Consider the following 72089-nt stretch of genomic DNA (forward strand, 5'->3'; position numbering starts at 1 on the left):
GTGCCTGGCAAGCCTGGGTGAGGGGATGATGGCTGTTTGCCGCTGGTCACACACCCTTCAGGATGGGGGTCCCCACTGGGTGCCTGGCCAGTCTGGGTGACGGGCTGAGGGCTGTTTTCAGGCTGGCGGGTGACTGAAGCTCCCAACCACTCCTTTTTTTCTTTTTTTTTTATTCTGGGCCAGCTTTAGCTCTGGCTCCAGCTCTGAGGCCTCAGCTGCTGAAAGCAGGTATCTGGTTTGTTTGGGTTCTATAATCGAAACTCTGTATCAACTCCAGCTCTGAGATCCCAAAGGGCTGAAAGCAGGTTTCTGGGGTTTTGTTTAGCTTCTATATTTGTAACAATGTTTCAAACTGCATGCTCAGAGGCTGGCAAGGCAGGCGGGGAACGTTGGAGTCCTCCGTCACTGAAGCAAGCAAGCCTCAAGTTAGCTTCCAGCTGCCTGGCTGCCGGCCGCCATCTTGGTTGGCAGTTAATTTGTATATCGCCCTGATTAGCCAATGGGAAGGGTAGCGGCCATATGGCTAATTACCATGTTTCTCTTTTATTAGATAGGATATGATCTCAGTGTCTTAAATTCATTAAAACTTGTTTTGTGGCCTCAGATACGATCAGTCCTGGAGAATGTTCCATGGACACTTGAGAAGAATGGACACTTGAGAAGAATGTATGTTATGCTGCTTCACTTTGTTTGACTCTCTGTGATTGTTTCTATGTATCAGATAGAACAGTCTTGAAGGAATGGCCTCATGTCAGAGATGAACCTTATTGTTCAACCTTGCCGTAGCTCTTGGTTATCTGTCAAACTTTTGATTGCCCAAGCAGCCTATTTTATTTTTAATAGCTTCTAGTTATTGATGGTGTGCAAAGACTTGTGAGTGACTCAAAATGGGGGACCTTAGTCAACACTTAAATTCAGGCTGTTTGGAAGGCAGACCCCAGACAGCAGCTTTCAAAGTATGAAAATATCTATAGCCTGTGGGACTACAAGTGTAAGCCCTGCTGGCTATCAGACCAGCTGATCTGGAAGCATCTGATGGAGAACAGTTACAAAAATTGGGGCTCCAGAGGATGTATAAGCTCCTTTCTGGGAGATATATGCAAGCTGTGGTGAGGGAGAAAGCACAAAGATGACATTCCATGTCCGCTGTTTCCTGAAAACTCCTCCATAGGCTTCTAGATGAAGCCTGCTCTCAGGCTGAAGCTCCAGGACAAGCAAAGAGGCCTCTTTTACAGAAGCACTGGAGGTGTGTCTTTTCTGTCTGTGCAGTGCTCTAGTCTGTTCCTCTAAACTGTCTCTCTGTTTGTTACCATTCATGGGGCCTAGGAACACCAGCCTCTCTGGTCTCCAGAGCCAGGTGGTCAAGGGTGGACCCTGGGCAGCAGCTGCCCCCAAACCAGGACAACAGGCACATGTAGGAGCTCCCCTTCAAGAGATGCCTATGCTCTGGAGCTCAACAGAGGGAGAGTGTGGAAATAGTGCCTACCTGCCCAGGTCTCTGGGAAGATTTACAGCCAACCCTTAAGTGTGTGTTTGATTAGAAGTCTGCTTCTCAGGCTACAGCTGTGATGATAACACTATAGGACTCTTTTACAGAAAGACTGAGTTCCTGGATCTTGCTCTTGCTGTGCCCTGGGGTGGTAGCTGTTTAAGATCTCCTTCTGTGTTATAGTCCTGTGGGACCTGTGCGTGTAAGCCCTGCTGGCCACCAGAGCCCAGTGTGATAGAGGTATCCTCTGGCAGCAGCTGCAAAAATCGGGGCATCAGACAAGGGTATAAGCTCTTTCCTGGGAGATACTGGCAAGCTGGAGTGAGGCAGAGAGAGAGAGCACACAAAGTGTAATTCACCTGCCTCTGTTCTCTGAGAGCACCTCTGTAGGTCTCTAGGAGTGTTCCAGGCCAGAAGCCTGCCTCTCAGGTCAACGTTCCTGAATAAGCAAATAGGCCTCCTTTTCAGAAAGATGGAGTGTGTTTCAGTCTGATCTCTGTGCAGTACCTTGAGGAGGTAGTCTGCCAAGAACTGTCCCTCCACTTGCTACAGTCCCATGGGACCCATGAATGCAAGCCCCCTGGCCTACAGAGCCAGGTGATCAAGAGGAATTCCCTGGACTGCAGATGCAAAAACAGGGCACCAGATACGTAAAAAGTTCCTTTCTGGAAGATACTGGTGCTGTGAGCATGCTAGAGGAAGAGCATGAAGATGGCACCCACCTCAATAAATGGAGATAAATAATCTACATGATAAAGGGTTTAAAGTAAAGGTCACAAACTGGGGAGGATAATGTATGACACAGTGAGAATTCAAGAAAGAGAGAAAATATAAGAAAGTACCAAGTAGAAGACACAGAACTGAAGGATACAATAACTAAATTGAAAAATACACCTGAGGCGTTCAATAACAGACTAGATGAAGCAGAAGAAAGTATCAGTGAACTCTAAGACAGAGCAATGGAACTCTCACAAACAGAACGGCAAAAAAGTAAAAAGAATGAAAAAAAAAGTGAAGATAGTTTAAAGGACGTATGAGACAACATCAAGTGGACTAATGTTCACATTATAGGCATACCAGGAAAAGAAGAAACAAATGGATAGAAAACTTATTGAAGAAATAAAAGCTAAAAATTTCCCTACTTATTCTTACTGTTTTGTAGAAGTTCTTTTTATAAACTAGATACAAATTCTTCATTCATTATGAACATTGCAAACATCATCTCCCATATGTCTATTTGCTTTGTTAATGTTGTCTTTTATCATCTAAAAGCTTTATTATTTTTTCAGTTTGAAACCTTACTTTAATTTCAATGCAGTTAATTTAATCTTATCCTTTATGTGCTGTTCAAGAAGTCCTGCCCTACCCCAATATCATTTTTTTAAAATATATTTTTATTGATTTCAGAGAGGGAGAGATAGAAACGTTAATGATGAGAGAGAATCATTGATTGGCTGCCTCCTGCACGCCCCACACTGGGGATTGAGCTTGCAACCTGGGCATATGGCCTGACCGGGAATTGAACCATGATTTCCTGGTCCATAGGTTGACACTCAACCACTGAGCCACACCAGTCGGCCTCGGTTGATTTTTAGACAGAATGGCAGGAAGAAAGAAACATCAATTGACTGCCTCCTGCACACTCCCCAACTAGGGCCGGAGATGGAGTCTGCAAGCAAGGTATGTGCCCTTGACTGGAATCAAACCCAGGACCATTTAGTCTAAGGCTTCAACCACTGAGCAAAACCAGCTAGTACTGTACCATCTTTTCTTTTCTTTTTTTCTTTTTTTCTTGCTTAAAGTAATACAAAGGGTATTACGTATGTGTCCATTTTCCCCCCCCGCCCTAGACAGTCCCCTAGCCTCCCCTATCCCCCAGTGTCTTATGTCCATTGGTTATGCTTATATGCATGCATACAAGTCCTTTGGTTGATCTCTTACCCCCCTACCTCCTGTAACCCAACCCTCCCCGGCCTTCCCGGTGCAGTTTGACAATCTGTTTGAGGCAGCTCTGCCTCTGTATCTATTATTGTTCAAAAGTTTATAATGGTCTCTATTATCCATGAATGAGTGAGATCATGTGGTATTTTTCCTTCATTGACTGGCTTATTTCACTTAGCATGATGCTCTCCAGTTCCATCCATGCCGTTGCAAATGGTAAGAGTTCCCCAATATCATTAAAGGTATTTTCTCATTTCTTTTACCTAATATTAAACATGTGCTTTTCAAATTTAGACATTTAATCCATTTGGAATTTATTTTTGTACATGGTATGATATAGAGAATTCATTTTAAATGTCCATGTTAAAAAATAAATTTCTCAGCACCATTTATGTAATCGTCTATTATTTCACCAGCAATTTATTATGGCATCTCTGTGGTATAACCGTTTTCCCATACAGGTTCAGGGCTATTTTTGCACTGTCTAGGAGGAGGATGCATTAGACAAACTGGCACTCTTGTTGTATTCTAGAAATGACAAATTTGACAAGAAGGTTAAAAGGCACAATTCAAAAGTGAGGAAACTTAAAACAGCTAAAGGTCTAGTGAGAAGTAAAAACCCATGTGATAAAAGGAAAGATTAATTTACAGTGTCCCCAATTAGGATGGAGGAGTGGCTTCCCTGGAGGCAGGTGTGTCACACCTGTCTGAAGCCCTTTTGTCCACCATATTTAATCTAAATTAAGCTAAGGGAAAATATTCTAAGATTTTCCTCTGAGAAACTGTTTTCTTTATTAACTGTCAATATTTATCTTTCAAATAATTTTATGCATTTATGTTTGTTTACTTTAAATTAATAAATTAATAGTTATACTCTCAGGAAAACAAGATTCTTAGCACCATTTTTTGTATTATCCCCTCATATATCCCTAATATCCTACTGATTTTTGGAGGCTTAGCTTGATCTTGATATATACTTTTCTAAATCAACACTTATTTACATTTAACCAGTTTCACTAATGACTGTTCACTGCTGCTTTATGACATGCACAATTTATTTTTGGATTCATTTCCTTTTACATTTTTATTCTATAAATTCTACAACATAATATATAATTCACATCTTTCCATAATTTTAATTCTGTAATTCATTCTATAAGAACCTGTACATGATAAAATTTGGAAAGATTTTATATCTGAAAACACAACGAGATACCACTTCATACCAACTTAGGAAGGCTATAATAAAAAAGACAATAACTAACTAGATCTGCTAAGGACATGGAGAAAGTGGGGCCTCAGACATTGCTGGCTGGAATATAAAATGGTGTAGCTGCTGTGGAAGACAGCTTCCACAAAGAGTATAGAGTTACCATATGGCCTAACAATTTCACTCCTAGTAGTCTATGCCCAAGAGAAATAAAAACATGACCACACAAAGACTTGTACATGAATGTTCATAGCAGCATTATTCACAGTAGCCAGAAAACCAAACAAGCCAAATGTCTATCAACTCATGAATAGGTAACAAAATATGGTATATCTATACAATAAAATATTATATCAAAGGAATAAAGTAGAATACATGCTATGACATGACATGATCCTTGAAAATATTATCTTAAGTGACAGAAGTCATGCGTTTATATGAAATGTCCAGAATAGGCAAATTCATAGAGACGAGAATCAGATTAGTGATTGGTAGAGACTTGGGGATGGGAGGGGAGTGGGAATGGAGAAGAACTATTAATGGAAATGGGGTTTCTTTTTGGGGTGGGTGATGAAAATGTTATGGGATTAGTGGCGATTCCACTTAAAAACTTTGAATTGCATACTCTAAAGAGGTGAATTATAACTCAATAAAAACGTCATTAATCTGTACATTTAAGATGAATGCACTTTACTGTATGGATTCCACTCTGCAGTAGAGGGTGAGAAGGGGGACACATTTAGATTGATCTAAAAGAGAATAAAAAAATTGCATCTTACTCCACAGATACAGCAATCAACTCAAATGCATCATTATTGACTGATCCTAGATTTTAAGCTATAAAATATATTCTAAGGATATTTATGCAAACTTAAATATGGACTCAAATAAATATTGAATAATATCATGAAATTGATCTTTTTGTAGGTAAGATGATGGTATATGTGAATGTGAGAGAATATTCTTATTTGTTGGAGATGCCTCCTGGAGTATCCCAGGATTTCTAATTTATTTTACAGTGATTTAGCAGTGTGTCTATGGGGAGGAGTGGGAGGGGGCCTTTGGGTGGCACACTCTGTGTCTATCACAATTTTTTTAAACTGGCAACTTCTATTTATAGGAAAGCTTTTTACTTGGGTATAATTATCTTTCATTCAGCTATGTACAGAAGCTCTTTAAACTGCAATAAAATTTCTGTTTATTCAGAGGAACTTAATTGTACACACATTAATTAATGATCATTTTTGTCTGTTTGTTTACGAAGTTATACCTCCTATTTCAGTTTCTTGTGCTATTGCATTAGATAGAATTTACCCCAAAATAAATGTTGATAAAATGCTTATCCAGAAGCAGGAATGGGAGTGGGAATATGGGTGAAGAGACTCAAAAGTTACAAACTTCCAGTTATAAAATAAAATAAGTCATGGGGAGATAATGTATAGCATAGTGGCTACTATTAATAATACTGCATTGTATATTTGAAAGTTGTTAAAAGAGTAAATCTTAAAAGATCTCATGTATGAAAAAATTTTTTGTCAGTGTGATAGGTGACAGATGGTAACTAGACTTATTGTGGTGATCATTCTACAATGTATACAAATATTGAATCATTATGTCAAAATGAATATAATATATGTCAATTATACCTCAATAAAAAGTAAATAAATAAAATAAATGGTCATAAACCGAGAGCCCTGTTTTATTTTTGATTGCCCACGAGAATCTTAATGATATTAGCTGTTATTTTAAAATGTCTTTCTTCTTAGTAAAGAAAGCTCTTTTTAAGACATAAAAGTGCAGTAAACAGAGATTGATAGCAACTAGAGCTAGTACCTAGTGAATGGCACTGTATTTGATGAGTATCGTCTACTTGTGGCAAATGATACTGGTTTTCCATTGAGCCCATGAACTCCTGGTGACCAGCCTTTTACTTTTATGTGTTCTCCAGGTAATGGTGCATCCTAGAATTATCCCTGGGTGGATCTCCTCCAGCTCACAGGCTCCAGCCCTCCAGTCTACCCTTTGAAAAGTGGAAGCACATTTGTCCATCTCCATCCTGGTGGCTCCTCTGTGGCCCTGCTGTTGGGAAGGCTGGAAGAACATTGGTTCCGGAAGAGGTTGTTCCTGAGGACGCAATCTAGGATCGAAAGTTTTGGGATCTGTCCAGTGCTCTCTCCCCATCACATTCTCCATTTCCGTGACCCATGTGTAGGCCCCTCCTGCCCATCTGAGGATAATTCCCATCCAGGGAGAAGGGGAGTCAAAGTGGAACAGACCCTTACACCCAGCAGGCCAGGCAGAGGCTGCCATCAGATGGCAGGAGGAGACAGAAAACTGCTTTGTAAGTCCTCCACCCCAGCTTCTACTCCCCTACGGAATCCTCCCCCTTTTGGAAGGAACTTGTATCTCCATTTGCCCGACATCAGCAATTTTCAAACTTTTTCATCTCGTGGCAGTCATAAACTAATTACTAAAATTCTGCGGCACACCAAAAAATATGTTACATATTTTTTGCTGATCTGACAAAAAAATAGGTATAATTTTTATTCATTTATACCGGACAGCAATTGTTGTGTTGGCTGTTGTCATTTTTTAATTTGACAATCTAAGGGAAAAGAGGTCAGTGCCCCTGACTGAATAGTTGGGTATTGAATGTCTTAAAAATTCTTTCAGCACACCGGTTGAAATTCACTGCCCTACATGAATCAAATCATGTCAACCCACTGATTATATTTTCTTTTTGCTCAGGACCCTACTAGGTCTTACAGTCCTCAGAAGCTCTACCCTTGGCCATGCTTGACAATTGGCATAGTCAGGCCTCGTGTCATGATGACGTCAAATCTCTTTTAATTCTTTTCCTGAATCCTACTTATTGCATCCCTCAGAAAGTCTCAGTTTGCTTCTAAACTGTGTTTCCCACCTTTCTAACATGTGTTAATCTCGCTTTTTGACAGAGAAAGAGTGCAGGCATGAGGCCCAGGGCCTTGGCAGGTTGAAAATGCAGCCAGCATTGGCTGCTATTGTAGTTCATTGTGTTTGCTTTACACTCACCTTTCTGTGATGGCAAGTGGAACTGGCTTCCCAGTTTTTTTGTGGGGATTTACAGGCACAGTTGTTTCAGTTTTTAAAAATGAACAGAATTGAAGAAAACATATGAAGTAAATAAAAGCATATGTGGTCCAATACCATGACCAAAAATGCAGCGACAGGCGGTTGGGGGATGCCAGTTTACAGAATGAAGCCTGACATTAAGGTTGCTCCCATCCCAACCTGACTCTCCCACACAGCCTCCCCTTTCCCTTCAGGCACCACGTGCCAGTCAGAGGAGGTGCTGCCATGAGCTTCCCCACTGAGGGCCCCTCCACTTGGATGGGCATCCCTCTCATTTCCTTGTGGCAAAGCCATGCCCATCTGCCAGGGTCAGCTCATAGGCCAAGGTTGCTTGTTGCTGCAGCAGGCTTTGCTCTCCCTCTCCTGAGACCAGTGGTACACACAGATGGTTCTGGCCTGGTCCAGGAGGGCAGGCTGTGGCTGAGGTAAATTCTGTGGCCAGTTCTGATAGAGGCTTTGCCATGCAGGTCAGATAACCGCGAGCCTGGCTGGATGTGAACCAACACACATTGATGGAGCACTTGCTCTGTGCAGGGCGTGGTTGCTGTGTGCTCCATGTGTGGTGACGTCACAGCACTCATAAGGAATGCACTCAGCTCTAAGAAGCAGAAGACACCAACCTGCAGAGGCTTTAACCTAAAGAGGTGTGTTATCATGCAAGGAGGAGTCCAGAGGCAGGATCCACCTCCGGTTCACTGTTCTCTCAGGAGCCTGGCTTTGGTCCCGATGCCTGTGGTCTCCGACATCACATTCCAGTTCAAGAGAGAAAGTGGAGAACGAGGGTTCGGTGCCAGGCTTGACTTCCCGGGGCCCCCAGAAGACCCTGCCAACATTTCACTGGCAGGTCACAGTCCTGTGGCTGCCCCCAGCTGCCAGGGCTTATGCTGGTCCCTGGAGACATGGAGGTGAATTGGACTGGGCTTTGTCCTCAGACTGCCCAGTCCAGAGGGTAAGCTGGACCTGACATCTCATGTGTGGCCCAGAGGTGACTTGAGGCCCAGGCACAGTGTCCACAGGCTGAAGGCTGGGTGGAGTGGAGTGTCTGGGGGGAGGCGGGGCAGCAGACAGGTGTGAGAGGCAGGAGGGCATTGCAGCTGCCAGTGCAGAGAGGGTGTTTACAGTCTGGGCTCTAGCCAAATGCCCTGTGAACATTAAGTCAGTCCTCCAGATAATCCACAGATACTTGTCCTTCCACCTATAGATGGAGAAACTGAGGGTCAGAGCAGCTAGAATTGGCAAGACTACACAGCCAGGTAGCCTAACCCCAGGCAGCAAGCCCCAGAGGCCATGCCCTAACGGTTCTGCCTGCCTGGCCTGCCACAGTCAGCAGAGGGCTGTAGGTAGTGAACTGCATGTCACTGCCAGCATGTAAACAGCCCACATCAGCGATGCTGCATCCTGTGCAGGGAACAGGCAGTGTGACTCCGTGGTTGCCTCTCAGCCCGGCAGGTGTCTGATATGGGCAGCAGGGGGCGGCTGCAGTGGCTGCCATGTCTTTAGTAGCGTGTCTAGCCCCTCTCACAGACACACAGGGTGATGTTTTATGTCTTAATTAAATGGAGAGGAGTTTAATTGATGAGCAGCCGGCTGGCTGCCCAGCTTCCTGGCTCCCTACCCCAATGACTCATGCGCGGAGGTCCCAGATGCAGAAAACACGCTAGAAGATTTGCAAGGCTGCTCACTGCTCCAGACCCACTTAGCCAGGCTGCAGGAAGCCTCTTGCCATCCTGGAATTGGACTGAATTGCTTTTCATTTTGAGTGTTGTCCCATCAATCCCTCACACATCTCCCACCCCGCGGAAGAGCACCATGCTCAGGCCTCCTCCCAGAGCAGGGCAGAGGCCTGCAGCGCTTTGTAAGAGGGGCAGCTACCGTGGGCCAGGATGACTGGGACATCTGTGGCCTGGATGTGGCATGGGGGAGGGAGAAGCTTACAGGGGGGGCTGGCCCTGTGTAGCATGTTTTTTAATCCTCACTGAGGATATTTTTTTCCATTGATTTTTAGAGAGAAGGAAGGGAGGGAAAGGGGGAGAGAGAGAGAGAAAAGGAGAGAAACATCCGTGTGTTGAGAGAAACACATCTATTGCACATGCCCCGACCAGCCCAGGATCAAATCTGCAACCCAGGTATGTGCTCTTGACCTGGAATTGAATCTGTAACCCTTCAGTGCATGAGGGCGATGCTCTAACCACTGAACACACTGCTAGGGCCGTGTGTAAGATGTTTTTAGTGGTGCTGTCTTTTCCACTCTTACATGCCCCATCCCCCCAGTAGGGGCTGTTCTCTACTCTGTTTCATTTAATGAGCAAATGGGGGCCCAGAGAGAGCAGTTGACACGTGCAAGGCTACTTGGTCAGAAAGTGTCTACCCACTGCACAGTCCTGTGGAAATCCACATTCCCTCCCCACTGTGCCATGGAGCAGGGATGCCCTGCTTCCTCGCGGAAAATTAAGTGGGGAGTACTCTATTTTCACGGGGAAGGATCTAAGGACACCATGGATTCACTCTCTCCACAAAGGTTTGTGGAGCACCTATGTCAGGCATGGCTTAGGAGCTGGGATAAAGTCACTGACCAGACAGTCCTGGCCTCTTAGAGCTGATAAACCTGTGTGTGTGTGGGGGGGGGGGGGGGGGGGGGGGCGAGGGGGAGGGGGGGGTAGACAAGAAACAAGTAAACCAAAAAAAATTATGGGGATAATTAGAGGCTGTGACGCATGTAATGAAGACAGCCAGAAAGGTGATGTAATAATAGAGGCTATTGGGTGGGGTTCCTTAGAGGGGTGATCAGAGAGGAGATTTTGGAGCTAAAACCTAAAGGATGAACAGGGAATCACATGGGGAAAGGGTTTTGGACAGAGGGAACACAAAATGCAAAGGCTCTGAGCACTCAGAAGAGAGAGGCCCATGCAGCTGGAGCAAAGTGGAACAGGACCCATCCGAGGTGAGTCAGAGGCCAGTAGAGGGAGTCACAAAAGAAAAGATGTTTTTATTCTTCATGACCAGCTGGCAGTAGGCACACAACAAATGCTCGTTAACGCTCTCCGCGAATTCCTCTGGAACAATTCTGCACGGCACCTTCCCACCTCCTGAATGCCCTACTCTCCATTCTTTGGCTCTGCCCTTCCTACCCAGCCATCTCCTACCATGGAACACACAGTTCCTTTCTCGAGCATCCTGCGTCACATTCCTCTGCCTCCTCCCCTATGAATTCTACCACCATTCACAGCCCAGCTCTCACCCCAGGAGACCTCCCTTCACCCGCACCTCCCATAAAAGCCTCTCCATGTGGGCACACAGCACCTCGCTGTCCACACACTCGCATGTCTCATGTCCCTTCCCCCGCCCCCTGCCCTCTGGGCAGACACTGGAAGGGTGCAGCCTCTTCTTCTCATGCCCAACATCCCATCCCAGCACAACCAGAGGGCCCTCCATCTAACAGTGTCCTGGGAGCCATCAATGTGGCCACCAGCTTCTCCATGAATGGGAATGAGAGTGTCAGGAGGGGTGTCCTCCCTGGGCTTGATGTGATGCTGCTTCTCTGCCTGGATGGGATGACACTCTGATGCCAACTCCCACCATGTCAGGATGCATGGGGAGGGGCAGGACCCTCGAAGGCCACGTGGTGGGCAAGAGGCAGCTCATGCTCCCTCCAGCAGAGGGCCTGTTGGGAGGAATGTGGTTGGCTGACAGCCTGCAGCTCCTGTGCCTGCAGGATCCAATGTGGCTCCATGTGGAGGCATGAGGGTGCTGAAGTTGCTGCTCCAGCCAACCCAGGGCCCATAGGCAGTCTAAGCTCTGGGGCTCCCCATGAGCATGGTCAGGGTGTCTCCAGGCTGCACTACAGTCTGAGGTTCTTCCTCCCCGTCCTCCCTCCTTCCCTCTCCTTTCCCAGGTGTCAGCCCTGCACCCGGACCAAGGCTCTCCCATTGCCCCTGCTACCATCTCAGTGCCTGCTTCTTGGAGACCAGAATTGATACACTCCCTGACCCTGGCCAGACAAGCTTGGTTCTCTGGTCCCTCTCAGTGACACTCTCTACCTGTGCCTTTTTGCCCACCCTAGCTATCCAGGAGGAACAAACATAGTTCCTCATGGTGGGACAAACTGATGCCCCATGTGGGGAGAGCCTCCTTGGCAGAGTGCTTGAGTACTCACCATCCCGAGGTAGTAACCATGGAAACAAGGCCAAGATCAGCTGTGTCTCACATGGGTATGAGGTGCCTTGGTGCCCAGCAGCCACACCAGTACCAAGCCCTGGCTCTGCAGGCTGGCTAAGCATTGCCAAGGGAGATGGAGGAGATACCCTCAACTCTCCCAAGCTCACCCAAGTTGCAGGTTCACTTACCCCGAGGGACTAGTTTTAAATCCTGACGTGCAAGCATGTGCTGAGCACCTATTAAGTGCAGGCATTTCATCTACGTGTCAAGTCACACACTGTGCTTTCTTACCTGTCTAAAGACACACCTGGCAACAAAACTGGAATTCAGACCGAGTTTCCTGACTACAGGCCCAGGATACTGGGGATCATGAGGAGATGAAGGAGACAGAAGAGGGTCTGACAGGCCTGAGTATAAAGCCAGGGCATACTCTCCTGTAAAAGTTACTGACATAGTGTGTGGTGGTGGCCCCCAAATAGAGATGAGGCTGGAGTAAGAATTCAGACAGAGCCTTGCAACAAACTCCCATCAGATACAGGAGGAGTTCATCATTCACACAATAATCAAGATCAAATGATGGTGAAGGAAAAGTAATTTACAAAATTATGTTGGGTTATTGGGAGACCAATTTTGAAAAAAGAAAAAAGAATCTATACTTTCTTTATATCATAGACTCAGTTAAACTTTAGATAAATTAAAGATCTGACTATATGCAATCCTATCATAGGAAATCCAGTGGAAACGTAGTTGAAGTTTGGCAGATATTGAAAATATTAACATCAAAGATCCTACAGGTAAGTTTGCAAAGGACCAGGGCAGAAAGAAATGCAGTTAGTAGCTAAACAGGATCAAATGTCTCACCTTCCTTGTAATCAAAGAGCTGAAAACGAAATAATTAAAATAATAAAGCTTTACACTTACTGAATTACTAAAAGTTAAAAATCGGCCGAAACCGGTTTGGCTCAGTGGATAGAGCGTCGGCCTGCGGACTGAAAGGTCCCAGGTTCGATTCCGGTCAAGGGCATGTACCTGGGTTGCGGGCACATCCCCAGTAGGAGATGTGCAGGAGGCAGCTAATCGATGTTTCTCTCTCATCGATGTTTCTAACTCTCTATCTCTCTCCCTTCCTCTCTGTAAAAAATCAATAAAATATATTAAAAAAAAAAAAAAATCGAAAAAAGTTGCCCTGGCCAGGTGGCTCTGTTGATTGGAGCTCCGTTGATTGGAGCATCAGAAGGTTGTAGGTTTGATTCTCACATGGGGCACATACCTAGGTTTAGGGTTCGATCCTAGTCGATCTCTCTCTCTCTCTCTCAAAATCAATAAACATATTCTCAGATGAGGATTTAAAAAAATCGAAATAAGTGCTGGCAAGGCTGCCCAGCAAGAGTGCGAACACCCCAACCCCTCCCCCCCTCACAGACACATAAACCAGCACTGTCTTATTGAAGAGCGATTTTGACTGCACATGTCAAAGCCCTAGATCCGGTAATGCTGCTCATGGGAATTCATCCTCAGAAAGCAATGCAAAGGGAGTGAAAAAAGCCATGAACAAGAATATATTGGTTGGAGCACTTTTTACCATTTTGTTATAGAAAATGTCAAACCTACACAAAGGTACATAAAAAGAATAGGATAATGAGCCCATGTGTCATCCCCAGCTTCAACAGTTATCAGCTCACAGTCAATATTGTTTCATCTCCTCTCCTCACCCCACCCCCAAACACACTTGGGTGCTCACACACACACACACACACACACACACACACAAATGCTTTTTTTAGTAAAGCAAATCCCAGACTATTTCATTTTGTTCATAAATACTTCAGTTTGTGTCTCCAGCAGATAAGGACTTTTTAAAAATCCAATCATAATATCATCATACTCCCCAAATAAACAATTTTTAAGTCTTTTATTTCATAGCTCACGTTCAAATTTTCCTAAATGTCTTTAGATAACTTTAATGTTTAAGCTTTTAGAGTTGGTTTGTTGGAGTTGGGATGCAAAAACGGGTGATGCATTGTGTTTGGTCACTGTGTGTCTCTTAAGTCTCTTACTCTATAACAGCTTCCCCCTCCCCTCTTTGTTCTTTATTGAGACATCTTTAAATAATGCCTCCAAAATGAGAAACCATCAACATGCCCAACGCCAGGACCACTTAGGCAGCGTATGGTGCATCTGCCCGGGATGTCCCAGTGCCCTTGCTGTCCTGGGCAGCAGCAGCCAAATATAATCCAGAATCAGCTGGTCATGGGCTCCTGCCCAGCCTGGCAGCACCTCTGCCACCCACAGTGACTTGGCTCCTAGACTCAGCCCTCTCCCTCAGATCATGCTCAACTATGTCATGTTTGGACCTGGTCCTGTTTCTGGACATCCCTCCTTGCTGTGGCTGCCCCATTGTACTCAACAGCTGTAGGTAAGAAGCACCCACACTGCTCCCCTCCATGACAACACTAACTAAGCCATCAAAAACCACCAGCCAGGAGACCAGGGAGATCCAAGGGAAAGATCTCAATGGGGTGCTCACTGCATGGTCACCACCCACTCTCTCCATGGCCAACACATACAACTGTGCACACTGTGACTGTAGTGGAGGAAAATGGAAATGTCCATTGAACCAATAAGTAAACATGGGTCCTGAAGAAAAGAAAGTAGTCATTGTGTTAGAGAGGGAAAATGGGATAGCTACAATCTCTCTGGAATGTCTTTCAATGTAGATGAAACTAAGGTTATATAAATTCTTTTTAATTAAGAGAAACAAGCCACGCATCCTCTCTCCATTCTTCCATTCCTAATGGAACCCACCCCTTAGAGAAGGGGATTGGCCAGTGTCACTTGGTTGCCATGGGAACACACACATGCTAGAGAAAGGGACAGGTGTGGGTGGGAGGGGTTGGGCAGATCAACCCCAGGAGCATGGGCTTTCTCTGCCCTTTCTCTCCAGTCTGGAAAGCCAAAGAAGACAGCCCTCCCCCAGTGCACACACCCAGGGTGTCCTGGTCTCGTGGCTGTTGTAAAATTCAAGCTTTATTATTCACATATGGGAAGGCTTCACTGATCGAGAAACAATTGCCATTGAAAAGGTAGGTTGTTATATTCCAAGATCCCATGAGGAGGAGGCATGCCACACCATGGGGGTCCGGTCCGGGGAGGGCACATAGGGAAGCCCTGGGGTCAGTCAGGAGGCTGGGGGTGGGCAAGAACCTTCATTGTGGTTTCTGTGGGAAGGAACAAGAGAGGCAGGGTAACCAAGCTTGGGATTGGATGATTTGAATAACTTCAGGGCTCCCACGCTGTTTGGTACCTGGCTCTGGGTCATTAGGAGCTAAACCATGGCTCTGAGTGTGAGAGCCCCATAGGGGAGGTGAGGATATGTTGGCTCTGGATTGGTTAGTTTGCATTAGAAAATCATGTTCAAAAAAATAAGCTCTTTACTGTCTCTAGGAATTGGCCCTGGGAGGGGCAGTCCCTCCAGGGTCAGCACAGCCTCAGGATGTCAAAGCATCAGAAAATAAAAGGCATAGTTAGTATGATAATTTGAGTCAAAAACTTGGGAGTCTCTCTTAACTTCTTTCTCACCCTCATCCCATCTACTCAGTTCCTAAATTCTAGGGGTAGTGCCTCCCTCGTCTCTCTAATTCATCCACTTCTCTTCCCATGGCCACCAGCCTATGCCCAGAATCCTCAGCTCTCCCTCAACTAACAGCCACTGGGTGTCCTTCACTCTCACCCACCATCTATCCATGCCAGGCTGCCGCCACTGTCCCCCGTCCTGGCACTCTTCCACAGTGTGGCTTTGCCACCCACTCTCTGTGCAGTGTGAACTCTGCTTCCCCACCCCTTGAGCCCAGGAGGGCCCTGTGACTCCTCTGGCTGATGGAATACAGCAGAAGTGCTGATGCGCTGGTTCTGGGCATGGCTCTTACCTGGCCTGATGGTTTCCAGTTCTGCTGTGTATGAAGTTTGACTCCCTTCCCCCCTGAGCCCACCATGTGCGAGAAGCTCAGGCAAGCCACACTGGAGAGGCCTGGATGGCGGGACACCATCTGGAGGATAGAGAAAAGCCGAGGAACACCAAGGTGCCAGCGTGAGGTGAAGAAGCCGGCTCCCACCAACACCATGGGGGGCCTAGAGTCTGACCCACAGAACTGTGAGCAAACAGAAAGGCTGTTCTAAAGCCCTTTTGGGGGTACTTTGTTATACAGCAGTAGGTCACCAGAATGTGACCTGACATCCAGCAAGACCTTCTAAAAAGGGAAACTAGCTGGTGCCACTGCCCAACTTCAAGTTCTCCAATCACTTTATATAGAACTTCTCACCATGGCCCACAAAACTGAGTAGTCAAGCCCATGCCCACCTCTCCAAGCCCAGTTTCCACCCCTCTCTCCCATCCTCTCTGGGCTCCTTCAGTTCCTTGAATACAGCACATTCTTGCCCATGGCCCCCTCTGGGTTGACAGGACACATAACTCTGGAGGTCAGGGGAGAACCAAGAGCTGGAGAAGTGCATATACGAGGTTAGAGGTTAGAGTCACCAGGTTAGAGGTGTACTGAGCCCTGAGGTTTGCTCTGATATATCCTACGTGGTTGTTATGAGAACCCCCAGTGGAACAGCAGTCCCACAACAGAGAGAGAGGGCTCACAAAGCCACAGCTCACCCATCAGGAAATTCTGGAGTGACTGTGGCTGACCAGCTAATATACACACTGGGTAGGAATTCAGATCACACTAACAACAAGTATTACAGCTAATGTTTATTGAGGAAGCAGCTTAGTCCTTACCAGCAATGATTCATGCAATAGCCCTTGGAGCAAGGCACTACTCTTATCTGAATTTTACAGAAGAGGACACTGAGGCGAGAGAGGGGAAGATCCTTCCTCTGGGCCCCTCACCTAAGAAGTACTGAGCCGTGATCCACTCTCAGGTGCTTATTATAAAAGGTGAGTCTCTCTCACAGAGACCACCAGGCTGCAGATTCCCATGTATTCTTCTAGAACTGCCCTATACAATTACAGCATGCTTGGATGCCTTTTTCCTGGGATTTGTCACACACAAAGGGAGCTCAGCGCCAAGACCAGCTTGCCTCTTGTTCCTCTTACCATCACGCACTCTGCTTTGTGAGAAAACTGAGGTTCAAACAGGGTGCCTAGCCACTCGGGGTCACAGAGCAGGGGCGGGGGCTGGGCTCCTGGAGCTGTGCTCTTGACCTCCCCCACTGCTCCAGAGTGACCAGCCCCCTCCACTCCACCTCCCCCCACCACCAGCCAACTGCAGCCTCCCACCTCATCCCTCCCACCCCCGTCCTCAGTTCATTTTTTTCCCTTTTAGGGTATTAAGCACAGAAGTATTAAAGGGATTGTCAGACCCATTAATTAGCTTAGAAGAGGCCTCTGTGGTGGCCCAGGTCATGGCCGTCCACCTCTCTTTATTAGCTGAATTGATGGAGACAGCAGGGCCCAGATGGGAATAAATTGAATCTGATGGCAAAGAGGCTCTTGTGCGAGCTATTAACAGGAGAGAGCAGGCCTCACACTTTGCTCACTGGCTTTCTTATAATGCCTTTCTCCCGCTACTGCCAGGCACTCCCAGATACCCGCTCAGGGAGGCCAGGTCCCAGGAGAGCACCACTTGCGCCCTTAAGCTCAACCATGGGCTGCACGGCAGAGAGGTGTGCCGGCCCCAATAAGCGAGGGACATGCTAATTCCAAGAGGAGGGAGGCCCCACCACAAAGCCAGAGTTTTTGGCACCCATCCCAACTAATGCAACAAAGACCCTGGAGCCCAGGGATCCAGCACTCCCTGCCCTGGGGGTGGGAGGCACCGCTTTGGCACCCACCCCCTCACCACATCCTCCCAGCACTATGCCCAGGAAGCATTGATGTCCCAATCTCTATGACAGGCAACAGATCTGGGGCTCAGAGAGGGCGAGAGACTTGTCCAGGTGGCACAGTTAGAAAGGACAGACTGACTGTCGCCTGACATGTGATGTGGGCCTGCAGTGGGTCAGGCCCTCCTCCTCCATGACAGCCCTGGGTTGTGGGTGCGAAGTGTTGGCCCATGCTCCGGGGGAGAAAGCTGCTCACAGAGAAGCTTGGGGACTTGCCCAAGGCTGAGCAGGAGGATGTGGAGCCAGTCCAGGTTCCTGCTCTGAGCCATCGCCCTGTGCTACCCTTTCAGCACCCTGGTCAGAGCTCAGCTTCCCCTCAGGGCTGAGAAACCCCCAAGCTCAAGAGGAACCTGCCTTTCCATGACAGCTCTTCCCTCTCCCCTCACTCAGTTCTCTCCCTCCTCCCACTCCCTCCCTTTCTTCTCTCCGCCCCACTCCCCTCTCCTCCAGTCACATTCACCTCCTTGCTTCCCAGGAATGTGCCACCTTATTTCTGCCTCAGAGCTTTCATTCTTCTGATCCCTCCTTATAAAGAGTCTCACAAGAGGAAAAGTGTCCCCTGTCATTCTTTTCTGGCCACAGAAGTGCCTGAATGCTAGGCTGAAAATGACTGTGATTGTCATTTTTGTGACACACACACACACACACACACACACACACACACACACCAGCCTGAGGTGCCTGCCCTCCACCCCCCAGCCCATTCTTCACCATGAACATCTACTTCGCTCCAGATCTTTGCCCTGCTGGCTTCTCCTTCTCACTAAGGTCTCAGTCCTTAGTCACCACCTCAGAGATGCCCTCCATGATGGCCAGACATAAGATATGCAGCCTGCCCTGGCCTCTGTCCTGCTAACTTTCTTCGTCTCTCTCTCTCTCTCTCTCTCTCTCTCTCCTCTCTCTCTCTCTTCTCTCTCTCTCTCTCTCTCTCTCTCTCTCTCTCTCTCTCTCTCTCTCTCTCTCTCTCTCTCTCTGACAATGGCAGCTCCAGGAAGACAGAGCCATCTCTGCCCTGTTCTTGGGTGTGTGCCGAAGACCCAGTGCACAGTAGGTGTTTAGTAACCACATCTTGAATGTCAAGTGCATGAATCTGAGCACCCTCCATGTGCCAAACTCTAGAGGCATTTAACCCACTGAATCCACACACAGCCTTAGGGGAGAGGTCCTGTCACCCACTCTATGGAACAAAGGAATGAGGGCTCAGCAAGGGTTTTGATGTCCCCAAAGCCATGAAGCCAGTTAGGCCCCAGTTGTGAGCCACCCAGAACTTGCACCTCAACCCCTCTTCTCTCCCCCCTCATCCCAGACCTTCACAGACATAGGAGGGTGGTGGTGAGTAGAGACTGTTGGGTGGGAGTAATGGTCCCTCAGCTTATGTCATCCTCCTCTTTTCTGTACTAGTGAACTGCAACCCAAAGCCCAACTCTGCCTACCCACAACCATCCCTTTCCTTCTCTCCTGAAGGCAGAGTCTACCTTCCCCTATTGAGGATGGGAAAATGCTGGATGTTCATTTTCCCAGCCTCCCTTGCAGCTAACCCAGTCCTGGCAAGGGTCTTCTCGCCTTATAAAAAGAGTCTCATGAGAGGAAAGTGTTCCCTGTGACTTTGCTGGGCACAGAAGTGTCTGGATGTTATGCTGAAAATGACTGTGATAATCATTTTTGTGACACACACACACAGCCTGAGTAGCCTCCCCGTCTCCCCCAACCCCCAACCATTCATTCATCACCATGAACATCTCCATCAGTGGAGGCTGCACAGGACCTCAAGGATGCCCTTCTGAGTCCCCATAACCAGCCGTGGGCAAACTACGGCCCGTGGGCCGGATCTGGCCCGTTCGGCTGTTCTATCCGGCCCTCGGAGCCGAAAGAGCGGAGGGTTCTCTTACTCTCCCCTCCGCTCCTTCACCAGCAGCAGTGTTAACATGTATTAGTTCACACAAACACTCCATCCATGCTTTTGTTCCGGCCCTCCGGTCCAGTTTAAGAACCCATTGTGGCCCTCGAGTCAAAAAGTTTGCCCACCCCTGCATAACCTCAGAACCACCAGGAATGTAGAGCCATGAAGGGTGGACGTGTCGTCAGAAGCAGGGAGGAGGGCCCTCCCTTTGCAACTCTGGCAGCCTGGACCCCCCTACTCCCCACCCACTTCAGTCTGACATCCCCCAGGTGAGAGAGAGCCGAGGAGGGAGCATATCCGGGGATTCTGGACTTTCTCCCAGAGAAGCAGCTGGGGCGCTCCTGTTGGCTTCAGGCCAGTGGGGTTAATTGCTCATACAATTTCAGCTTGCACAGGGGTCTCATTTCCTTATTACTGAAATCATTTCCTTGGGAGTGCTTAGAAACCACCTGGAAAACCAGTGACAGGGAGCCAACTCCCCAGCTTCCCACAGAAGTCAGAACCAAGCACTGAGGACAGATGGAGCCCAGAGTAATGCGGGGCTGGGGAGGCTTTCTGCTCCAAAGAGGGCTGAACCCCAAGAGGAACAGAGGCTGCCTTGAGGACAAGAGCATCTTGATTTTCTGAACCTGGGGCTGCATTTTGGACAATGGTGCAGCTGTGAGGGAGCAGCAGCGTGTAGCTGAGAGACAAGCGGGGGCAGAAACAGTGGTTAAGAGCTTGGCACCCTGGCCATCTTTGTTCCCTTTCCTGTGCTCCTGTTACTTATTACTCAGCCTTTGGACCTCCCAGTCATTCTGTGGGATTATGTTTTTGTGTCTATTCCTCATTTCTTTTTTTTCTTTCCCCCATTGACCTCTCCCTGGCCACTCCCACCCTCGAGCACATGTCCTCATACCCCTAGTGTCTGTGCCCATTGGTTATGCTTATATGCATGCATACCAGTTCTTTGGTTGATCTCTTACCACCATCCCCCTGCCTTCCCTCTGATGTTTGACGGTCTGTTCAATGCTTCTCTGTCTCTGTCTCTATTTTTGTTCATCAGTTTATGTTGTTCATTAAGTCCACAACTCAGTGAGATCATGTGATATTTATCTTTCTCTGACTGGCTTATTTTGCTTAGCTTAATGCTCTCCAGGTCCATCCATGCTGTTGCAAATGGTAAGAGTTCTTTCTTTTTTACAGCAGTGTAGTATTCCATTGTGTAGATGTACCAAAGTTTTTTAATCCATTCATCTGCTGATGGGCACTTAGGCTGTTTCCAAATCTTAGCTATTGTAAATTGTGCTGCTATGAAATAGGGGTGTATATATTATTTCTGATTGGTGTTTCTGATTACTTGGGATATTTTTTTTTTTGAGGAAACTCCATACTGTTCTCCACAGTGGCTGCACCAGTCTGCATTCCCACCAGCAGTGTGCAAAGGTTCCTTTTTCTCCACATCCTCGCCAGCACTTGTTTGTTGATTTGTTGATGATAGCCATTCTGACAGGTGTGAGATGGTACCTCATTGTCGTTTTGATTTGCATTTCTCGGATGATTAGTGACTTTGAAGATTTTTTCAAATGTCTGTTGGCCTTCTGTATATCCACTTTCAAAAAACTATCTATTTAGGTCCTTTGCCCATTTTTTGATTGGATTGTTTATCTTCCTTTAGTTAAGTTGTATGAGTTCCCTATACATTTTGGAGATTAAACCTTTTTCGGATGTAACATTGGCAAATATGTTCTCCCATGCAGTGGGCTCTCGTTTTTTTTATTGATGGTTTCTTTTGCTGTACAGAAGCTTTTTATTTTGATGTAATCCCATTTGTTTGTTTTCTCCTTAGTTTCCATTGCCCTAGGAGATGTATTAGTAAAGATACTGCTATGATGTATGTCTGATATTTTGTTGCCTATGGATTCCTCTAAGATTTTTATGGTTTCCTGTCTTAGGTTTATGTCCTTTATCCATTTTGAGTTTATTTTTGTGTATGGTGTAAGTTGGTGGTATAGTTTCATGTTTTTGCATGTATCTGTCCAATTTCCCCAACACCATTTATTGAAGAGACTGTGTTAACTCCATTGTATGCTCTTGCCTCCTTTGTCAAATATTAATTAAGCATAATGGCTTGGGTCAATTTCTGGGTTCTCTATTCTGTTCCATTGTGCCAGTTCTTATGCCTGCTCTTGTGCCAGTACCAGGCAGTTTTGAGAACAGTGTCTTTGTAATATAGTTTGATACCTGGTATTGTGACCCCTCCAACTTTGTTCTTCTTTCTCAAAATTGCTGTGGCTATTCGGGGTCTTTTTTTTATTCTATATAAATTTTTGGAGAGTTTGTTCTAGGTCTGTGAAATATGCCATTGGGGATATTTCAATGGGGATTGCATTGAATCTATAGATTGCTTTGGGTAGTATGGACATTTTCATGATGTTGATTCTACCAATTCATGAACATGGTATATTCTTCCACTTGTTTATATCTTCCTCTATCTCTTTCTTTAAGAGATAGTTTTCTGAGTTCAGGTCTTTTACTTCTGTACCACTTTTGAATGTGTAATATAGTCCACAATAAATATTTTTTTATTGCTTTCAGAGAGGAAGGGAAAGGGAGAGATAGAAACATTAATGATGAAAGAGAATCTTTGATCAGTTAGTTGCCTCCTGCATACCCTACACAGGGATCAAGCCCAAAACCCAGATATGTGCCTTGACTGGGAATCGAACCATGACCTCCTGGCTCACAGGTCAATGCTCAATCACTGAGCCACGCTGGCCAGGCAATAAATATTTTTAATAAGAAAAAAATGTGAAAGCTGGGGGTGGTTTGAAGAAGAGACTCAATAGTGAAAGGAAGAGGAGAGGAAATGCTGAGAGAGAGAGAGGGCCCTAGAACAACAAACACACAGGGAGATAAAGGCAGGTGCCACCAATGACTGAATACAACTGGCCCCTCCTCTCTAGTGCCTGCCTCCACCTGCCCCTGCCTGATCAGTGTGTCAAGAGCTGCCACCATGGCCCCCCATCTCCCAAGTTGATCTCCAGTGTGGGCGCAGCTGGACATCCCCACCAACCCCAGCAATGATGCCCTGTCTCAGATCCTGTTGGCCCTCAGCACCACAATCACCATTGCCCCTTCTCATGGGCTTTGTCTGAGGGACTCCTGCTGTGCCCTGCACCTCTGTTTGCATGAAGCTCACCCTGGGCAGTCCAGCACTCCACTCACGCCTGGTCAGCACCCCAATACAATACACTTAACAACATTCAAAAAATGCCTTCCATGCAGCCCTCCTCTGATGGGGTGCCACTAGGGAAGAGAAGTGTCAAAGTCCAGGCAGCACTCCTGAAGCCACATGCTCTGTGGACCATGCACCTGGACGGGTAGGGCCAAGGCCTCCCACTGTGTCCTCTGTAGTGTCACAACCCAGCAAGGAGAGGAAACTTCATGGTTTCAGAGGGTCTGGCTAAAGGATGGGAGGCCCAAAACTCTCTTCCTGCCCCCATACAAGCTCAGCCAGTCACCCAGCATCTGGGACCTGGGGTCACTCCCGCTACTGCCTTCTCAGTTCCAGTGCCTGTCCACCACCTCCATGCCACGGAAGAGCCTGGATCATTGTGGTGACATATGACTTCACAGTCTGACCCAGCCACCCTTAGCCCACTTCACTCAGCTTCCAGTTGTTCCCCATGTGGCTGAAAGCTCTTTTCAAGAGGACCCACACAAGCAGGTCCCCAGGATGCTGACAGAGTTCAGCTCAAAGCCCTGGCCTGGGACCATCACTGATTGGCTCAGGTGGTGCCCAGGACAACCTTCACCCAGTGTTCAGGGCACTCGGTGTCAAACTGGACTCAACTGAATGCAACAGAGCCCCTCACTTCTGAGAGACAGATGGCAGCTCTCCTGACTGGGTCTACCTCATCCCACCCCACTCTCCAAGGCAGGTGGCTGCAGGCTGCAGAGGAAGTCTGGGGCCTTCTCCTCATTTTCAGGTTTCTGCAAGGAACTGCCCAGCACCCCAGTGACCCTAGCACTTGACAATTTATCAAGTACAATATGCGTAAGTGCACAAATCTTTAGGCAGGCTTTGCTCAAATATAAACTTACATGTCTGTACACTTGCATAACTACCATCTTTATCAATATTTAGAACATTTCTGTGCATCCCTTTCCATTATTATCTTACTTGTCCTTTAACAAGATGTGAATAGATTCATGCTGTGTGCTCTTTGCCTCTGGGTTATTGTTGCTCATCATTCATTTTGTCTGAGGTTTCTCCATGTCACATGTAGCAGTTCATTCTTTCTCACTGCTGTGTAGTATACAGTTGCATTATTTGATCAACTTTCCCATTTTGCTGTTTGTGAACATTCGGGTTGTTTCCATTTGGGGGCTTTTATGAATAAGGCTGCTAAGAATATGTTTGCCGATGTTATTTTTGGTGAAAAAAATGCATTTATTCATTCACATCTTTGGGGCATATTCTCCTGGGTGGACTTGGTAGGTCATATGATAACAATACAGTAAGTCCTCCCTTAATGTTGTCAATAGGTTCTGTGACTTTAAGTGAAACTAAGTATAACAAAACCAATTTTACCACAAGCTAGTTGATATAAACAAGAGTTAAGTTCCTACTATACCTCATCAGCATTATAATGAAATGATGTTGAACCAAATTATGTTATTCAAGGATATTCTGTATATTTAATTTTAGAAGGAACTGCCAGATAGCTTTCCAAAGTGGCAGTAGCATTTTTACACTCTCAGCAACAATGAAGGCGTTCCAGTGGCTCCACATTCTTGCCAACAGTTGGTATTGTCATTTCTTTTTTTTAAATTGAGATATAATTCACATACCATATAATTCACCCTTTTGAATTATACAATTCAGTGGGGTTTTCTGAATAGTCACAAAGTTGTGAATATCACCACCATCTAATTGGGGAACATTTTTATCACCCCAAAAAGAAACCTTGTACCCATCAGCAGTCACACCTCATTCACCCTACTGTCCCCTTCCCTAGCCCTTAACCAACCAGAAATCTCCCTTCTGCCTCAATTCCAGATATTTTACATAAATAGAGTCATATAATATGTGGCCTTTTTGACTCACTCCTTTCACTTAACTTAATGTTTTTGAGGTTCATCCATATTTTAGCATGTATCAGTGCTTCATTTCTTTTTATGGTATCATACTGAATTGTATCACATTTTGTTTATCCATGTATAAATTGATGGGCATTTGTTTCCACTTTTTGGCTATGGTAAATAATGCTGCTATGAACATTCATGTACAAGTCTTTGTGTGGGCATCTGTTTTCAATTCTCCCCAGTATATACTAAGGAGTGGAAATTCTTGGTCATAGGGTAACTCCATTTTTAACTTTTTGAGGAATTACCAAACTGTTTTCCGCAGCAGCTGCACCATTTTATTCCCACCAGCATTATATGAAGGTTCCAATTTCTCCACATCTTCACCACCTGTTAATGTCTGTCTTATGAATTACAGTCATCCTAGTGGGTATGAAGAGGTATTTCATTGTGGTTCTGATTTGCAGTTCTCTGATGACTAATGATGTTAAGCATCTCTTCATGTGCTTATTTGCCATTCGTACATCTTCTTTGAAGAAATGTTAATCCAAGTCCTTTCCCCATTTTTAAATTGAGTTATTTGTCTTTTTTAATTGTTGAGTTAGAAGTTTTAAAATATATTCTAGAGACATATCCCTTACCAGACATATGATTTGCAAACATTTTCTCCCATTATGTAGGTTATCATCCTACCTTCTCCATAGTGTCCTTTGAAGCACAAAAATTTTAAATTTTGATGAAGTCCAATTTATCTATTTTTCATTGGTTACTTTAGGTATCACATGTAAGAAACCATTGCCAAATCTATTGCCAAACCACTGGTCACAAAAATGTACACCTGTGATTTCTTTTAATAGCTCTTACATTCAGATCTTGTGTGTGTGTGTGTGTGTGTGTGTGTGTGTGTATAATTTTTATATATGTTGTGAGGTAGGGGTCCAACTTCATTGTTTTGCATGTTGATAACCAGTTGTCCCAGGATGGATTGTTGAAAAGATGGACTTGGCACCTTTGTTGAAATCATTCTTTTATCTATGACTAACTGATTTTCAACAAAGGTGCCAACAGGAAGCAGAGACCACACAGAGATGATGTCAGTCCTCGCTTATGGTCAGGGTTGACCACCAACACAGGAGGAAGCCAGCTTCAAGATGACTTCTGTCCTCCACCCCATCTGGCTGTAAGCACATGAGAGACCCTGAGCAAGACCCACTCAGCTGAGCCCATCCATCAGGAACCAGAAGGGATGATGATAAAAGAGTTTGTTACTTTAGGTCATTATGGGCTGAATGTTTGTATCTCCTCCCCAGTTCATATGTTAAAGCCCTAATTCACAAAGTGATGGTATTTGAGGTGAGGCTTTAGGAGGTGATTAGGGTTGGATGATGTCGTGAGGGTGGGGACCCCATATGTGATTAGTGTCCTTATAAGAAAAGAAAGAGAACATGTGAGGGCACATCAAGAAGGCGGCCATCTGCACACCAGGATGAGGCCCCTCACCAGGAACAAAATCTTCATCTTGAATTTCCTAACCTCCAGGCTGTGAGAAGTAAATGTATGTTGGTTAAGTCATGCATCCTATGGTATTTTATTATAACAGCCTGAGTTAAGACATAAGCCATTAAACATTGGGTAGTTCACAGATAACCAGAACATTATGGACTAGATATTGGAATATTGGAGTACGGTTAGTGGCCAGGGCTTACAACCTTAGCTGTACCACTGGCAAACACCAGCTGGGCAAGAGACTGAGCCCGCTTCTTCATCTGTAAAGACAGACAATAACAGTTCCTACCTCACAGCTTGGTGAGGAGGATAAAGTGAGTGAATATGTGCCAAGTGCTTAGAATGGCACCAGGCACATAGTAAATGTTCAGTAAATGTTAGCTCATGACGGCAGGTGATAAAGAGGGTGGATGAAAAGGTATGTAAAAGGTCTTTGAAATTGGTGGGAGTCTGCAGTGCTGTGGGGACTGGGCATAAATGAGGAGGTGAGCAGCTCACCACAGAGAAGGGAGGTGGAAGGAGGCAGGCTTGTTGGGCAAGAGCCTCAGCTCAGAGAGGAGGCTAGGGGGCCCAGCCTGGCCCAGGGAGGTGGGGGAGTCCTTCAGGCCAGTCTGTGCCCAGGACAGTCTGCTCTGTCCTCCTGGCTGCCTCCTAGCCTTCCTACTGGCACTGGGAAGGGGGCACACCTACCCTGGCCTGCGGCATAAAACAGGGCAAAGGCTCCGCAGCTGGCTCCTGCTCCATCATGGCCCCCTCCCCGACCCTGTGCCCCCGGATGTCAGGGCCACTGAAGCAGGAACCTGGGCAGAACCTTCTCTCTAGGACTTCCCATCAAAACTTAGAGGACACAGGTGGTCCTGGGCAGGGTAGGGGGAAACAGAATATCTCTAAACCTGAAAGTAATTTACTATGTTTATTAAGTGGTTATTAGAGGTTAAATAACCAACACTGGCTTATTAAGAATACGTGAAGATGATAATCACCCAAGTCTTCCATTTGTCCCCGACAGCAAGGAGCAAGCAGTCCTGCTGGGATCGTCTTTAATAATGACTCTCGGGGAGCAGCATTGAGGAAGCAACTCCAGGAATCCCTGTCTCCATTCTGACAGCTTTATGCTCCATAAATATTTGGAGATTATTAAAAACATATTTACTTAAGATGAATAGCTCTCCTGCAGATACAAATCTAAGTCAATAAGGCTCATAAGCCCACTTACAATAATCAATGATAGTGTTTAAACACCCGACCAGCTTTGCTTAAACTGGAGGCCCTGGGCTCCTGAGAGGAAGTAGGGGGAGGGGATGAGGGGGCCACCTGCCGGTGCTGTGGGCTGGGGAGGCCAGGCTAAGGGCAGGGATTATCTGGCGGCCAGATCATCTGGGGAAGCTGTGGACAGCTCTATGAGACCCTTTTCCCTTACCCCCTTCAGAACCATCTCATCTCTCTGAATCTCAGTTTCCTCATCTGGAATATGGACCCTTCAGCTCTAAAACCCTATGAGTTTATTATGGTTCTGAGAGACAACTGTGCAAAACAAAGGCCACCCCCATGGAATGGTGATGGGGGTTAAATGAGGACATAGGAGCTTTAGGTCTTCAGGGTCTTTCCAAACTCCATCCCTAGATAGGGTTCCACCCCACTTTCCCAAATTCATCCCACCTTCCTGCCTCTGGGCAAGACTCTATGCATACTTCTCCTCCCTGGGAGCACCTCTCACTTCACCCCACCACACACCTCACCTAGAGTATACAGACTCATCTCTCAGATCTCAAGAAAATGCCACCTCTTCCAGGAAGCCTTCCTAGACCACCTCACCCCACCACCCCCTTCCTGTACCCACAGCCTCCCAACTTTCTCATCACAGCTCATTATCACTGTGTGAAAGTGACTGTGTGACTATTTCTGCCCTGTCCCTTGCACTAGAAGCAACATGAGCACAAATGGAGTTGTGCTCACCACTGCACCCCAGCACCAATCCCAGGGCTGCGCAGAGATGACGCTCAATCACTGTTCACTGCACGAATGCAGACCAGGCCTGCTGAGCACACGGAAGAGCAGCTTCATTCAGCAGAGCATCCTGACTCCTGCCCCAGGCTGGACCTGCGAGCATGTTAGATTCACATCCTATTCTGAAGCCTGTCTCTCTCTCTTATCACCGTGGATTCACAGGGTGTGTTAAAATCTGTTAGGGCAAGTTGGCCTTCTTTGCTTGGCTTTTTAAAAATAGGCTGCACTACTTAAATAATTTTATTCTTATATGTAAATTTTAGAATAAGTTTATTATATTCATTTAAAAAATCCTGCTGCAATTTTGATTGTGTGTTTTTAATGGATTTTGTTTTTGTTGTGTGTTTTTGACAGCTGGACCTCAGGTTTGGAGAGATGCATTAACCACACTCCTCAACTTACAGCTAAAAGATTCCCCTCTTTTTGGTTATTAATTGTTAGTCCCTTTTCCCTTCTCACCTCACTACCCAAACGTGACCAGCCTGTGTTCTATGCATGTGCTTTGTATATGTTCTTTCAGCATGAGCATTGTTCTTTCTTGTATATTTTTTATTACATAAATAATATTATGTTTGAACTTCATGCTGTGTCCTTTTCCCCACCCAGAACTCTTTTAAAGGTTGTTCCATGTTGTCTGTTGTGACTTTACCCACTGCCCGACCCCCACTGCTCACCCCATAATGGACCCAGCACGCCCCTTCTCGCATAGGCCCCATCCGCATGGGATGAGACCTCCCAGGGTATGTACCAGAGCGGCTTGCCGGCTCAGGTCATATGCAGGTATTCAACTAGAGTAAGTCCTTCCCAAGCACCACAGCTACCTGCATTCCCACCCGACGTCCCTATGGCCCATTGCTCCTCACACTTGGCATCATACAGTGGTCCCCTTTTTGCCAGTTTAGCAGGTCATGTCATTTTTATCTACTTTTCTGTGGTAGTGGTAGATACTAAATAGTCAATACATATACAGAACAGTATAGATTCTAGAGTTGTCTCAGTTTAGACATTGTAAATATCTTCTACTAGTCAGCCACCTATCTGGGAACTTTCTTCAATGTCCCTCATTGAACATAAATCCTTAATGCTGATGACAACATAGTCACCCACTCTTTTCATCTTACAGCGTATGCTTTTGGAATTAGGTTTAAGAAGTCCTCTCCTGGCCCCCCGTTACAAAGATGCTCACCTAGATGGCTTTGTACTGACAGACTGGAGGATAACTGACAATTTTCCAATGTTAAGTGATCCCATAGGTCCCTGAAGCCCAAATAAAGGAAAACAATGTTTTTAGTTGAAGGAGTAAATGACCTTGAGCTGCCCTACCACAGACCACAGACCCTGTCCATCCCCTGCCCTCGAGGGCCCAGCTGAGGCCAAGTTGTGTTTTCCATCTTTCCTAGGCATGGATGGGAGTCTATATAAGGAAACAGTCTCTGAGCTGTACACTGAAAATGTGTAATTTTGCTACATGTGTATAATAGCTCAATAAAAGAAGTTTTAACCCCCCGCCCTCCGCAGCAGCACACACACACACACACACACACACACACACACACACTCAGGGGCCAGTAATGGGGAAGACAAGTCAACTGAGATTCCCAGGAGAAAATAGACCAAGAGATTCTTGGGTGCCAGAACCAAAGATTGCCTGGAATCTCAAAGGTCAAAGACAGCAGAACCAGAGTCAGACTGAGAAGTTAGGCCAATATGGACCCCAGTCCCAGTTTTGCCAGTCACAGGTGTGATCTAGGCTGCATAACCCCTAGAGCCCCAACATCCCCATCCACAAAATAGGCTAGTGCCACTCCTCCAAGGAAGCAAGATGTGGCTGGGGATTCCTTCTTAAACTGTGATAATTATCCATGGAAGGCCATGCCCCCTCATTGTTTCCTGACCCTCTGTGTCACCAGCAGCCCTGCCTAACCACAGGGAAACAGTTCATGGCCAGACCAAAGGCATTAAGACACACAAAGCCTCAGGTTCACATGAAGCACTTAATAAAGATCTGATGTTTTCTTTTCCAGAAATGGCTTTCTCAGATCCACATACTTAAATAGAGCAGGGTCTCATTTACCTCCCTGGGCTAGGCATGACCAGGCAGAGAGCTAGCAGGAAATGTGGCGAGCTGGGGGCGCAAGCTCCACCAGCAGAGACATGCCCCATTGCTGCAGCCAGATATTGCCAAGGTGACAGAAAGCAGCCCCAAAAGCAAAATAAAAATCTTCTGTCACATATAGCTGGAATCTGCATCTTTATGTGAAATCTCCTTATTTTAGAATTTTGGCAAGTCACTGAGATTCATATATATATTATTTTTTACAGAGAGGAAGGGAGAGGGATAGAGAGTTAGAAACATCGATGAGAGAGAAAATCGATCAGCTGCCTCCTGCACACCCCCTACTGGGGATGTGCCTGCAACCAAGGTACATGCCCTTGACCAGAATCGAACCTGGGTCCCTTGAGTCTGTAGGCCAATGCTCTATCCACGGAGCCAAACCAGTTCGGGCGTCACTGAGATTTTTTAAAACACTGTGTGGTCCAAACAAAAATCATGTCTTGGCTGCCAGGTTGCCATCTTAAAGCATGTCTCCACCACCCCGTGTTACAAGGGACACATAGACAGGTTGGCCAACTGGGCTGGGATTACACAGTGAGCAGGTTAGGGAGGTTAGGATGACTGGGACCTGGAAGCCATCCATCCATCTATTCATCAACCATCATCCATCTACCCATCCATTGTCCATCCATTCATCACCATCATATCATCATTCCCCCATCTATCCCTTATCTACCATCCACCCATCCATTGATCCATTATTCATTCATCCATTATTTATGCATCCATCATCCATCCATCCATTATCCTTCTGTCTATCCATCCATCATTCATTCATTCATCCATTCACCCACCTGTCATACATATAAGCATCCTTCCATCCATTAATTCAGTTAGCAGATATTTGTTGAGTGCCTACTGCATGTCAAGGAACTGATGGAGCTTCAGAGGTGAGAGTTGTCACTGGGCCCTCCCATCCACCACTTCTAGAGAGCCCTGCACCAAGGGTAAATCCGTAGTGTTACACAGGAGCACACACACACATGCACACACACACATTTAGACACACATTTAGACCTAAACACATACACATAGATATATACACTCACAAGGCACAAACACCAACCACAGAAATAAATATAGACAAGTTTGAACAAGTATGCATGTCATAAAAGCCTATACTCAGAGATACACAGATTCAGACACAAACACACATAGGCACACACATGGCATAAATGTACTCATGTGCTCACAAACAGAAATAAATACAGATACAAGCACATGTCTGCATTTACACAAAAATGCAAGAGCATACAGTCATGTGCAAGTGCACATATAAAACTCAGTCACAAGCCTATGCAGACCCAGACCTACACACACACCTATACCACATGCAATATATATACACATATACAATCTTCTCTATCTCTCTGTCTGCCTGACTGCCCCCAAACTTCTCTCTCTCTCTCACTCACACACTACACACACACACACACACACACACACACACACACACACACACGTTGGCTCACTACTGTCACCAGTGAGTACCTTTGGCCTGAGCTCCAAATAGAGCTTCCTCCACTCTGACTCCCCCCATCTCCACTTCCCCAATTAATTCAGGAAACAGGGCTGCTGGAACAGCCAGTTCAGCCTGGGCCCGGGGTGCGCCTGAAGCTAAGAAGCACCTGTCACTTAGAGGCTCCCTCTCAGCTCGCTGACATCTCCTGCCCCCGGCTCAGTCCAGCAATTACAGAAGGACCAGAGCATCCTTGAAAAGAGGAGGTGGAATTGCTCACTGCAGGAGCCCCTCCCAGCTCTTCCCCAGCCAATGCCCTTGGCAACAGTCCATCCATCCAGCAGATATTTGCTGGGTGCCTACTGGTGACAAGCACTTGCCAGGCTCTGGAGAGGCAATGGTGAGCAGAGGCAAACAGCCCAGCCCTCACAGAGCTCATGGTCTAGTGCAAAATAAACACACTCATCAAACCATTACAAAAGTAATGGTCAGACTGCAACTCTCTGAGCACAGCCTGATGGGGGACATAGTCCTATGAGAGGCCCCGGACAGCATCTGACCTCCACTGGGACCTGGCCAGTGGAGCTTTCTCTACCTCTGAAGCCTCTTAATCTAAGGCACCAGCTGGGTGAGGCTGGAGAATAGGATGCTGAAAGGGTTAGGGTGGGTGCAAAGACCTCGAGCTGGTCCAGAGAACACTTGGCCACACCTTTGTCTCCTTGGTGCTTCTCAGAGCTGCAGGCAGGGCAGGCACTATCCATTACTGTCCCTGCTCTCTAGGGCGCTTGCCACTCAGGCACATAGTTCTGGTCCTTTGCAGTCCAGGATGCTGCGATCAGCTCCATGAACTGAGATGGAGAATTTGAGTTGGGAGATTCTTTGCAGAGCTGTGGGAACCGAGGCCCAGAAACCAACACCAAGGCACCCGGTCGTGGTAAAGGAAGGAAGTGCCACAGACAACATAGCCAGTAGCCAGAGTGCCTCATAGAGCGGCTGGTGCAGTCTCTTCCTTGTATACCCTCCCTACCTGGAGGGCAGGTGGGCAGCGGGGTGAGAGTGAGATTGGCTGCTATGGCCCCATGGAACTGAAGGGGTCCCAGCAGGACATGAGTGTGGGTGTAGGTGAGCATGTGTGTGCATCTATATGCACGTGTGTGTGCATGTGCTGTGACATGGAGGAGCGAGGGACATGAGCAAGCTGGTGTTGGACATCCACAGTGTCTGTTCTGATTTGGCAGTGCTCATACCACAGGTGTGTTCATTTAGCGACGTGCCCCGGTCTCAGGTCAGACAGAAGGCCCTGATGAGAGTCTGGATAGCCCATCCCCCAGGGCAGTGGTTCTCAACTTTGGCTGCACATTAGAATCACCTGGGAATCTTTTAAAATCCTGATTTCTGGGCCCCATCCTCCGGAAATTCTGTTTCTTTGTTACTAATGTTGTGGTCCCACCCCATAACAAAGAAACAGAATTTCCGGAGGATGAGGCCCAGAAATCAGGATTTTAAAAAGATTCCCAGGTGATTCTAATGTGCAGCCAAGGTTGAGAACCACTGCCCCAGGGCATCTGATAGTCAGGCCAGCTGGGGATGGAGCAGTGCACCACAGCAGGCCAGGCGGAATGGAGTGTGCATGAGCTGCTGTGTTTAATGCCAGTGCAGGACAAGCCCAGCAGGGCCCATGTGTAGGGAGGTGGGGGGGGCTTCCTGGGAAGATCCCTTGGTGGGCTTCTGAGCGCTAATACCGGGTCTGAGAGGTGTGGCACAGAGAACCAATGTGCATTTCCCAGGTACCCTCCTGAGTGCCCAGTGTTGGTCAGCAGAGCCCTTTCTGCAGAACCAGGGGGCCCAGGGCCCCTGGAACAGACTGGACTTCAGCCAGGCATGGGGCAGGGCTGCTGGACAGTCCCATGAGAGCAGTGCTCAGAAATAGGGGGAACCACTTGCCTTGTCAGAAGGAGCAGAGACTTCTCCAGGTCCTCGGGGCACTGCCTGCTTGCAGGGCACAAATACAATGCATCAGCTAGCTTTTGCTGCATAACAAGCCATTCCAAAACTTGATGGTTTAAAATAATAACTATTTCTCATTTAGCATCCCATTCTGAGTCAGCAGGTGCTGGTCTTACCCAGATCTGCCAGGCTCTCCCCAGTATCTGCGGTTGGCATAAAGTTCCAGAGTGGCTCCCAGCCATGCCTGGACAGTGGCAGCTCTGCTGGCCTTGGTGCCTTGGTTCTCCATGTGGCTTTTTCCTGTCCAGCTACAGGTTAGCCCAGACTTGTCTCCATGGCAGTCTCAGGATCAAGCGTAGCAAGAGATAGCAAGCTCCAGCACACGGTGTTTTCCAGCCTCTGCCAGCATCGTATTTGCTAACATTTCATTGGCCAAACGAGTCACGTGGCCAAGCCCTCATTCCAGAGGTGGAGAAGCAGACCCTGGCAGGATTGGAGAAACCAGAGTCCTACTGAGAAGGGACATGTGTACAAGAAAGGGAGGGATTGGGGCCTTTTTGCAATCAATAAGTGGATCAATGGGCCACTCTGGAGCAGACAGATGTGGAGATGAGATAGCCCCTTCCAGACCTTCCAGAGATCACAGCCCAGATGCCCAGATGGGCCAGGCTGGTGTGCACCTAGGGGAAACGTCCCAGGTGTGGCCCACAGTAGGGAACAGTGGGGACTGTGGCTCAGTTGGGTGGTGACCCTACTGAGCATCACTGTGCACTATCACTGGGGAACACGGGCCCAGTGCTGCCTGAACTGTTGTTTCAATAGAAGTTAGATATCTATATTTTTATGTGAAATTTGTTGACTTGTTGTCAACCAATTTAAAATGTTCAATATGTGACAGAGTGTCCTCATACATTGCAATGCTGTATAACAACAACACAGAACAAAGGACGGATATGCCAACCCTGGAAGTAGAGCTCACTTCCATGTTTAGTAAAAACAGCCAGAGTTCCTGCACAGAATGGTCAGAGCAGGGAGGCTAGTGGCAGGCATTTCCCAGGACTCTCCTGAGGTGCAGGCCATCTGGGTGTGCTTCCCAAATGGATATGTATATGGAGGATCAGTGACCTGACTCTATGAAACTTATACCTCAACAAAACTTAAAACACAAAACTCACTCTGCACAGGAGACGAAGCGAACCTGCAGACTGACCATGACCCAGGGCAGCAGCCGCCCCTCTGCTCTAACTTTAGGGTAGGAAGTAAGGGTTGCTGGAGGTCGTGGAGGGTAGTTACATGTGGTGGTCCCTGGTGAGGATGAGGTTTGGGGCAGGGAACCATGACTGAAGGTTCACCACGTGCTGGCACTCTTCTTGCAAGTGGCTTATAATTATTAACTCGTTTATTCAGATTTCACAACAACCTGATGAGGTAGAAACAATTATTATCATCCCATTTTACAGATGAGGGAACTGAGGAACAGCGAGGTGAATCATGTGCCAAGTGAGCCAGCTGGTCATTTGACCCCCTCTCTAATCAGAGGCTGACATATGCCATCTTATAGGCTGACATGGCCAGAATGGAGCAGATCCCAATGGAAGCCCACTGTGGGTGGGGTGAAGGACAGTTGGGGGCACAGATGTCCCTGGTGTAGGGGCTGGAAGGCCTTGTGAGGCTGGCACAAGACCCCTGTAGCCTGGCTCAGGTGTGTGGTGGGTTGCAGTGGCATCAGAGTGACCTGGTGATGGCAACAGAGGGTGCGCTGACTCTGCCCACTCCAGCCTGTCCATTGAGGTCTTGAGGACTTCTCTATGCCAGCACCATGAGGAAGCCAGGGGCAGGTGGCAGTCACATGGGTTCCTCCCATGCCTGGCCCTGGTTACCCAGGCGAGGTGTCTGGACTGGAGGGATCAGTGGGATGCAGACGTCACTGCTCTGAGAAAGGTGAACTTGCCTGGGTTCAGGTTGGTTCCACACTGGCTCCAGCTGCACTACATCCTAGAGCACAGAAAGCAGGAGTAGACAGCCCAGAAAGTCCCTCCCAGAGTGACCAAGCGAAGGGGTATCAGAGGGATATGAGTGGTAGTGAACTTGGCCAGAGTTGCTGTCCTCTCATTTGATGCCCTCCAGGGTGTGGAAACATTACTCTGATAGTGTGAGGTGCACAGGGATGGGAGGAGGTGGGAGTAGAGGTCCTCAGGGCAGGCTCTGTCGCAGCGGCTACCTGAGGTCCAGAAGGCAGAAGGTCCAGGGAGTCATCGAGGTAGGGAGAGGCTGTGTTAAATTCTTGGAAAGCCCGCCAAATCACTGGCAACCTGCACGCTGGGTCTCGCCCACCAGCACCTCCTGGGGGACCAGCATCAGGGTGTGGCCTGAGTTCTCTCCAGATCTGTTTACAGCACAGTGGCCTGAATCAGGAATCAGGGTGTCTGAGGGCACCCCTGCGTTTCTCCTGCAGTGGGTGAGGCCATGCACACTGGAGCTCCACCTGGTTTCAGGGTACAAGGCATTGTGCAGGAGCTGCCCCTCTCATGGCCCCCACAGGTTCTCCAGTGCTCAGGAGAGCCCAGCCCCAGCCAGGACAAGCCCTGGCCCATGCTCCTTGCAAGGAGGTGAGCTGAGGCTGACTGGGCATTGCCCACGTTGCAGGATACAGTGGGTCCTGGGCAGGGGAGAGGGTCATCCAAGGGAAGGAAAAGGCTGAGAGGCCAATGTGAGGGCTGGGGGAGCCAGGGGGTGCCGCAGAGTGCCAGGGAGACCAGCCTGCCAACTGCAGGCCCATAGCAGGAAGAGAAAGCCTCTGCCGCACCATCCCCTAGGGCCAGTAAGGGCCCAAGTGCCCCTAAGAGGAGCCAGCTGTGGGGAGAAAGACCAGGTGCTTTTGTTTGCAACCATGTTCTTTGGGAAGCCAAGGTCAGCACCAGAGCTCCCAACGGGAGCCCCCTCGGTGCCAGCACCGTGCCCGGAGCTCTCCATTTGTCACCTCAGGACAGCCTGTCAAGCTCAGGCAGGGACTCAGGGGTTCTGAGGCTGCACAATCATCCAGGCTCGTGCCCAGAAAGTGGCCCTTCCTCAGGACAGCTGGCCAACAAGCCCAGACTCTGCCCCAAAGGGGAAGCAGCCCTTCCCAGGACCGCCTTTCCAAATGGCTTGGTGAAGCCAAGGCTCGGGGCAAGCAGACTCCAAGTTCGGGAGAAAATGACAAAGGGTGGAAATTAGGTCAGCTTCTGAAGAAGGAAAAGAAACCAGAAGCCGTGTGACTGCACAGGGGCAGGAGGCGATGGCGGGCAGGGCCAGCACATCAGAGATGGCAGGTAATAGGAGAACTTTCTTCAATTACGTGAAGAAGAGTGAGTGTGCGTCAGCCCAGGGACAGCAAGGACAGCGCTGATAATAGATGACTGGGAGAGGCAGGCGCTTAATGGCTTTTTCCCTGCAATCAGTTAACCCAAGCCAGTGGCCCTGGTGACAGAAAGGGGTGAGGCACGGGGGAAGGAGGGAGAGGACCGCGCCAAGCCAAGGGGTATCAGAGGGATATGAGTGGTAGTGAACTTGTACAAAGGGCCCCTTTGTACTAGCTGTTTTCCAGTCCCATGTCTGGTGACGAGGATTTGGGGACAGCAGCAGGACAAAGGGCTCTACTATTCAGCAGACCTGCCCGAGGGCTTGGCAAGAGGGGGCTGCCAGACGGTCAGGGCACACGGTCTCTCCACCAACTGGTGCTCCTGGATGGTGCCGACGTGAGCGCGCACCCAGGACCACACAGACATGACTTACATACAAGTCACACGTGCTCCAGCTCACACACACAAACACCCCAACCCAGAGACACACATGGGCCCAGAGCTGGCCACACAGACCCACGTTCACTCACACACGCTGTCATGGACACACCACACAGACCCGTGGATACCGGTTTGCAGAGAAGGTGGGCACCCAGATCCAGGGACACTCACACACTCACTCCCACGTGTTCACTCAGCACACCCAGACACTAGGCACTCACACACATGCTCCCCAAACGCATCCAGACGTGCTCAGATCTAGACACACATGTGCCCACGGGCGCATTCATACTCTCAAACACAGACATAAACACACACGCACATCTACACTCACGTATAATTAAACAATGACACACCCACACAGACACAAATCACATCTCAGGCACACACTCCTAAAAGTTCCCACACATGTGGACACACTGACCAGACTGTCCTACTCATGGGCACGTCCATGCAGCCACAGAGTTCATGCCCTGCTCACGTCTACCCACTGTTGGCCCAGCACCGCTCTCCTGGGAGATCCCCACCGTGGCCCTGCCAGGGAGCGCTTGCATCCCCACCTCATCTGACACCCCAGTCCAGAGCCCACCCAGGCGGAAGGAGAGAATTTCTCAGCACAGCTCTGGCAGGCTGCGACCCCCTCACAGAACAGCAGCCCGGGGCAGCCTGCACCTGGCATCCTCCCAGAGCTCACGCTGACCCCATTCTTCATTCCCCCTCCTGCAAACGTGTCCTAGCATCTATCACGTTCCAGGACTACATTCCACTTAGGATCCTCCCCGCCTCCGCGCGCCCCCCCCCGCCCCCAGGGAGATATGTATTCTAACAGGGGAGACAAGCGTCATGGTAAGTGAGCAGAGCACACGGTATACGGTATGTGAGAGGAGCTAAATGCAATGGAAAAGCAGGACAGAACAGGGTGGGGGAGGGGCCAGCTGGCAGAGGGCGTGTTTAAGAGGTGGTTATGAAAGGCCTCATTGAGAAGGCAGCAAGGGGCTCTAGGCAGAGGGAATGCTGGTGCAAAAAGACGGGGGGGGGGGGGGGGGGGGGGGGGGGGGGGGGGGAGAGTGCCTGAATGCAGGGAAGCATAGAGAGGGAGCAGCAAGAAATAAGGCCAGAAAGGAGCAGACAGCACACCACGCGAGGCTGAGGAGCCCCTCTGGGTCTGACAGCAGGAGGCCAGCCCGAGGCTACTGCAGTAACCCAGGTGGAAGCTGTGTGTGGCTCTGACCAGAGCAGGTGAGAGAGGTGGCGAGTTCTGGGTGTACTTCGAAGGGAAGGCCAAGAGATTTTGCAGACAGGTTGCTGTGGGAGTGGGTAGGGGAGAGGAGGAAGGTTGAGGAGGAGCTGGCTGGGGAGGAAAGTCAACAGAGTCGCTTGGACACTGTGGTAGGTGGAATAATCCCCTCACACACACACATGCACTCTCCATGTCCCAGTTCCCAGAGTGTATCACCTCATACGGCAAAAGAGACGGCAAATGTGATCATGTGATCGTTAGGGTCGTGAGATGGGGAGGTCATCCTGATTGTCCCACGTGGGCCCACTGCCATCATGTGGGTCTTTATAAGGAGGCAGGAGGGTCAGAGTCAGAGAAGGAAGGAAGGAAGGAAGGAAGGAAGGAAGGAAGGAAGGAAGGAAGGAAGGAAGGAAGGAAGGAAGGAAGGAGAGAGAGGAAGTTGCTATCCATTGGCTTTGAAGAGTGGGGAGAACACAAACCAAGGAATACAGGCGGCCTCTAAAAGCTATTTGCAGGTTCCGTCCTAGAGCCTCCAGAAGGAACAGTGTCCTGCTGACACCGGGTTTCCCACAACTGCAAGAGAAGGAATTTGTATTACTTCAGCTCCTACGTCTGATTGTTACAGCAGCAGGAGAAAACAGTCATGCCCAGAGGGAGATGTAAGAAGGCAACTGCATGCACAGTGCCGGGCTCCTCAGGAGAGTCAGTGGGCTCTGGGCGTTAGAAACCCTGACGCAGAGTGAGGCCACCCTGGCAATCTGGGTAATAGATACAAGAAGGGGACCCATCCAAGCCCTGGGAGCCCCAAGGTCAGGGTCAGAGAGACTAAAGAATCAGAGAAGGCGGCTGAGAAGAAGGGTTTCTCCTGTAAGCCGAGGGAAGAAGTTGCTTCCGGAAGGAAAGAGTGGATCAACAGTGCGTAGCTTCCGTGCAGGGAGAGCACTCAGGAATAAAAAGGAACAAGCCACTGATACATGCCACAGGTGGGGGAATCTCAAAACCACCACATGAGCGAAAGAAGCCTTATGCAAAAGAACACACGTAGTAAAGAAAATTCTACTTTCATACAATTCTAGGAAATGCAAACTATCCTGTGACAGAAAGCTGGCTGGCAGTTGCCTGAGGCTATGGCAGGGGGCGGGGGTGCTGTGAGGAGACTTCAAGGCTGATACAAACTAGATTTCGGTGGTGATCACGTGGGTAAACACCACTGTGAACACTCATTGAATTGCACACAACAAGTGGGTACAACTAATTTTATGTAAATCACACCTCAATGAAGGTGATTTAAAAAAAAATCGGCAGAGGAAGATGAAGCAGGATAAGGCCCAAGATTCACTGATACTGGGATGTGCTTTGGTGGCCACAAGCCAGAGGGGGGTGAAAGTGATTGTCTCAGGCCACCAGGACAATCCAGTCACCTTGACCTGCAGTTGGCAGAGGGCCGGCCATGTGGCCCAGCAATGGCCAGTGCTATGGGGGAATCTCCCAGGGACACAGGAAGGACTTTTGCCCCCACCTTCCCCGGGTCCAGGAGGAGATGCTGCCACATGAGCATGAGGCGCTGTTGCTGCAGCAGGTGCCCTCCAACCACAATGAGAGGACAGGAGAATTTCAGAGATGACACACACTCTGGTCTTGTAGGGTCTCAGAAACAACCCTGAACAGGTTCCTCTCCATTCTGCCACCCCACCCCACCCACTCTGTGCCCAAGAGGCCAGCCCAACATACCCCAGTTAGCTCAGCTCTCTTCCAGTGACACTGGCCAGTGGGAGGTACGGAAAGAGATCAGAGTCATGAATAGATATCAGTATGTTTCTTCCTCTCCCTCCCTGCTGTGGGCTCCCTTATCTACAGTGGCTGCATCCCTTCTTCCCAGACCACATCTGTTAACCACCTCCCCTGCCCCTGGGTTCTGGCAACACAAAGTCTTTCCCTTGCCCTTCAGGCCTGGAGGTGCCAACAGCTCCCAGCCTGTGCTAATTTCTCCGCAACCCTGTGATTCCCTTTGAGCCTGCCCATGTCTATGAAAATAGTCCTTTATTTCCAGTCCACACAACTGGCTATCCCCTTCTTACTGTTATGTGAGATCATCAAATATACGTATGTCTTAAAGCATTTCACGTCAGCCAGAAGCCGTTCTAACAGAACCACCCAGTTAGCTGTCCAGCCAGTGGGAGACAGACCTTCAAGCCCATAATTACGAAATACTCTGCACAGGACCAAAGGTGTCCGTCGATCCCAAAGCCTGGATCTAGCCGCAGCAGAAGCTGCCGGGCCACTGCCCTGACAGTGAAGGGAGCCAACTCCCATGGAGTGAAAGCACTTTGACTTGGGCTCCTGTCTCTTGCCACCAAAAAAATCCTAATACTTGTCTTAAAGGGAGGACCCCCAAAAGATACTGTGTTTGACTCTTGAATCTGACAACTGGAAAAACAAGGGCTAAAACATGTGTTTGAAAAGCTGAAGTTAGTTAAGCTAAAAACACAATGCATGAACTTTCCAAAACCTTGAAATATATCAAAAGCAAATGAAATGGCAACAGAATCTTAAGGGGGAAAAGGCAGGAACCAGAAGATGTTCTGGAAAATTTTCAGGCAGAAATAAGCCTGAAATTATTAATTACAACATTACATGCTTACCTTACTGCTTCATAATAAGTATAAAGCAAACCTGACTAAAGAGTCCACCTTTTCATATTGAGTAAAACAAATCAAACCAAATGCTGTTCCTGAGGGACACTTCTAAGGCAAAGTTACAAAAGATAACAATATAACAGGATACAAAACCAGGAGGAATGCACGGCTCAGGTATTCATCTTCGATGTGTAGCATGTAAGGCCAAAAGCAAGAAGCATTACATGGACAAGGAGCACCACGCTGACGTGAAATGTTATGCACCAAATTGCACTGCTTTTAAATATAGGAAATAAACACTCTTAGAAATATGAGGGAGATTTGTGAAAATACTCTACTAATTAAAGACTATAACTCATTTCTCACAATCTTCATAGACCAAGTAGGCAAACAAAAGGGAGGCAATAAAGATGCTAAATAATATAATTAATAACATTGTGTGTATGTGTGCATGTGAGTGCACATGTGTGGGAATGAAGGGTGAGGTATAAACCTTTGAACCTTGCCAACAGAAAACACATCTTCCTTTGCAACACCCCTGGAATAAACGGGTCATATATTCAACTATTAAAATACCTAAATAAAGTCTACCAACAAAAGAACGAAAATAGAGGAACTGTCCAGACCACGTTCTCTGGCCTCAGAGCAATACAAAAACAATTTTTTTTAACTTTAAAAGTTTCCAGAAAGATCTTCAGAAAAGTATAAGAAAGACTTGAATAGAGACCTGTGCCCTATCTTTGTTGGGGAGATCTGATTTTAATATGGCATTTATGTAAATTCGACACACACTGACCTGTCAATGGGATACAATTCAAAATTCAAATGAGATTTTTATTCATTTGACTTTGAAAAAATCATTTCAAAAATGGACCTGGAAGACTTAGTTCATGAATAAACAGGGAGATGTTGAAAAGTAGTCAACTGAAGAAGACAGTTGCTCTCCAAGATATGAAAACTTATTATAAAACCAGTAGAGGCCTGGTGCACAAAATCTGTGCACTCGTGGGGGGGGGGGGGGTCCTTCAGCCTGGATTGTGAGAGGGCACAGGCCAGGCTGAGGGACCCCACCGGTGCAGGATCAAGGTCAGGGAGGGATGCAGGAGGTTGGCCAGCCAGCGGGAGGGCTCCAGGGCGTGTCCCACCCGCCTCACTCAGTCCCGATGGGCCGGACCCCAGCAGCAAGCTAACCTACTGGTCAGAGCATCTCTCCCCGGTGGTCAGTGCACGTCATAGCAAACGGTTGAGCAGCTTTAGTATATCATTAGCATATTACACTTTGATTGGTTGAATGGCCAATTGGATGACCGGTTACTTAGCATATTAGGCTTTTATTATACAGGATAGTAAACAGAACAACTGAAAGAGCCGTGGAGTGGAAGCGAGTACACGGGAGACAGTGGGCACCATTCTGGACCATGAGAAATGTGGTTCTGTTCGATAATATCATCTAACAAAAAAGATTTCCAGGAAAAAAATTAATTTAATTAAAATTAAACCATAAACTCTCAGCAAAGAGGGAATAGAGGAATCATACCTCAACATAATAAAGGCCATATATGAAAAACCTACAGCCAACATCATGCTCAATGGTCAAAACTAAAAACGTTTCCCTTATGATCAGGAATAAGACAGGCCTTTGTTTTTATCTTTTAATACATTTTAATAGTTTCTTTTATTGATTTCAGAGAGAGGAAGGGAGAGGGAGAGAAAGATAGAAACATTAATGATGAGGTAGAATTATTGATCAGCTGCCTCCTTGATATATGCCCCCCACTGAGAATACAGCCCACAAATGTGCCCTGACTGGGAATCGAACCCTGAACTCCTGGCTCATGGGTTGGTGCTCAACTACTGAGCCACACCAGCCAGATTGCTCTCACCATTCTTTAGTTTGTTCGTTAATCCTCACCCGAGGATATTTTTACTTTTATCTTTTACAGAGAGTAGAAGAGAGGAAAAGACAGAGAGAAACATCGATGTGAGAGAAATGCATTGATTGGTTGTCTCCTGCACGTGCCCTGACCAGGGTCTAGGCCTGGGAGGAGCCTGCAACAAAGTACATGTCCTTGATGGGAATCAAACCAGGGACCTTTTGATCCACAAGCCGATGCTCTAATCACTGAGCCAAACTGGCTAGGGTGCTTTCACCATTCTTATTCCACATAGTACTGGAAGTTCTAACCACAGTGATCAGACAAGAAGAAATAAAAGGCATCCAAATTGAAAAGGAGGAAGTAAAATTGTCATTATTCATAGATGACATGATATTGTACATAAAGAAACTAAAGACTCACCAAAAAATACTAGATTTAATAAATGAACTCTGAAAAGTAGCAGGATACAAAATTATTATTAAGAAATTGGTGGGTTTTTATACATAATAATGAACTATCAGAAAGAGAAATTAAAAAGTAATCCTATCTACTATTGAAAAAAAAAAGTACCTAGGAATAAATTTAACCAAGGAGGTAAAAGACCTGTACTCGGAAAACCATAGGACATTGAAAAAAAATTGAGGAAGATACAAATAAGTGGAAGCACATACCGTGTTCATGGATTAGAAGACTTAGCATAAGTAAAATGTCCATACTACCCAAAACAATCTATAGATTCACTGCAATTCCTATTAAAATACCAATGGCATATTTCACAGATCTAGAGCAAATACTCCAAAAATTTATATGGAAACAAAAAGTCCCCCAAATAGCCTCAGGAATCTTAAGAAGAACAAAGTTGTAGGTATTATAATACTTGATATTAAACTATAAGGTCATTGTAATCAAAACAACCTGGTATTGGCATAAGAACAGGAATATAGATCAATGGAACAGAACAGAAAGCTCAGAAGTAAACCTGTGTCTTTCTGGTCAATTAATATTTGACAAAGGAAGCAAGAGGATACAATGGAGTAAAGACAGTCTCTTCAATAAATGGTGTTAAGAAAATTGGAGAGGTACATGCAAAAAAAAAGAAAGAAAAGAAACTAAACCAACAACTTACACCATATACAAGGATAAACTCACAATGGATAAAAGCATTAAGTGTAAGTCACGAAGTCCTAGAAAAAACCTAGGCAGTAAAATCTCAGACATCTCCTGTAGCAATACTTTTGCCTATATATCCCCTCGGGCAAGGGAAGCAGAGAGAAAAAATATAAACAAATGGTACTACATCAAACTAAAAAGCGTCTGCACAGCAAAAGAAACCATCAACAAAATAAAAAGGGAATCCACTGTATGGGAGAACATATTTGTCAATGATACATCTGATAAGAGGTTAATTTTCAAAACATATGACAAATTTATACAACTCAACACCAGGAAGACAAACTATCCAATTAAAAAATGGGGAAATGACCTGATTAGACACTTCAACAAAGAGGACATACAGATGGTCAATAGACATATGAAGAAATGCTCAATGTCACTAATCATCAGAGAGATGCAAATTAAAACCACAATGAGATATCAACTCACACCTGCCAGAATGGCTACCATTAATAAGGCAACAAACAACAAGTGCTGGTGAGGAAGTGAATAAAAGGGAACCCTAGTGCACTGAGGGTGGGAATGCAGTCTGGTGTCGCCACTGTAGAAAACAGTATGGAGGTTCCTCAAAAAATTAACAATGGAACTGCCTTTTGACCAGTGATCCCACTTTGGGGAATATATCCTAAGAATCTCAAAACATCAATTCTAAAGAATATATGCACCCCTATTTTCATAGCAGTGTTATTTACAATAGCCAAGACGGGCACTTGGAAACAGCCCAAGTGCCCATTAGTAGATGAATGTATAAAAAAGAAGTGGTACATTTACACAATGGAATACTAATCAGCCATAAAAAAAAGGTGGAACTCTTACCTTTTGCAACAACATGGATGGACCTGGAGAGTATTATACTAAGTGAAAGAAGCCAGTCAGATAAAGACAAATACCATATAATCTCACTAATATGTGGAATCTAATGAACAAAATAAACTGATGAAAATAGAACCAGAGGTATGGATGCATGGAACACACTGACAGCTTTCAGAGGGAGGGGGGAGGGGGTACTGGGAGGGGGTACTTTCAGAAAGAAGGTGAAGGGATTAGCCAAAGAACATATATGCATATAGCCCATGAACGCATACAACAGTGTGGTGATGGCCAATGGGAAGTGGGGAGGGAGGGGCAGGGGCTGGCTAGAGGTGGGCAATTGGGGGGAGACATCTATAATAGTGTCAATAATAAAAATAAAGTTAAAAAAATAAACCATGGAATATAGATGAGTGTATAGAAACCTTGAGGAACAGAATGCTTTCCTCAGCATAACATCAAAAGCCAAAATCACAAAAGAAAAGAATCACAGATTTTTGACTATATAAATATCTGAAACCTCTGTATGTTAAAACAGATAAAATAAACAAAATAAAAAGTAAACCAAAATAAAAAAGAGATGATGAATTTGGGAAAAGCACTGCAATATCTGTATCTAGGTAAAAGGTTAATATCCTTAACATATAAGTAACTAAGGAAATATTAACATACAAATCAAAAAATAAACAAAAAACATGAACAATTTGTGATAGAAGAAATACAAATACTAAAAGGCATTTGAAACATGTTCAGTCTCATTAATATTCAAGTCCATGCATATTAAAACAAGCTATCATTTTTCACTCATAAAATTAGCACTTTATTATTACTAGTAGAGGCCCGATACACGAAATTCATGCAAGAGTAGGCCTTCCTTCCCCCAGCTGCTGGCCCCGACTTCCCTCCTGCACCCGGGCTTCCCTTGCAGAGGGAAGCCCGGTCCAGTCGATTTGCATACTATGTTTTTTTATATAGGATTATATAATTGCATTGAATGTTAGCAAAAGTATGGGAATATAGGCATTCATACTTTCTTGGTGGAAACAAGAAAGCTCTCTAGAGGGCAGTTTTATTTTCCATATCCATGTCCATTTTGCATACCTTTTGACCCATCCATTCTTTTGGTAGAAATTTGTCCTAAAAAATAATTAGCTACAGGATTGTTTATTGTAGTATGTTTTGAATGGCAAAATAAGAAACCTAAAAGTCACCTAATAGTCAATTATTGGTTATATAAAATCAATTATTTGTGCACAATGGAATTCTATGCAGCCATCTATAATGGTGTTATATAAGTATGTTCATCAGCATTGTATCGTTAATTAAAAAGAGCAAGTGATAAAACAGTACATAACAAAAAATTCATTTTTTTTTTGAAAAAGTAAGAAAGGCTGCAAACTAAAATATTAAATGGATTAACCATGGCTGGTGGGGTCATGGGTCATTTTTACTTATTATATGGTTATTTTATCTTTAAAATTTCCTACAGTAAACATACATTAATTGTGTAATAAAAATAAATGTTTTAAGGAGTAAGAGGGGATTGAGTAAGTTATAATACAATTATACAGTCGTAATCAACAGCCAGTAAAATTTTTGTAGTAGAATTATATTCATTGCTATGAAAGATAATTATACATCGTTAAATGAAAATTGTGCATTACAAAACAGAATGTGTACTATAATCTCTTTTTGTTTATAAATAGAAATATGTCTATATGCATAGAAAAATAACAAAAGATTATAAAATGAAATATTTAGAATGGTTATCTCTGGAGCATGCAAGGGGGAAATCTTTTTTTTTTTTCCCTTTGTGCATTTCTGCATTTTTTAAGTTTCCTGCAGTTATAATGTATTAATTTTATAATTAGAAATTACATTTATTTTAAAGAAAATATTTACACCCTTGCATCCCATAATTTTATTTCTAAAATTCTTGTACTGGAGAAAAAGCCTACCCTTACACTTGTCTCCTTAAACTAGCAGTTCTCACTCAGGAGGACAGTGTCTCCCAGGGGAGCTGGCAATGCTGGGGCATTTCTTGTTGTCACACTGGGGGATGGGAGTGCTGCTGGCATTTAGTGAATAAAGGCCAGGGATGCTGCTAAAGATCCAATAATGCACAGGATGGTCCACACAGCCAAGACTGATTCTGGCCTCAAATGTCAATAGCGCTGCGGTTGAGAGACCTGCCTTAAACCATCCTTTCTTCTTTTACTATGTAAAGGACAAGTCATTCCCCCAACTCTGCCCACATCTCTGCAGAGGGTCACATTCAGAAAAGCCTAGAAACTGGAGGCACCTACAACGTGTATTAAAAGTCTTAACTTGTACAGTAAGACGAGAAAAATAAATTAAATATATAAAGATTGGAAAGGAAGAAACAAAAGTTCCATTATGCACAAATTATAAGATCATCTACATCAGTGGTTCTCAACCTTGGCTGCACATTAGAATCACCTGGGAATCTTTTTAAAATCCTGATTTCTGGGCCTCATCCTCTGGAAATTCTGTTTCTTTGTTACTAATGTTGTGGCCCCACCCCATAACAAAGAAACAGAATTTCTGGAGTATGAGGCCCAGAAATCAGGATTTTAAAAAGATTCCCAGGTGATTCTAATGTGCAGCCAAGGTTGAGAACCACTGCTTTACACTAAAAGTCCTAGAGAACCTGCAAACAACCTACTGCAACTAATTAATAAAAGAGTTGAGCAAAGTTGCTGGATACAAGGTCAAAATACAGAAACATATTGTATCTCTAGACCACAGCAAATTTCTGATTAACAGTCAGAAACTTAATCTTAAAAAGACACCAATAACAAGAACAATACATTTATAAGATTAGGAGGGAAATCTAACAAAATATGTGCATGGCCCTGGCAGGGTGGTTCAGTTGGTTGGAGCATCGTCCTGTAGACCAAAAGATTGTGGTTTCAATTCCCAAACAGGGCACATACAGAAGGCAACTGATCCATGTTTCTCTCTCTCTTCTTTTCTCTCTAAAAATTCAATTAAAAACAAACAAACAAAAACATGTTCTTAGGTGAGGATTTTAAAAAAAAAAGATGTGCATAATCTTTGTGGAGGCAATTATAAGACTTTATTTAAAACCATAAAAGAAGACCAAGTTAGACTGATATGCCATGTGCATGCATGAAAAAACTCTATCATAAAAATGACAATTCTCCCAAATTGATCACTAAATTTAATTTAATCACAATTAAATCCCAATAGGGAATTTTATAGAACTTGACAAACTAATCCTAAAATTTATGTGGATGAACAAAGAACTAAGAATAACTATGATTCTCCTGAGCAAAAAGATGGGAGGACCCCCAAGATAGTTATTATGATCAACCAGAAAGCTTTAGTAACTAAAAGAGTGAGATATCAGCACCATAAGAGAAGTACATGGTGAAGAGAGTAGAGAAGCCAGACACAGACTCAGACACAGAAGGAAAGAAGTAGTCCTACAGATCAACAGGGGAAAGTGACAGAAAGCAAATATTATCCCTGCAGGAAAAAAAAATAAAATAAAAGCTTTCATTAAAATCATACAATTAGAAAATATGAATTAAATGATGAAGAAAAACTGAAAGCCCTATAAAAATAGAAAACTAGCCCTAGCCGATTTGGCTCAGTGGTAGAGCGTCAGCCTGGGGACTGAAGGGTCCCAGGTTCAATTCTGGCCAAGGGCATGTGCCTGGATTGTGGTCTCAAACCCCAGTAGGGGGCTGATCAATGATTCTCTCTCATCATTGATGTTTCTATCCTTCTCCCTTCCTCTCTGAAATCAATAAAAATACATTTAAAAAAATAGAAAACTATGTTTATGACTTCTGGTGGAGAAAATTTTATTGAATAAGACAAAATCACAAACTACAAGGAAAAAGATTGAGAACTTTGCATACATTAAAATGTAAAGCTGCAGTAAGACACAATAAGCAAAAATTTTTAAAAGCTACAAACTGGGAAAGACATTTGCTATGGGCATAACTGCCAAAGCACTACTGTTCAGAATATGTTAAGAACTGCGACAAATCAGGAGGGAAAAGTCCAAACAACCTAGCAAAAGACGGGGCAAAAGCCATCAACAGGTAGTGCAGGGAAGAGGGAAGAGGGAAGAGGGACGGCCGGTTAACATGGAGAGCTGCTGGATGTCGGCAGTAACTAACAAGATGGAAAGGAAACAGCATTCATTTCATTTCATTTCATTCCACTCATATTTACCGAGCACCTACCGTGGACCAGGTACTGTTCTGACATTTTAAAGTGTGGGATTCCCAGACAGGTCTGTCTTCTATGTAAACTTAGACTAAATCTATCTATATTAAAAGCCAGCAACCGTAATGCCATAAGGACCAGAACCAGAGACCAGAACACCACGGCCCCTCGCCCAGGCTGCCCCGCCCCCGCCCCCCCCCCCCCCCCCAGGGAGAGGTTAGGGGCGCCCCTAGGCAACGCGATAGGGTGCGAGTTTGATGGGGAAAGTGGAAGAAATAGGGGGAGGTCTGAAGGGGCTGCGGGCTTGGGGTGCTCGGCCTGGGGGAGGTGTGGGGTGTGCTGGGGAAGGAAGAGAAAGACCGGATTGGAAACGGCCCAGCACAGTACCTTTCTCCTTGCGAACCCGGACGTGGGCTGAATGGCGGTTGTTTCACGAGTGCGCTTGGGACCCACATGGTCACGGCAGCGGCAGGACTCCCGACACTTCCCTGGTTCCAACTAGTAAACAGCTACCAACGCCAAAACGGGAAAATCCTCTCCAGCCAGAGGCCCTGGACCAGCCGTGGGCAAACTACGGCCCGCGGGCCGGAGCCAGCCTGTTTGAAATGAATAAAACTAAAAAGAAAAAAAGACTATACCCTTTTATGTAATGATGTTTACTTTGAATTTATATTAGTTCATACAAACACTCCATCCATGCTTTTGTTCCGGCCCTCCGGTCCAGTTTAAGAACCCATTGTGGCCCTCGAGTCAAAAAGTTTGCCCACCCCTGCGCCTGGACGAAGGAAACACACTTAAGGAGGCGCTAGAAAAGCCGGAAGTGCGCGACCAGAGGATTGTGGGATTGTGGAGGCCGCCTGGGCAACCAGAGGATTGTGGGATTGTGGAGGCCGCCCGGGCGCCTAGGCTAGACCGTGAGCTGTTACTGCGCATGCACAGAGTCAGCCTAGCGTCCTCAGACTCCAGTATTTGGACGTGACTTCTGGTGGGAAGTTATTGGATTGTGGTTTGCTGTTCCCTTGTGGGAGGAAGATCAGAATTGAAGGTTTCGTTTGTTACCTTGGTTTGAAGCGGAGGAAAATGGGAGAGTGACGAATAAGAAACTTTGGAGATAGATAGTGAAGGGCAGTTTGTCCAGACTGTTGAGAGCTCAGAATTAGAGTTTCATTGGGATAGAAATTCTGCTAATAGCACCTGATGCCTGAAGTTTGAGCTCTCTACTCTTAGGTTTTCCAGTGCAAGTTTTTGGAGGCTGCCTATTAAAACATTCCTGGTTGGAGAGTGTTTGTATAGAAGCCCGTAAGTACTAAGTATTTGCTGTGTTTACCATGCTTAGCTCTCTATAAGGAATATGGAATAATGTTAAACACCGCATATTCTCAAGAAGCTTGACTTTTAAAATAAAAAATAAAGAAGAAATATAAATATTAAAAATAAAGAAAAAGTTTGAGTTTTAGGGGTGAAGTCAGGCAGGCAGGTGAGCAGTTAGGAGCCAGCTGTCCCAGATTGTGAGAGACATGTCCGACTGCCAGTTTAGGCCAGATTCGCGGGATGGGGCCTAAACCAGCAGTCGGACATCCCCTGAAAGGTCCTGGATTGTGAGAGGGTGCAGGCCAGGCCGGAGGACACCCCCCGCGGGCCTCTAGTAGTAGAATAAAATTACTGGATGTGTAAGGTTCTAGATCAAAGATCTGCCGCCCATATGTAAGTACAAAGGAGACTCTGCAATCCTTTTAGATCAGAGGCAGGTGACTGATACCGCACCCCAAAGCTGAGTCTTTGAGTCTGAGATTGGGGCTTCTTTGAGGGAAGGGATCAGGCAGGTGGTGCTAGGACCTTGGCAACCCTTTGCATTAAGCCAGACATCCGTAACTGAAACTGTTGAGTTCAGGTAGGAGCTGCTATGGCTTCTGGGAAAGCCTTGGGCATCAGGAGGTGGGACCACACTATGGTGCTGATCACAGTCCTGGGGGGGGGGGGGGTCATTAGCCGATCCTGCCTGGAATGCTGCTCTCCTGGAGTGACCCATTTAAGGCTCCAGAGCCTCCTGCCTGGAAAGCGGGAAGGCTACCCTTGCACCCAGCTGGGCAGCACAGGCTCTCTACCAAATCTCTCATTTAGTGGGAGTACCACTAGCTAAAGGCCCCTGGGAGTCCTACCCCATTAGAGGGAAGAAAGAGAGAGAGAGAGAGAGAGAGAGAGAGAGAGAGAGAGAGAGAGAGAGAGAGAGAGAGAGAGAGAGAGAGAGAGGAGAGAGAAGAAGGAGGAGGAGGAGGAGGAGGAGGAGGAGGAGGAGGAGGAGAAAGAAGAGGAAGGAGAAGGAGAAGGAGAAGAAGAAAAGAGAAGGAAGGAGAAGAGTCTGGAAATATCAAAGTATTGGTGATAATGTAGAGAAAATTAAACTTTCTTACCTGCAGATAAAGTATAAATTGGTGCTGCCCTTTTGGCAATATCTGAGTTACTGAAAGCTCTATCCCATGACCCAGCAATTCCACCCCTCACTTTGACACATACAAAAAGCAGACTTGCACAGCAATTGTCATCGTAGCTTTGCTTGTTATAGAGAAAATAAAGTGCAACCTAAACATCACCAACCAGATAATGGAGCATGAATTACCTAGTCAGGCAACAGAATACTATGCAGCACTTAAAATTAAGGAGTCATAGTTAAATCTAAAACACATGCTTAGCAAAAGAAAGCAAAATGCAGACTTTTACATATAGTATATTATTTATGAAATTTTAAAACAGGTAAGACAATACTAAATATTATTAAGAGATTCAAGAAGGTAAAAAAATAAATAAATATATGATTGGAAATGAAAAGCACTGACTTCAGGAGAGTGGTTTCTGCAAAGAAGCAGGGAGAGGGAGCAGGACGGGAGAGATGCTCGGGGAGCTTCACTATACGGATGAAGTTTTACTTCTTTAAATCACACACACACTGTGAAACACACAGAGAGGCAGAATGCTGACAAGCCACGTGTTGTTTATGAGTGTTTATCCTCTTATTCTTAGCATTTTTTCTGTGTTTGCAACATTTGTCATTTAAAACATTGTCAGTCAATTGTGAAAGTACATGAGCCCTGATGAGTGACGTGTCAGGAAACGGAGGTGACGTGACTGAGAGTGGACACTGTCCCTCATGTGCTGGCAGCATCGCTGCCAAGGGCTGTGCTCCTCGAACTGCCCCCAGGAGAGATCTATAGTCATTGCTAGACCACAAGGGGACAGGCGGTTGTATGACCAAATTAGTTCAGAGACCCTGGGTTTTCCTTACTGCAGGCCTTCTCCGAGTGCTTAACAAGCTACTATGGATGGGGAATCTCCAAAAAGGAGGCGCATTTTTCAAACCTTTTAACACAAAACCCACACCCTGCAGAACACAGTGTGGGAAAAGCCAGTCTATGGCCACTTTTCAAACACCCAGCCCTCGGGCCTTCCGTGTACTGGGATCCAGAACCCTACATTCACAGACCGTAAAGCTGTCAGGTTTCCGTCCTCATCTGCATATGATTACTCCCAGCAATTCCAAAATCTACCACCAGGTAAATGGGTAAAGAAACCATGGAACATCTGTACAGTGGAGGACCACTCCACAACCAAGTGCAACGCCTGCCAATCTGCAGGAACAAGAGGGAATCTCAAAACACGCTCGGTGAAAGAACCAGGAGAAACAGGAGTGCGGACTGTCTTGTTCTATTTACAAATTTAAAAAAATTTAAACTATGCTGCAGTGGCCAAAAGCAGATCAAGGGTTGCCTGTGGGTGGGAGGTGGGGTGGGGGGCAGGAGGGAAGGATGACAAAATAACAAAGGAGCATGGCAAAACTCCAAGGGTGATGGATATGCTTATTACCTCGATGGGGGCGATAGTTCATAGGTGTGTATTATGTCAAACTTATCATATTGTACACTTTAATTATGCACAGTTCATTGTGTAGCCATTATACTTCAATAAAACTACAGCAAGTCCTTCAATAATATTGTTTCATTCCACATCATTTTGTTATAACATTGATGAGATGCTGTAGGAACTTAACATTTGTTTATATCAATTAGGCTATGGTAAAAATTGGTTTTGTTATATAACATTTCACTTAAAGTCGCAGGACCTATCAGCGATGTTAAGTGAGGACTTAACTGTGTTTTTAAGTAGATCAGTTCACTTAAGGCCTGGCTGGGAGAAAGGAGTCCTTTTGACTTGGGCCCATGGGAGACCAATTTGACTAAACTCATTTTCTAAATGGTCCCTTACTCATCTTAGTGACTCCGTGAATAGTTGTTGAGTAATGAATGGATAAACAAAGGAATAAATGAATAAATAGACAAATAGATTAGCCAAGACCTGAACAAAAAATAACGGACCAACTCTCAGCTGAGGGTCCACTTTGGGCCTAGATGGTATCATGTTGAGGGTGGGGGTGCAGGGCTGACAGCTGCCCTGGAGAACAGCCGTTCATAGTAGACTGAGGTTCTGCTGGGCAGGCAGCAATGAGTGAGGAGGACAGCCGCAGACAGACCCCAAACACAACCAAGAGCCAGGCCTACAGACAAGGATGCAAAGCCGTGACAGGAATTAGCCCTTGGTGGTCAGCACCTTTGTGTCCCCTCAAAATTCATCTGTTGAAATCCTACCACAATGTGATGGTGTTTGGAGGCGGGGCATTTGGGAGGTGATTAGGTTGAGGTGATGTCATGAGGGTGGGGTCCTAATGATGGAATTAGCGTCCTTGTAAGAAAAGACACTAGAGCTTTCTCTCTGTCTCCTCTCTCCCGCTCCCCCCATGTGAGAATATAGTGAGAAGGCAGCCTTCTGAGCTGGGCAGAGAGCCCTCACCAGAAACTGAATTTCCCAACACCCGGATCTCGAATTTCTCAGCCTCCAGAACTGTGAGAAATAAATGTCTATTAAGCGACCCAGTTTACGGTATTTTGTTATGGCAGCCCAAGCTCAGAGATTACCTCGTGGCTTTGCCTTCTAGTAACAGCACTCTGGCCATCCCCCTGCTTTCACTTCATGTGGCAAAAAGGAAGCCGAGGCTCCCCCCAGCCCTGTCCTCACTCCCTGTCCAAGGAGAGAGAGGCACATGGTCTAGGGCTAGGCCCAAACGCTCAGAGTCAGACCACCAGTTCCATGATGGGAAAGGCCCCTGTGTCACCCAATGAGGTGAGGCTGAGATTTGAGGGACCCACTTTCCCCTGGGCTTGGTGAGCTGGCAACATGGAGGCTGTGGCCCAAAGAGAAGTGACCTGCCTGAGATGGAAGCCAATGCAGAGGGAGGGAGAAAGTCCATTCCTGGTGGTGCCAGCCTGGACTGAGCATGCTTACCAGACCCCAGAGACAGCCACATGTGCCAATTAAGTCTGCCCTTTGCTTAATCAGTGGTTCTCAACCTGTGGGCCGCGACGCCCTTGGGGGTCGAACGACCCTTTCACAGGGGTCTCCTAAGACCATCCTGCATATCAGATATTTACATTACGATTCATAACAGTAGCAACATTACAGTTATGAAGTAGCAACGAAAATAATTTTATGGTTGGGGGTCACAACATGAACTGTATTTAAAGGGCCAGAAGGTTGAGAACCACTGGCTTAAGTCAAGTCAGACTTCTTTCCTTCACAGCCAGAGAGGTCCTGACTACAGGACCATCCAGCCAGAATGGGATGGTGAGGTGTGGCCGAGTGGCCTTGGAGAGCAAGGCCATTCCCTATACAGCGCATCGCCTGCCTGTGCTCCCTGTGTGGAGAGTCCAGCCTGCTTCTCACGAAGCTCTCTCATTGGCCAGGCCCAGGCTGATGACCCATCACGGCACCAACCATGGCCAGTGTGCTGGGGTCCCTTTATAGCCACAGAGAAAGAGAAGTGACAAGCAAAGCTAAAGATGACAGTGACAAAACCAATGCAGTCTCATGAAGACAGGCAAACAGCCAGTCCATGGGGTTCGCATGCCTTTCAGTCTTACTCCTCAGTGTCAGTCAACTTACGCTTTCAGGGTGAAGGCCATAGGAGTGCACGTTCCATGACACTCGGGCTGCAGGAGCTGCTGACCTGTGCCTCAGGGCGGAGCTTCAGCCTTTGTGGTGATGGGAAGTCCAGCCCACCCTGGGTCTGTGCGTGGAGACGGCTCCAAGTGGGGCGGGTTACATAGCACCACGGGCTCTTCCACCCAGTCTCTCTCCTCCAGAGTCACCAAGAAAGTCAACCAGCGTGTAATGTCCCCTCATCTTTCCCAAGGGCCATAGAGGGTGGCTGCGAGTATTAATGAAATCGGGGTGTGGCATTACCCCGCTCCATGAAGAGTTATACCTGCACCATTGTCAAATAATAATCGGTGAGATTATTTGTACCACAGCAATCTCCCCACAAGAACATGAGCCCTGCATTTCTCTAGTTTATTCTGTATCCCAGTGCCTTTATGAGCTTAATAAATAACTGACAAGTGCTCAATGTTTATTCCCTCTTGCCCCTTCACTCAGTATTTTTATCACTGTCACAAGATCCCTTCCCCAGATGAAGGGAGCCCACAGGACAAATCCAGCCTATGACTTATTTTTGCGTGACCCACTTAGTGTCATAAGAATTTGAATGAGCTGAAAACATTTAAAAATATGAAGTACCTTAAAACTTGAAACTACCAATTTCTTTTTTTTTTTTAATCTAAAGATTTATTTCCCCTGGGGTAGTGTCTCTGCATGGCAACAATTGCCTGGCAATAGCACTGGTCCCCCCTTCAGTCAGGCAGGGTCCTCCAAACTGCCCCAGTCTCCCCCAGTTTCCCCCAGTCTCCCCCATTCTCAGTGTCCTCCCGCCCACTTCCCTCATCAGTGTTACCTGCTGGCCTCTGCAGGCATTTGAGTTTGTAAGTCCTGAACTAAACACTGTGTGTGTGTGTGTGTGTGTGTGTGTGTGTGTGTGTGTGTGTGTTGGTGGATGGGTGAAGCACTCATACATTAAGCTATTTTCCCCACTGAGTCCCTATGTAACTGAATTTATGATTTCATTTGGCAAGCTGGCGCTCACCATGAGGAGAGAGGGTGTGTAGGTGCGTGAAGGGCAGGAGGGGTGGGCAGGGCTTAGAGGCTTGTTTTGAAAGAAAGTATAGGAGCTTTACCCTTGACTGCTCCCCTCACCCCCAGCTTCCAGTATGGGCCTCTCACTCTCCTAAGTGACAAAGGCCCCTGATTCCATCCCCTGCGGGGCCATTCTTCATTCTGCAGCTGCCATCTTCCTTTCTGCCTCTCTGCCTCCCGAGAGCCCGGTTCTGATCAAGTCATTTCCCCTCTCTGGCCCTTACTTTCCCCATCTATAGAATGATAGGCGCGGCCTAGCTGACTCTGGGGTGAGCCATTTATCTCAAACACTTCACTAGAAATGAGATAACTTTGGGGAGAAACAATTAAATAAGCACATTAAAATCTGCTGTGTGCCAGAGAGCCCTTAAACAGAACCAGATGGTACCCATTTCAGTAATTCCTGGCCCCGCCCCACTCCAGGATCCTCAGCCCAGTGTTCTGACACACCAGGGGGCCTCCAATTATCAGAAGAGAGCTTGCAAAATTGGAAGAGAAAAATTCCCGGTGCGATATTATTTTTAATTCACTTGATTTTTTTTTTATTTATCTTTATTGTTGTGAGTATTACAGATGGCCCCCAATTTCCCCTATTGGCCCTTCCATCTGACTCCTGCCCCACCCCAGACCTTCACCATACCATTGTCTGTGTCCATGGATTATGCATATAGACATACAAGTTCTTCGGTTATTCTCTGCCTGCACCCCCTCCCTCCTGCCCTCTGAGATCCAGCAGTCTGTGCCAGGCTTCCATGTTCTGGGCCTATTTTGTTTGTCTGTTTATTTTGTACATTAGATTCCACATATAAGTGAGATCAGGTGATATTTGTCTTTCTCTAACTGGCTTATTTCTCTTAGCATAATATTTTCCGGGTTCTTCCATACTGTCTCAGAGGGTAAGAGATCCTTCATTTTTACAGCCAAATAGCATTCCATGGTGTAAATGTACCACAGCTTTTTTAGCCACTCATCTACTGATGGGCACTCAAGCTGTTTCCAGATCTTAGTCATTATAAATCGTGCTGCTATGAACATAGGGGAGCATATATTCATTTTGACTAGTGTTTTGGGTTTCTTTGGATATATTCCTAGAAGTGGGACCACTGGGTCAAATGGCAGTTTCATTTTTAACTTTTTGAGGAAACTCCATACTGTCTTCCACAGTGGCTGCACCAGTCTGCATTCCCACCAGCAGTGCACCAGCGTTCCCTTTTCTCCACATCCTCGCCAGTACTTGTCATTTGTTGATTTGTTGGTAGCCATTCTGACAGGAATGAGGTGATACTTCATTGTTTTAATTTGCATGTCTCTGATGATTAGTGACTTTGAGCATTTTTTCTTATGTCTCTTAGCCATCTGTATGTCCTCTTTGGAGAAGTGTCTATTCAGGTCCTTTCCCCCTTTTTTTAAAAATAGGTTGTCTTCCTTTTGTTGAATTGCATGAGTTCTTTATATGTTTTGGAAATTAACTGCTTATCAGATGGCAAAAATGTTCTCCCATATAATGAGTCTCCTTTTAATTTTGAGATGGTTTCTTTAGCTGTGCAGAAGCTTTTTATTTTGGTGTAGTCCATTTGTTTATTTTTTTCCTTTGTTTACCTGTCCTAGGAGATGTATGCTTCCACTTGCTGTATCTTCCTCTATTTCTTTTTTCAATGTCCTATATAGTTTTCCAAGGACAGGTCTTTTACCTCCTTGGTTAAGTGTATTCCATCTTTTCTGTTATGATTGCAATGGTTAAGGGAGTTGGGTTTTTTTCAGTTTCTCTTTCAGAGAGATTATTATTGGTGTATAAAAACGGCATTGATTTCTGGATGTTAATTTTGTATCCTGCTACTTTGCCAAATTCATTTATTAAACCTAGTAGTTTTCTGGTGGATTCTGTAGGGTTTTCTATGTTTAATATCATGTCATCGGTGAATAATGACAGTTTTACTTCCTCCTTTCTACTTTGGATGCCTTTTATCTTTACTACTTGCCTGATCACTGTGACTAGGACTTCCAGTACAATGTTAAATATGAGTGGTGAAAGCTGACATCCCTGTGTTATTCCTATTCTTAAGGGAAACACTTTCAGTTTTTCCCATTGAGTATTATGTTGACTTTAGGTTTGTCATATCTGGCCTTTATTATGTTGAGGTATGATCCCTCTATTCCCACTTTGCTGAGAGTTTTTATAAAAATTGGGTGTTGAATTTTGTTAAATGCTTTTGCTGCATCTATTGATATGATCATGTGGTTATTATCCTTCATTTTGTTAATGTGATGCATCACATTTGTTGATATGCAAATATTATACCAGCCTAGCATCCCCAGAATAAATCCTACTTGGTCATGGTGTATGATATTTTTAATGTATTGCTGGATCTTATTTGCTAATACTAGAGGCTCGGTGCATGAAATTCATGCAAGGGGTTAGGCCCCCAACACTGCCGCGGCTGCCTTGGCCTCTGCCTGCCACAGCTTCATCTGGAAGGTCGTCTGGAAGGACATCTGGTCTAATTAGCATACTATGCTTTTATTATTATAGATTGTGTTGAGGACTTCAGCACCTATGCTCATCAGGGATATTGGCCTGTATTTTTTTTCTTTGTACTGTCTTTCTCTGACTTTGGAATTAGAATAATGCTGGCCTCATAAAAAGAGCTTGGAAGTCTTCCTTCCTCTTCAATTTTTTTAGAATAGTTTGAGAAGAGATGTTAGTTCTTCTTTGACTGTTTGTTAAACTCACCTATGAAGTCATCAGGTCCAGGGCTTTTGTTTGCTGGGAGTTTTTTTTTTTACTGCTTCAATTTCATTAATTGTTATTGGTCTATTCAGGTTTTCTGATTCTTCCTGATTCAGTTCTGGAAGATTGTATGTTTCTAGAAATTTGTCCATTTCTTCCAGGTTGTCCAATTTGTTAGCATATACTAGTAGTTGCCCATAGTATTTTCTTACAGTCCTTTGTATTTCTGTGGTGTCAGTTGTTACTTCACCTCTTTCATTTCTGATTTTATTTATTTTGCTCCTCTATCTTTGTTTCTTGATAAGTTTGGCTAAAGGTTTATCAATTTGTTTTATCTTTTTGAAGAATCAGCTCTTGGTCTCATTGATCTTTTGTATGGGGGGCAATTTTTTTTTTTAGTCTCTATAGCACTTAATTGCATCTGAACTTTATTATTTACTTCCTTCTACTTACTCTGGGCTTTTCTTGTTCTCTTTATAATTTTACTAGAGGCCTGGTGCACGAATTCGTGCACCAGTGGGGTCCCTCAGCTGGCCTGCAGGATTGGGCTGAAACCAGCTCTCCAACATCCCCTGAGGGGTCCCAGATTATGAGATGGCACAGGCCAGGCTGAGGGACCCCACTGGTGAATGATGGAGGCCGGGAAAGGACACGGGAGGTTGGCCAGCTGGGGAAGGCCCACAGAGGGCTCCAGGACATTTCCCACCCCTCTTGCTCAGTCCTGATCAGCCAGACCCCAGCAGCAAGCTAACCTATTTGTCAGAGCATTTGCCCCCTGGTGATTAATGCACGTCATAGAGAGTGGTTGAGTGGCCTTAGCATATCATTAGCATATTACACTTTGATTGATTGAATGGCCAACCAGTCGACTGGATACTTAGCTATTAGGCTTTTATTATATAGGATTAGTTGTAGGGTTAGATAGTTTATTAGAGATTTTTCTCATTTCTTGAGGCAGGCCTATAATGCTATGAACTTCCCTCTCAGGAGACTGCTTTCACTGTGTCCCACATATTTGGGGTTGTTGTATCTTCCTTTTTGTTGATTTCCAGGAATCAAATAGTGACCTCCTGGTTCACAGGTTGATGCTCAACCTCTGAACCACACCAGCTGGGCAGTCTGGGAAGCTCTTTATTTCATCTTCAATTTTGAATAATAGCCTTGCTGGATAGGGTAATCTTTGTTTTAGAAGCTTGCTTTTCATTACTTTAAATACGTTATGCCATTCCCTTCTGTGGCTTCTGTTATCTGGACCCTCTAGCTCAGCAGCGTGCCAGGGTACAGAGGATGCAGGGAGCCCAGGCTGGCCTTGCCTTTGCTGCCAGGTCAAGTAACAAACTGATTCCATCTGGGTTGTCTGGGTCCTTGCCTGGCCAACCTGTGGAAGGAACCCAGGTCAGGAAAGCAGGGAACACAGTAGCAGCAAGTGTGCCACATCTCTCCAGAGTAGCTCATGGCCCAAACCCCCAAATTCCAGAATGTAAGAACCCCCAGCCCAGACCACAGTGGATCATTGTAAGGGGTGTGGGGGCAGGAACAGGGGATGACAGAAAGGCAAGAATGACCGTGTGTTTGGGGTGGGTTATGAAGCTGCTGGTCCCAGCCGGGAGTGTGCATGCTCAGACCTGCTCACCTGCAGAGAGGACACACCTGGCATTCTTGACCTGGCTCGCCCTGAATGTCCCCAGCTCAGAAAGATGGGCACTCTCACCTGATGCAGAAGTGCCCTGAGGGCAGGAACATTGTCCAGCATAGGGCATGGCTCTGAGCAGCCTCCGTATGTGCTTCTTAGGTCCTGGTACAAGGTGAGACAAAGCCCAGACGTGGTCTCAGGCAGTCCAGGGTTCCATCCCAGTTGAGCCTCTTATAGCTGTAACCTTGGGCAAAGCACTAAGCTACTATCTCCTCTTTGGTCCGGCAGGGATTATAGCATGTGCCTTTTAGGGTTGTTGTGGTGACTATAGCATGTGAGCTGTCTAAAGCAGCTCTGCGGAGGCGTTGGGAATACCAGATCTCAAAAATTGGCAGCGATCACTATGACAGAAAGACCAATAATAAAGGAAGTACTCACTGAGCACATACTATGTACTGGATATCTGTTTTGGGTTCACCCCAAAGCAGACCCTTAACAAAGGCTTAAGTGTAGGCAGTTATTTGGGGAAATGACTCAGAAAACACAAGTGGGAAGGGGCAATGAGACAAGTAAGGCTGAACAAGTCATACAGGGTGTGACAGTGGGCAGGGTACACTGTTGGCAGCTTGTGGAGAGCATGCTTCAGAATCGCCTGCCGTGGGATAACCCCTCATGTATGCAATCAAATGATCTCCACAGAGATACCAAGGCCATTCAATGTGGAAAGTACAGTCTTTTCAACAAATGGTGCTGGGAACATTGGATATCCATATGCAAAAAAAAAAAAAAAAAAAAATTAACTGGGACCCTTACCTTATAATATTAAAAATTAACTCAAATGGATCAAAGACCTAAACATAAGAATGAAAACAATAAAACTCTTAGAAGAAAACATGGACGGAAAGCTTCTAGACATTGGATTTATCAGTGGATTTTTAGATGACACCAAAAGCACAGGAACAAAAGCAAAAATATATCAATTTCACTACATCAAAATTAGAAACATCTGTGCATCAAAGGTCATAACAGAGTGAAAAGGCAACCTATGAAGTAGGGGGAAATATTTACAAATTGTATATCTGATAATTCCCAGAGTATGTAAAGAATTCCAATCTCAACAACAACAACAGCAACAAACACTCTGATATAAAAATGGACAAAGGACTTAAGTTAGACATTTTTTTTCAAAGACAATATACAAATGGCCACAGGCAAAGGAAAGCGCACTCGGCTTTAGTAACCATTAGGGAAATGCAAATCAAAACTATAATATATGACTTCACACCCATTAATATGGCCACTGTCAGAGAGAAAGGAAAGGAGGGAGGAAGGGAGGCAGCGAGGGAGGGAAAGAAGGAGGGAGAAATGTTAGCCAGGATGTGAAGAAGTTGGAACACTTGTACACTATTGATAAGATACATTCCATATTTTACATAAATGGTGCAGGTAGAATTACCATATGATCCGGAAAATATACTTCTGAGTATATACCAAAAAGAACTGAAAACTGGGACTCAGATATATCTGTACACTCCGTTCATAGCAACATTATTCACAATAGCCCAAAGCAGCATTATTCCCCCAAAGCCAAGTGTCCATAAAGGGATGGATAAAAAAACAAAATGTGGTCTATTAATACAATGGTATATTATTCAGCCTTTTAAAGGAAGGAAATTCTGACACCTGCTACAACGTGGATGAATCTTGGAGACATTTGCTAAATGAAATAAAGCCAAATACTGTATGATTCCACTTCGATGAAGAACCTAGAGCAGTTACACTCATAGAGACAGAAAGGAGAACGGGGGGGGGGGGGGGGGGGGGGCGGTACCAGGATTGGGGGAGGGGAATGGGCCTTTGTGTATAATGGGTGCAGAGTTTCAGTTTTGCAAAATGAAGAGAGCTCTGGAGATGGATGGTGGTGATGATTACATAGAATCTGAGTGTACTTAACACTACTGAACGTAAAAATGGTTACATGGGAATTTTATGTTACATACATTTTACCACAATTAGTAATTAGACAGTGTATCTTTATTGAGATAAACCTAAGGACAACAAGAACTATACAAGATTAAAAAAAATAATATAAACAAGTTTATCCCCAAAATAATAATTACCCACCGTTGGGCTGCAGAGTGCGAAAGCTGGAATATCCATCTATCAGCTCTTGTCCTTCATTGATTGAGGGCTATTCCTGGAGTCCCTAATCCATGGACTTCCAGGTTGCCCTGTCCAAGCCCCTCTGGCACAGGAGATGAACCTCAAGCATTTGAGGGGGTAGTCAGTGTGCACGTGTAAAGGACAGTGCACCCCAGCCCTGGCTCCATGCAGAGATAGCATGAGGGCATCTGCTGGGTCACCACACCTCGCACCGTGCTCTCTCTGTCAGTTCTCACGCGAGGCTACTGTGGTTCTCCCCGTAGGTGAGGAGGTGGGGTGGCTTGCCTGAGCTCACACGGTTAGGAAGTCATAGGCTCAGAGTCTGGTCTTAAGCTCCTCACTTGGTGCTCCAGAGGATAAAGAACCTAGCTTTAGGGAGAAGGACCAGGGATGCCCCCGCTGGTGCTGGTTCTGGCATCATCTTGGCCAAGCCTGACTGGCATGACTCATGGGTGTGCCAACAAAGAAAAGTAGGTAGGTTTTCAAGGGCAACTTCAGGACTCACCTTTGGCTGTCTTTGCAGTCAATGATCAGAAAATAACCATCCAAACCAGTCCCTGAGTGCCGACTGCTGCCCTCTGTCCACTGCCGCCAAGTCTCGGGCCCTGGGCCTGCAGCGAAGGGTCAGCTGGCCTGGCCATCCCGCTCACCAGCAGGAGGCAGATAGGCAGAGCGAGCGACTCTGAGCAGTCTTTGTTTTTAATTAAAGCGTGTCAAGCCTGGGGTGTGGCCAGGGAAGGGTCAGTGCCCTGGAGGCTGCCGAGCAGGCTGCAATTAAACCTCCCTCCTGCTGTCTCTTGAGGCTCTTTGAAACAAGAAAAGAGCTGCACAGCATGCCAGGATGCAGTCTTCCTTCCCTTGCGCCACTGCTAATTCAGTGCAAGGAAGGGCGCTAAGGCCACATGGCTACGGAGAGAGAATGCGCCAACGCACAGGCGAGCGGGGCCACAGAGCAAGAGGGAGAACAAACTCTGTCTGTGGCTTTTTAACCAGGAGCTTCTTCAAACTAATTAACTTTCTCAGATTGCACGTGCTTCAGATGGGGTCCACCGCTAGCCAGCCCATTGTTCCCCAGGCTAGAGTGACAGGCAAGCACCTCCCTGTGCCACCTCGACTTGACTGTGGCACCCCTTCTCCTCCTCCCATCCCCCATCCCCCCACCCCAGCAATCCAGCGCCAGATGGGGAAAGGGAACATGGCTTTGTGAAGCTGTAGCTTCCTGGTGAACTTCCCACATGGCCATGCTTCTAATGCCTGTCTTCCCTTTACCTACTTTCATTTATTAGTATTAACTAGCTAGTTACAATGATAACACCATGGCTTATATGGTGTTTCCACCTGTTTCTCTCTCTCTCTCTCTCTCCCTCCTTCCCTCCCTCCCTCCCTCCACTCATCCTTGGAACCCAGCCACTGAGTCATAGGAAGGCGAGGACACATGGAAAGGTGGCATGTAGGTATTCCAGCTGAAGGCCTCAGTTAGGCCAGCACCAACCAGTGTAGGGCCTTCAAATGGTTGCAGCCCACCCCCAACCATCAGCCCTCAAGCCCATCAGTCTCCCAGCGGAGGCCCCAGACATCAGGAGCAGAGACATGGCATCCTTGCTTTGTCCTGTCTGAATTCCCAACAACAGAAAACATGGAAGGTAATAGATGGTTATTGTTCTAAGTGCCAAGTTTGGGAGTAAATGTTAAGCAACGGCATACTTCTTTAATTAATGCCCCCACTTTCTGCGCCAGGAAACTGGGACACAGACAGGTTAGCAAGTACCGGAGACCACACTTCTGGTGGGTGGATTAGATTTTGTTCATCAAAGTTCCAACCCTTCCCCACCTCCTTGAGTGCAGTCTATTTCCCTCTCCAGTGAGACTGAATTTGCCCATGTGACCTGCATCCACCAATGGAACATGGACAGAGGTAAAAGTACGGGACTTAAGAGTCGGGATGCTTTTGCCTGCCCCTCTGGGAGCACCCAAGGATGTGCTCCAAAGAGCTGCTGGACCAGGAGAAGGAGCGCTTGGTGGAGCAAACGTGAACTCAGCTCACAAAGCCTCCCCAGCCAATGCACAATTGGGAGGAAATGCTTACTTGTAGGTGCTGAGTTTGGGGAGCCTTTTCACGCAGCATTAGCCAGCTGCTGCAACTGTTAATGCTGGAGCTGGAACTTAAACCAGGAACAACTGGCCTCGGAGCCAATCTCTGAACTGCAAAGCCATACACATGGGTTTTCTGATTTCCACTCTGTCCCCCCGACCTGATGTGAGCTGTGAGGACAGAGGTTTTGTTGGCCTTGCTCACTGTACGGCCCCTGTGCCTGGCACAGTACCAAGTACCTAGGACCAAGTACCCAAAGGCCAAGTAGTTGCTTACAAATTATTTTGGCTCAGGCACCAGGCGCTCTGTCTCCAGGGAGCACTCACCTTGGGGGACCGTGGTTGACTGGGACCAAGACAGAGGTCTGAGCAGAAGGAGGAGGGGTGGTTAGAAGGGGGGTGATGCGCTATGCCTAAGGGATATGGGTCTCAGGAGAGGTTCCCAGACAGAGAAAGGGACAGTGTCATCGGGAGAAAGAACCAGCGAGGAAAAAGGCATGAGGGGTGGAGAGGGCACCGTCTAAGGCAGGGGTGGGCAAACTTTTTGACTCGAGGGCCACAATGGGTTCTTAAACTGGACCGGAGGGCCAGAACAAAAGCATGGATGGAGTGTTTGTGTGAACTAATATAAGTTCAAAGTAAACATCATTACATAAAAGGGTATGGTCTTTTTTTTTAGTTTTATTCATTTCAAACGGGCCGGATCTGGCCCGAGGGCCGTAGTTTGCCCACGGCTGGTCTAAGGAGTGGAGAAGAAGGAAGAAGGTGGAGGGGAGGTGAATGGGCTTGAATCCAGGCTGAAAGCTGGGTTTTCATCCTGAGGATGGTGAAAGCTAGATCTATCCCAGGGTGGGTATGCAGGGGTCAGGCCTAAGAAGGCTGACGGTGAGACTTTTCTTGAGATTTCTAACAGGGGTCATTCAAATAAAAGAAGAAGCACTAATGGTGGAATGTCAGACATCCACTTGAGGAGTGGCTGGCAGGGAGTTCTGCCAACAATCAGGAACCACGCAATGTCTGGGCTGCATAAAGTGCCTCTCAGACCTCTCTGAAGGGCCCTTAGCACTGCTCCCAAATGAGTGGGCTCCAGATGGGCTCGGGACGGACTCAGCCGACAGAGAACAAGAAAGGTGGCGCTGCACCGCTCTGACTCCGGGTCAGAAAAGGCTTGGAGCACTTGCTTTTGGGGACTTGAGGCTCCTCATAAGAATCTGACTGCCTTGAGGCCACCATGCACCATGCTGTGAGGGACCCTGAGCCACATGAAGAGGCCCTGGAGGCAGCCCCATCTTCAAGGCCCTGGAGGCAGCCCCATCTTGGGTACTTGAGCTAAGAAGCTTTCAGATGAGTCACCCTGGTTCATACTTCCCAGCGGAGGCCAGACAAGATAAGCTGTGCCCATATATTTGCCTGAATTCCAGATCCACTGCACCCAGGGGCAGGATAAGACGGGTGTTCGTTATGCAGAAACAGGAATAGTTAAACGGGTTATTGTCCTCAAGCAGACACTAAAGCTGCTTAGGAAGAGATGACATGGACCCCTTCCCCTAACCCCCTCCCCCACCCTGACCCTATGACCTTGTCCCTGTGGTTGAGACACTTCCTGGGGAGGGCACAGAGCTGGGCTGACCCTTGGCTGAGGACAGAGGAGAGGGAAGCTATTTGCATTTTCTTCTTCCTCCCTGAGGGGTCCAAGGTGGGCAGACCTGCCAAGCATCTCTGCAGGCAATACACCGAACTCCCCGAGCTCCCCACCTGCCTGGGGAGGAACAAACTCAGTCTGCAGTGGCATTTAACAGAAGTCTTCTGGGAGCTGGGCTGGGAGCTCCTGGGGGGGTCCCGGGAAGGACAGTCCCCACGAAGCTCTCTCAGGCCCTCTTCCCAGATGAGGATGCTGAGGCTCAGAGAGGGATGTGACATGTCACTGGGGCTGAGATCATAGCCCTGGTCCCAGCCCTCCGGCCTTGGCCTCTGGTGACATCAGAGTGCCTGAAAGAGGAGCTGCCTATGGGTGTGGCCTTGCCCGGTTGTGGCCCTCTTCATGCCCTCATCACGCCAGCCCCTTCCTCCTTGCTCCTGCTTCCTCACCCCCACAGCTGCTATTCCTGCTGCTTAGACCTCTCCCACATTTTTCAAGACCCAGCCCACACATCTCCTCCAGGGAGCCTTCTCGGCTTGCAAGCTCAGTCAGGGCACAGCAGAACCTCCTCTCACTCTGGGTTCTAATAGTCTGTGTACACTTGTGTCTCCCCACCCCACTTCACTAACCTGGGAGTTCCTGAGGACAGGGATGGCACCTTGTGTCCACCTCTGTGTTCCTAGACCAGCCTGGAATTTGGCACAGAGTCGGCATCAGGAAGAATGAATCAGAGGCCTCAGTAGACCACCGGCCAGACACTGGGATCAGACACTACCTGTAGGCTTTGACAGAAGCTAGGCCTCATTACAGATGTAGATTGCAGGACCTCCTGAGGCATCATGTGATGTACAGCAGACAGATGTCGAAATGTTAGCTCAAAATCAGAGACAAACACAATGTCACGAAGCAGGGAGGACAGTGGCATCCGGGCATCAGGCCACAGCTGGGACTCAGGGGAAATGACCACTAGCAGAAGGAGGGTCCCTAGTGGAGGGAGGGGGACACATCAAAGTTCAGAGGTCAGGCCCAGGTGCTGTGGTGCAGCCTCACACACAGCTGTAATGAGCATCGGTGCTCACAGGTGGGGATTGGCCTGGATCTGAGCTCAGAGCCTCACTTAATGGGGTAAGTGCTGTCAAGAACCCCATTTCACAGATGAGGAAACTAAGGCACACAGAGGTTAAGTCGTTTGCTCAGAGGCACACAGCGACTTGGGTGAAGCCGTGTTTGAACCCAGCTCCCAAGGACTTCGTTCCTGGCAACTTATCTTAAATATTTAACAAGCTGCTCTCAGAAGCCAGAGGAGCGGTCAGCACACAGACTGACAGCCTCTTGTGTGCAGAGTGCATGTGAGTGCACCTGGGGAAGGACTGCCTTCCCAGCACCCCTCAGAGAGGCTGTCTGAAAGGAGCCCGTGGGCGTGGGAACAGAGAAGCAGCAGGGACCCCACTGCAGAGCCTGGGGCCCCCGTGAGACCCTCCGCTCTTCCTCTGGGACTCTTATGACATCGGGGAGGGAGGCCCCCAGAATGACTGAAGTGGGATTTCCCGTCCACCTCTCCCAAGCCAGATTCAATTTGACTTTTTAAAATGTCACGTTTGTCTCTCAAGTTCCTGGCACACACATCATTGTGTTTAACCTTCACAGCAGCTTCACAGGGTGAGGGGTCTGTTCTTGTCTCCTCTGGTAGCTCCAGGCCCCAGGGTGCAGCGGTGGGTGGGCTGAGCAGGGCTGGAGAGAAGCAGCCCATGCTTTGGATGCAAGCTGAGAGGAGAGAGGTGGGGCCAGGGCCATCAGCTGGGCCTGCATGGGACAGAGTGGTTGGAAAGACATAGAAACCATAGACCCTGTATCAGCAGGGCTTGGGAAGACCCCAGTCCAGCGGCAAGGATGGTGTGACTGACCAGATTCTGGGGCATCAAACTTGCCTGGCTTAAGCTCCTCTAATAAAATACAGATACTGGAGGTAGGGTATCATAGAAGTAATTCCTGTCAACATAGCAAATTTGAAAAGTATAGGGGGAAAAAATAAACAACAAACATTTAATTGCCCAAAATAACACCAACCAGAAACACAGAAACACACTGTCCATGGTTTGGCATATTTCCCACCTGCATTTTTGTTTTGTTTATTTTTAAAGTCAAGATAACATTGGATATGTAATTATGGAAGCTGCTTTTTTTTCCAGGTAAACACTCATTAGCAAGTCTCCCTCTCATCATACATAATTTGTGAGCAACCCTTTGGGAAGACTGCATGGTGTTCTACCACATGAGCTTGACCTCAACAGTCCCCTTTGGTTGGGCAACTATATTGTTTCCTGTTTTTCACACTCACTAACAGCACTGAGATAAACATAATTTTCAAAATTTTTATTGTCTTTTAAGTTTAAAACATTTGAACATGGTAAGCACTTCAAAGACCACAACGGAATAGACAGAAGAGCGTCTCTCCCGTCCTTGATCTCTGCTTCTTAGCCTCCAAGATACTGCTGGGACCCAACATGTATGTTTCCACACACAAACACACACGTGACCGGACTCCCTCCATTTCCCCCACAGATGACAGCACGCAGCTTGCTTTGTTCACTTAACCACATACACCGACCGGAGAGTGCTCCCTGCCACTACTTAAAGATGCGCCCCATTTGCCATAGGGCTGTGGGACACTACAGCCAGTGAGCCAGGGAACGCTGCTAAACTGGCTCTCCAGAAAAGGTAACAGGCCTGACTTGTAGCACTTGCCGATTTTTGTGGTGTAAATGCTCACACCACAGCCAGTGTCAAACTACTAACCATGGAACAGCTGGATGCCTAACTACCTCTAATGGGCCAGCACTGACACAATGGACTTACAGCCTTTTTTTTTGTATTGGGAAATTATTTCCTTATGGCTGCTACCCAGATGTGGAATTTCTGGATCCAAAGATCTGAACATTTTAAGGGGTTCATCCATTTCCTAAATGAACACCCAGAAAGGTGAGCCGATCTGAGTGCCTACTGACGTGGTGGTGAGTGCGCTTGTGCACACCTGCACTAGTCGATAGCCTCGGGTGTTAGTCTTGGATGGGGAGTAGCTAATTGGATGGGAAGTGTCCGTGTTTCTTGGGGCTTTAATTTGGCAGTGGCAGCCAAGGAGACCCGACTGCTGGGATGAATGGGGGCTTCAGTCCTGCACCCCACTACTAGAAGAGGCAGTGGGGCAGGCTCAGCAAAGACTGGGGACCAGGGTTCAAACAACATTGACAGTCAGGCTTGAGGGGCAAACAGGAAAATAAGGGCCTTCTCAGGGTTGCTGATGAACCTCCCAATTGCCTGGCCTACTTGCCCTGGACACGCCAGGCCAGGTCCCCGACCACTCCAGGAGGGAAGCACATTGGTGCATGTGTGTTTGCAGGGGGCACAGGGAGGCAGCAGGAATCATCTTTGTCCGGTGTCCCCAGTTTACAGGCTTCCACCTGCTACACAGCGTGTGAGTGCTGGGCACCGACCCAGGCCCAGGTCTGCCAAGCTGCTGGGATACAATGCAGTCCAGAGCTCAAGTGGCCCCAGGAGTCACTCCACGCTACTCAGCCAGCACTTGGAGGTGCTGTCCGTGTGCCAGGCACCGTGAGAGCCCTGAGAGCGCTGCTGTCATCCAGATTGTAGATGAGGGCCCCAAGGCACACAGGCTAGATGTCCTGCCCGCGGTCACGCAGTGCGGCAGAATGAAGCCAGGATTCAAACTCCAAACTCCAAACTCCGGAGCCTTTGCCCCTAAACATTGTGCCTTATGAGTCTGCTCTCCCAGGCTCAGGACTGGACATGTCAGAGTTCAAGCCCCAGATGCCCCATCTTCCAGAAGTGGCCTTGAGTGTGTGAGGGGGAAGGGCACCAGGTACAGGGAGCCGTCTCACTCAGGGGCTCCTGGGGGCACCGGCACAGGTGTCCTGTGGGTGAGTTGCACCTGCTCTAGCCCAGAGCAGCACAGAGAAGTCAAGAGGCAGGCACAGTCTCAGGGATGCCTCTTACCTGTGCCGCAGTGAGCTTCCTGGTTGCCAGTGACAGGATCCCAGCTCAGGCCTGCTTAGGGCAACAAGAGAACAGATCCAGCTGAGTCCAGGCATGGCCAGCCCAGGGAGCGCATGGCACCAGGCAGGCTGCTCTCCCTTCTTGCAGGTGTCCTCCCTGTGGGCAGGCTGGGCGCCTCTTCCCTCAAGGGACAAGACGCTGTCGCGCTCCGGGCTACACAGCAGGCTCAGCCAGTGAGGGAGAACTTCTCTTCCTGCTTCTTCCGCAGAAGTCCCAGAGTGTCACAGAGAAGGGGACCTTGCTTGGGTCATGTTATCACCCCTGAACTAAGCACTGCAGCCAGAAAGACAGAGGTGCTGATGCCAGCCCCGAACCACACCCCTGCTCCGGGAGTCAGCCCGCCTGACCCCGGCACTGACACAGGGAGCTAGCTCTCCAAAGCAGAGTCAGGGCTGTCCCAAAAGTTAGGGAGTGGGGGCTCGCAGGCCGGAGCAGCAGGTGCCCCCTCTGCCAGAGGGTTCAAGCCAATGGGAGCAAGGCTGCAAGGCTTGGCACGGAGCCACCGGGAACCCCCACACGAATCTCTCATGCTCCTGGGGAAGCGACACCACCAGCTGATGCCAGGACAGTGCGGGCCAGAGGCCAAACCCAACCACCGCCCTGAAGCTTGGGTGGTGAGGAAGCCAGCCTCCAGCTGCTGGCCGCAGCCTGGGACCAGCTGCGGTGCAGGCCCCTGCACTCAATTAGTCTGAACAGGACGACAGCCGGATGGAGCCGCCTTCCAAGATCCCTGTCTGGCCTCTGCCCCTCGGGGCACCCAGAGCTGCCTACACAGGGTCCTTAGGGGCTGAGGGATGGTGTGTGGAGCAGGGCCTGCGAAGCCACACAGCCAGGGTTCAGATCCCCACTCTGCACACAGCCGCTGGCCAGGTGGCCCTGGTACTTTACCACCCTGTCCTCAGTTTCCTGGTTATTGTGCAAGAAGGAAACACTTAATGTTGAGAGACAGAGAGAGGGAGGGGGAGGTGGAGGGAAAGAGAGAGAGAGAGAGAGAGAGAGAGAGAGAGAGAGAGAGAAGACTGTATCAATTTCTGCCATCTGGGGTGGGAGAAGATGGGAGAAAGGGCTCACTCACAGGAGCCCAGGAAGCCAGCCGGGGCCTACAAGCATTAGGCAGTGCCTGGGCAGCTGGAGGTGGAGGCCTGTGGTGA

This window comes from Myotis myotis, unplaced genomic scaffold, assembly GCF_014108235.1.
Source record: "Myotis myotis isolate mMyoMyo1 unplaced genomic scaffold, mMyoMyo1.p scaffold_m19_p_9, whole genome shotgun sequence".
Classification (NCBI taxonomy): Eukaryota; Metazoa; Chordata; class Mammalia; order Chiroptera; family Vespertilionidae; genus Myotis; species Myotis myotis.